This window comes from Ambystoma mexicanum, chromosome 5p (assembly GCF_040938575.1).
Source record: "Ambystoma mexicanum isolate Mex_15411 chromosome 5p, UKY_AmexF1_1, whole genome shotgun sequence".
NCBI classification, from domain to species: Eukaryota; Metazoa; Chordata; class Amphibia; order Caudata; family Ambystomatidae; genus Ambystoma; species Ambystoma mexicanum.
Window position 1 is genome coordinate 904,048,328 of NC_090930.1, and position 72,089 is coordinate 904,120,416.

Sequence of the window (72,089 nt, forward strand, 5' to 3'; positions counted from 1 at the left end):
TAATCCCAGGCTCTGGCATAGCCTCAATAGTCATTGCAGTGTGCAGTTTGAGTCTGATGCTTATGGAAGCTTTGAGATACCTTGATGAAGACCAAGCAATAAGGGGAGTGCCGGCCTATAACAAAAAAAGCAAGACTGGTCTGCATTGCTTAAACTCCGTTGGTCTAAGTAGAGGGACAGAGAAGTGCTGGCGGGTATTGTGTATAGTGTATGCTGGATAGAAGAGGATAAGGTGCAGCAGGTCCTCCATGTCAGCCAAACAAATCAGACAAGTCTGATTAGTTGTAGTGTTCCCTGACAACTTCGCAGTGATGCTGTTCAAGAAAATAGTATTGAATTTGGGTTGCTTAATAAGTACACAATCCTTTCTTACACTTAGCCATATTAGAAAGTTGGTACGTGGCGCTTCGAAAGTATAATGTAATTCATAACAGATTGTTTTTCTAGTTATGGTTGTTCTCTGGCCAGCTCATATTTCAGTCAGATTGCAGAAATGCAGGAGCCTACCATAGCTTTTGTAGCAGTCACATCTAAAAATGGGACATTATAATTTTTCTCATCAAAGCGTTTTTGGTAGCGGTCATTCAAGGCATCGTTAAAACCTTATTTTTGCTACCCATCATTTATGACATGATTTCCTTGTTAAGCACCGATTTGAGATTTGTCCAGACCCTGAACCATAGCTTTACTGGTTCCAATCTCAGTGTGTCTTCAATCGAGGAAATATTCAATTAATTGTAAAGCTCATCATTTGGTGCTGAATGGGGCAAACTCAAGAACACATTTTCCACTATTGATGGGGGTGTAGTTTTATGAAAACTCCACGCACTGGCACCATATAAAGCTATGGCCATGAGCTTGGCGTTGTAGATCCTTAATATGACTAGGCTCGGTTGAGCCTTATAGAAGGTGCAGAATCTTTGTAAATCTCCTTTTGCTTGCCACATCTTAGTTGCCTGTTTAAACACATGAGCTTCTCTGTTAATCTTTGTGATAAATGTAATCTCCGCGTTCGGGCGAAGTTTACCATTGACGAAGAAATGCTGATGATTTAGCTTGGATGTCTTTTACCCATTGGGAAACATAAAACTGCAGATTTAGAAACGTTTATCTGCAGATCTAAGGCCTTCACATACGTGTTCGGGCAGCCAATAGACTGCAGTGCATGGGGAGTCCTAGCCAATAGCACTGTGTCATCTGTGTATGCAAGAACTGGAACGTATTGCTTACCAAAATGTGGGACATTGGCATTACTCCTCAATACATTGTTCATAAAATCATTTGTATACAATGAAACGAGTAAGGGGCAAGGAAACACATCTGGCTGATTCCTGCTTCAACAGGATAGTGTGGTCAGGTATGCACATACAAATGTTTCATCTCAGGTGGTCTTCATCTCCTCAGGTATAGTATAGGGAAGTAGTGGTATGTGGACACATTCACTTGGGGGCTTTGGTATTAGGAAGATGTCTTGGAGGTGCATGTGTAGTCGATGTCATGTGTCGCTATTGATGTTGATGTCATGTGTCCCTATTGATAGAGATAAACAAGGGTGTCATTGGTTGGTGTTGCACTGTCACATGCTTTCCTCAAGGGGCATAGCATGACTGTATCCGGTGCATGTTGTAGGGTCACCCTCAGCCCCAGTTGCGACTCCTCGACAGTCCGCAGGTCCATGGGCGGTCATGGTGAGCTTCATCCTAAGGACAGATGCCCCCTGTGTTGATTTGCTAACAGCTAATGGATATTCAGCTTGAGGTCATGCCAGTGCTTTTACATCTGGGTCACCTTGTGAAGTACTTTCACTATGGTATTGACATTTGGAAAGATGGCCTTCCAAATCAAACTGCAGTGTCGTTGAGGGAACTTAAAATGTCCAGTAAAAACAAGGCATCCAACCTCTTTCGTGACACCCTCCACCAGGACCTGCAGCTTCTCGTCAGTGAACTTGGTGTAGTGTTACTGCAAAATGGCCCATGTGTTTGCCTGGTGTTGTTGGGTATTGAATATGGCACAGTGTTTCGGCATGGAGTTACCAAGCAGTGGTGCCCCCAGGAGAAGGGAAATGGCTGATGTACTTAGAGGGAAGCAAACAATCTGGATGTGATTACTCTGGGGCAAGCAAAGGAGGTTGGAGGTGGCAGGGGGTGGATGGTGGTGCCAGGTCCAAGAGATGGGGTGTGTGCAGGAATTCAGGATCAACGTCAATCAGAGAGGGAGTTGGGGGAAGGAAGTCCTGGTGGCAGCATCAGTCAGCGGAGCCTGAGACCAATTTCAGTCAGGGGCTGCTGGGAGCAGGTGGGGTCAGGTGGTCAAGGTGGCAAAAGCAGTTAAAGGGACTGGGACAGGTGGGAGCTGGATATCCAGGGAAACTGCTTCCAAGAGATCTTGGTGAGTAATAGCATTCAGGGGGTCTGAAACAGGTGGATTCAGGGTTTCCCGGGAGCAGCAGAAGTCACGGGAAGGGGGCAGGTTGGGTCAGGAACACTGGGGCAAACGCAGTATCGTTGGGGTCAAGGGGTCATTGGGGATTAGCAGTCAGACAGCCTGGGAACAGGTGGGGTCTTGGGAGTAAACACAGTCAGGGGGGTCTTGGAAGAGCAGAACTAATGGGGGCCTAATGGGCAGGTGGTGTCCAGGAGAACTAGGTGTTGGTTATCTTCTTTATTCGACCAACAGTTATTTTCCCTTATCATGGCTTACTGTTATTGGGTCAGGGGATTGGGCACCTCGTTGGGCGGCATAGCTTTTCCTTCTCATTGAAGTGCACTTCGCCATGTACTTCCAATCCAGATCTACACAGCGATTTGCATAGATCCAGAAACAGAAATGATGCGGCAGAGCACAATCACATTTACACATTCTGTGGCCTTCTAATGTGATACTATTTAGAAAACTTTGTATGGTGTATATATACATTGAACATGTGAAGTGTACACAAGGGATCCTGCTCCCACACCACTCCTCTGCCAAACACCCTCCATTTTCTACGGCCATGGTCCCAAGTGGGGTTTGGGGTTTGCCTAGCTCCTCTAAATGAGTGGTCCTCTATCTGCTAGTCAAACCCTAGTCCTGCCCTGGGATTGAACTCACTTGCCTAATGATTATTAGGTGTAAGTGTGATTGAGTGTAGAACACCTGTGAGGTGACTGGTAGATTTTTTGAGTTCTAGTAGAACTTCTAGCGGGTTCCCCTTGTGGTTTGACATAGGGTGCTTATGAAGGATCACTGCTCCCACTTAGCCAGCCAGGAAAGTCTAAGATGGCAAAGAGACGAAGCAGTAAAACGTTTAAAATATTGGGGCATAGCTAGCATGTTCAGGTACTATACAGAACTGCGCTGGCATATATGTGTGCACATTGATTATGAGTCTGTACTTTACAATGGCAGTGGGGATATTTTGGCGCGACCACAGTAGATTGTTTCAGAGTGGCATGCTAGAACATATTTGGGCACATGCAGCATTGGCATGAATTTTACTCTGACATGCTACCATACATTTGGCCTCATTACGAATTTGGCGGTAAGACAACAACAGCGCTGGTAGTGCTATCAGCGCCGTTGTTACCATATCGCCACATTACGAGTTCTGTTTGCGGGTGCTGCTCTGCACGCCTGGCCGGTGCAACCATGCTCCCCATCCCCATTCTGCCCTATTGGGCAGAATGGGGATCGGGAGTCTACCGATACCAGCACCCGCGAATGGGCAATTACTGGCCCATTCAACTCGAAATGGGCCGGCAATGGCCCATTCGCAGGTGCCAGTGCCGGTGCTGGTAGCGGGTTTGGCAACTCGTAATGAGGCCCGTTAATGCATAATAAGTAGGAGCGTGGACATACAGAGCCATGCTGACATATCTTTGGCAAAAGACATAGGGGGTCATTCTGAGTTGGGCGGTAAGGAATACCGGCACCGGTATGGAGACCGGTGCCGGTAATCCCTGACCGCCCGATTCCGAGGTCCCTTAGAATGAACTGTAATGGACGTGTGGTCTGACCACACGTCCTTTACGGGTCCCGCTAAGGGACCAGGGTGCTAATAACGGGCCTGCTATTCGCGGGCCCGTTATTAGCACCTTCCCCATTCCCATTAAGCCCTAAGGGGGCTCAAATGGGAATGGTGAAAGGTTGGTTGAATAGGGACTTGCTGGGTCCTCTAGGGTCGGATTGACCCAGTAAATCCCCATTCAACCAGACCGGACCCGGACCCAGTATGGGAGGGAGCCAATAGCACCATGGCTACCGCCCAACTCAGAATGACCCCCATAGGCTAGTTAGCCACCGGTGTGAGCTGCACACACTATTGCCCACAAGGGTTTTGCTTTGAGTTATCAAAAAAGGACATCTTGCAATCAAAAGGTCAGTTACTTTCACGCTGAGCATGAATCGCACCTTCCACACAGTCAAAGTAGCATAATTTAACCAGCACACGGTGAGACCCAATTATAAATGTTTTTCAGCATTAATAAAGACACAAGGTGCAGCAGTTTTAGCAGGAGTTATGGACTAATACAAACACGAGGTGCAGCAGATGCATAGCTTTCATGATTTAAAGCTAGAGCTAAGTTCCACAAGTATGAGAATGATTATTACTTAACAAAATGTATTACAAATTCTCAAGCATGTTTTCCTTATGTTTTCCTATGCGTTTTTGTATTGGGGCCATTGAATATCATGATGACACTCTGTAATGTACTGTTGACACTTGTGACTATTCATTATGATTGATGAACTTTTGATTAGGCACGGAGAATAGACCCTGACGAAGGACGTTGATGTCCGAAATGCATTGGCAATTTCTCACATCTGCATTCAAACTGATATGAATTAAAAACAACAAACTTTACTATCAACACAAATTATGGATCTTCTTTGAGTGTATATACTTGATTGCAAGATTTCCTTCATACTTTTTTGACAACTCAAAGCAAACTCATTTTGGGCAATAGGGTGTGCAGCCCACACCGAAAGCTAATTAGCCTATATCTCCTTTCTCTCCAGCATCTCAAGTGCCTAGCACAGTGGCACCGATTAGTGGGCTGCACCCCACACACAATATGTAACTTACAAGATTAAGTTTGAACAATCAAAGCATTAAGAAGAATAGAAATAAGCTGTGCCCACTCACACCATGGCCATTTACTTTCCAGTGACAACCTCGCAGATATCTGGACTTTGGGCAGTTTGGGCAGAAGTACGTGACCATCCTGTCATACATTTGGGCATTGCCAGTATGAGCAAATGTTTTACTGGCCCATGCTGACAATGATTGTGTTCAGAGGCATCATGCAATGCCAGTATGACAGTGGGAGAAAGTCATGGTAGATGTAGGGGTGAGGGAGAAGTGCAGTGACAATGACATTCATGTTTTTCTTTCCAGTTGAGGTTACGTTGGTGAGAACATAAGAATAAAGAGGTAGCTGCATATTTTGTGTGCGTTTATCCATTCAAACAAGCTCTTCCAGTGCAATTTCCACCTTTGTCCTGTTACTCAGTGTGCTCAAGCAGGTTGTGTTTTGTGTCACACTGTTAATCCACCTGAAAATAATTCCCACTGCCTGTCATCACTACCACCTCCAATACTTTCTCAGCACCTCCCATGTTTTTCTGTTCCCCCAAAGTTTGGCAAATAAATGAACCTCAACTGCTTGTGTGAAAGTGTGAGCTTGTGCTTAATGTAGCAGCCCCAGCACATATTTGCAAAGCTAAGTGTTGGGGTGTCTGGTAGAAGGGAAATTGTTCAAGAAATTCCATAGTCTAGTCTGCCTTTCTGTTAAATGCAGATTCATTTTAAATGGTGTTTGCAAAAATTGCAAAATAAAAATGTATACTGTTGAGCACTTCCTAAAATCGCCCTACCAAAGTTATGTCCTATTATATGAGATGCAAACAATGCATAGATGTGTTGCTTTAAAGTCCAAAAGGCTGTACTTAATAATGAAAGTAAAACGCTTTAACTCACAAACAGCTACAGACACCAATCCACTCCACCCTCTCTGAAATATTCCCGTCTACTGTTGGAGCACTCAAGCAGACTTCTCCTATACATAGCTAGGCAAATCTGCCTGCCCAGATTCATGCCCCTGAATCTCTTAAAAGATCAGGAAGCATGGTGGATCCAGAATAGTGCGAAGAAAACTGGGGTGATTATTGATTCAGGACTTTAATTCAGCCACCCTCTCTCTCTCTCTCTCTCTCTCTCTCTCCCTCTCTTTCTCTCTCTCTCACTCTCTCTCTCTTTCTGAGTCAAGTTCTCTTACTGGTGATGGCTCTTTCACACAGTCACACAGTTTTGCGGTGTGCCAGGATCTCCTCAAGTTTGTGGCTCATACTAATTCATGCCACATAGTTTGTGTGTTTGCTTGTTGAGCAGTCTATTTATCCATCTCCCGTGTTTGCTGCCTTTTTGCTATGTTATGCTGTTATGACATTTTGAATATCTAGCATCTCCTGGCTTTCCTTTTCCTTAAATCATTTTCACTTGGTGTTCCCATTGTAGTCTGAGGGCCAACTCAGGGGAAGGGTTTTCACTTCCCTCTACTATATCAGTGACGGATGGGAATACTTGTAGGCAAAGTGAGGGTCAAGATTTGTTCCCTTCAACTGGTATTTCTCAGATACGTTCTCTGTTAAGTGTGGCTGCTGGTTCTTGCTAAATTAATGTAGGTATTCATGGGTAAATATTGCAGTTGTGTGAATGTACTTGTCCTGCTACCAGATTAATGTTGACATTATATTGACTTTCTCGATTATCAGAGAGTTCTGACCTACTGTCCATGCTATTGGACAGGAGTCATGAAGCGGCTATGGGGAATCTCCCATGTACCATCTCTTAACATCTCATCACTATGCAATTTTAGTCAACTGCTCCCCGTAGCCCACCTAGGCCCTGAAGAATTGGAGTTGCTCAATATGACTTTGACACATACTCACACTACCATTTACAAATCACAACTGCAAGTTAAAAGTAGAGTGATACATTCCCAATGGAGTGCGTACATATTTAATGTGGTACCTACTGCTAGGCTCCCAAATGATTGTCTACATAATTTTTTTATACATTACATGAGAATTTCCATTTACAATGAGGTGTGCCATTTAATCACAAGATTACATGTATTGCCTGACTATGTTAGTGACTACTGAATGGACTCCTTTCTATTGTTTAGACGCATCATATAGTGTACCATTGAATGGCTTGGTCCAGATTAAGTGCCTGCATAGTCAGTGACCATTGAAATAGCTAGACCCAATCGACTACATGCAAAGTAATGTTTACAATGAATCCGTTGATTCCAAAGTATTGTCAGAATGTGTAAGTGTTCCGTTAAAGGATCAACTTGATTGCAAGAACAGCTAACTGTACAATTTAATAATTCACTACCAACTAAGTGCATGGCTCATTAAAGTGCACAACTGTATGATCTTCTGCAAATTGTTTGCCTGCATCTTTCTGTGTTGCATAAATGGCAACCTTCTACCAATTGATTTCCTCCATTATGAGGTTTATCTTTTTTTTTTTTTTATCAATTCCTATTTATATGTCCCCTTGAATGGAAGGCCCTACACCTTTGCATCCAAACATAAACATGCAACTGAATGAACGCATACCAAAACTTTTCCTGTGCTGTTATTTGTGCCTTTGGATAAGGCACCGACAATTGATAACTTAAAACATTGAGTTTAACATTGACTGCAATTGACTCCAGGCCTAATTCAGTGAAACCTTGCAAATTCCGTTCCAAACGATTGCCTACCAAATGAGTTAGCCTATTGAATGATTAACCTACAATAGAAGGTTGCATAATTAAGTGCACAATCGAATGCACGGCTGAAGTTCTTTGTATGAACATTTCAGTAATCTTTAAGTGCTTGAACATGTTGGTTTTTCATTGATATGTGTGCTTCCAGTTGATTGTCTGCATTGTAACGCCTTCTGTAAAAGGCACATTTCTAGATGACATCTTAGTCTCCTAACTAGAAAATGCAAAAAAGAAGAAATTGCACACCCTATACTATAACTAAGTTGTTAGTCTCCGTTAAAGAAATTCAAAGCTCCAATGGCTTGTTCAGTCATTAAATACTCTTTAGGGGTGCGGGGGAAAAAACCAACAACCTCGGTATCAAAGGTCAGTAATATAATGAAAAAACATGGAATTCCTATTAATAATAGGAACTCCCGTCCCCTGCACACCTCTTGATATTGGAAACAAGATCCAACCAAAATTTAAATAAATGTCATCATTTTCACTAGTTTATGTTTTTGGAGCAGCTAAATTCATAAATCATTTTGTTTTGTAATGCTTAATTGGAAAGCAGGTTTCAATAGACACAGTATTGTACAAAAATTATTATTTTATCCACATGATATTTTTAGTGCTTATTTTCAACAAAAATCAGAGTTCAGTTCACTCATGGTTACATAAAATACAAAACGTTCTTGATATGGAGCTCTACGCGTTTCTGTCTCTCTTCTTCAGGCAATAACTATTTCATTAAACACAGTATTTCCTAATGATGATAATTCAGCAATCCTCTAAATAAATATACATTTTAACAACTAATTTCTCTTCCAAACACAAAACAACAGTGTTTTTCTTTTCTTTAGGACTTCAATTGTCCATTTCGATGTGGAATGATGGAAACGTCATCTTATGAAACAGTTCTCATATGTTCTGAAAATAATAACAGTGGTATGTGTATTAGATAATCGTTAAATCAAATCGTCACTATGGTGTTAGATGGATAAGTATCCTTGTTCCTACCTGTGTATTGGTGTCAAGTCGTGTGTTTCCAGATTCTGTAATACACCGTGTGTCGACGTGTTTATCCCCCGTAATGCCTAGTCAGCTTACATTCTATATAAAGTATAATAGTATGTGTCAGGCTATAAAAGCGCTTTTCCAATTCTACAAATTTAGATTCAAAGGTTAGTGTGTTAACTTGTGTTGCTGCAGTATTGGGTAATAGCGATGTTAACAATCCCAGCACAGAAGTCAATTCCCGTTGGCTCTATACGAAGAATAACGAGTGTAAGTGTTTTGAATGATCAACTACGTATTACTCATTTTTAGATGCTGGTCCATCCGCATTCTTACCTATGTCAGTGATTTCCTCGCCTCAAAAGACATATCAATGATTTCCTCGCCTCAAAAGATTTGTCCTACAGCTTTCTCGTGGGTAACACGGTTCACTCGCTATCTATGATTATTTAAAGTCATGTGACGTGTGATTTACTGTCATGTGACATATGATCTCTGTTACGTGATGTCCTAGACTTCTGGGAGTTGTAGTGTCCACGGACCTACAAAGACATTTCAATCTCTCACTTTGTCGCACACTTTGTCCCACATTAAACTTGTGTGGTTAAAAGCATCTAGCTGTTGGGAATAATAATGTTCAACGAGTGGATATGTCTACAAGCACTTGCGGGTAATGAGTTTATTTGCAGTCAAGAGGTATTCCATCTGTTCGTTTTGTTTCACCAATGTGCAGTTTAATAAGCTGTCATTCCATTTTTCCGCAACATTTCACCTTGATTATTACTTATACAACAATATGAAAATGAATATAAAGGCAGGAATAAAAAACAAATATTGATAACAAGGGAACATTCAAGGGAACATCAATCAACGTTTTCCACAGCAATACGTGCTAGTCGTCTCACTATTTCATTGTTGTTTTTCATAAGAATACAGTCAGATAATACTCTTCGTTCATGCCTCTAGGTTCTAAGGCATCTAATTTGTGTACCCAGAACATTTCTCTACGGGATAGGATTTGTTGTAGGTTCCCTCCTCTGGCTGGTCATGTAGTGATTTCTAGAACAACACATTTGAGTTGTGAAATTGTATGTTTGTGATCTCTAAAACGTCCTGTAACTGGTGACTTCAAATTTCCTGTTCTTATGTTAGACTTATGTTCCGAGATGTGGTCTTTCACCCGTCTCAGCGTCTGGCCAACGTAATATTTGCTACATGGGCAAATTAGTCCATATATTAGACATTTGTTCTCGCAGGTGGCAAAGTGTTGTAAGTTGATCTTCTGACCTGTGTATGGATGTCTGATTATTGGACCTTTTTGGACATTGTTACACTGGCTACAGTTTAAACATGGAAATGTTCCTTTTTTTGGTTTCAACAATAACCGTTGTTGTGTTGTACTTGTTCTCTCTGCCTTTACCAATGAGTCCATAAATTTCTTCCTCTTGTGTAGGCCATTAGCAGTGGTTTTGGGAACAGAGTACAGAGTTGTGGGTCCAATCTAGTAATTTTCCAATTTTTATGCAATATCCTTTTCATTTGTGTACTTTTTGTGGAGTATTGTGACAGGTATATCAGTGGAGGATTATCCTTGTCTTGTTTAGTTTTTTGAATCAGAAGATCTGATCTGTTTTTTAATTGGCACTTCTCTTTAGCTTCTGTTAGAATTTTTTCTGGGAATCCTCTCTCTTCAAATCGTAGAATCAATTCTCTCTCTGCTTCCGCATATGTATTTTCATTTGAGACAATCCCTTTGATTCTTTGCAATTGGCTTAGAGGTAAATTGTTTTTCAGGTTTTGAGGGTGATGACTCGTGAAAAATAAACTGTTATTCACATCAGTGGGTTTCCTGTAAACCGTTGTTTGCAATTTCCCATTTTCTGGGTAGATCTTTGTATCTAGGAAATGTACTGCTGGTGTTCCAATTTCAAGGGTAAACTTAATAGGGCTGTTACATGAATTCAGGTATACAATGAAACTTCCCAATTCTTCTGTTGTGCCTCTCCATATTGCAAAAATGTCATCAATATAATACCGCCACATTATCAGTTTGTCTGACCATCTTGGTTTTTCTCGAACGTGCTGAGTTTCAAAATAAAACATAAAAGTATTTGCATATGCCGGGGCCAGGGCTGCCCCCATTGAAGTTCCTGATCTAAAGTAACTGTTGTAAAGAATCATCTTGGCAAGTTGAATAACAAAAGTTTTATTGGATGAAAAAAATTCTTGTTGAAGTAGCAGCCATTCTAGAGCTTCCAGTCCTTCTTCATGCAGGATTGATGTGTACAAAGATTGTACATCAAGTGTGAACAGTATCCAGTTCTCTTCAACTTGATCTAACGTGTTCAAAATGTTCAATAGGTGAGTGGTATCTCTTAGATAAGGTGATGTTGCTTGAATAATTGGTTGAAGTAACTTATTCAGGTACCTAGACAATGGATCAAAAACACTTTCGGTCGCTGCCACAATCGGCCTGAATGGTGGATTTGTTAGAATTTTGTGAACTTTAGGTAATCCGTAGAATAGCGGAAGAATTTGATTTTTATTCAATAGAAACTCCTTGGTTTTCTCTGTGATCCACTTTTCTTCTGCTGTTTCATTCACCACTTCTTCAATCATACGTTGGATCTCTTTTGTGGATCATGCTCAAGAATCATGTAGGTGTTAGTATCTTTGAGTAAAGACAGGCAGCCTTGTTTATATAAGTCAGCATCCATTATAACTATTGCGCCCCCCTTGTCAGCTGGTTTAATCTCGATCGTCCTGTCATTTTCTAATTCTTGAAGTATTCTGTGTTGATGTTTCCGAAGATTTTGTAGTCTAACTTCTGCAAATTTAATGGACCTCAGATCTTTCTTCATTTTTATCTGGAATAAATCTAGGGTCGAATTACTAACATTAGGGATGTCAATTACTTTTGGGCTTCATTTCTAATGTGTCAAATGATGTTGATCTCCCTTGCATTGGTGGTATAGAATCAAAGAATAATTTCAATTTCATTTTCCTTATTAGTTTAAATAAGTTCACTTCCTCATTAAACAGATTTGTTTGATTTGTTGGTACAAAGGATAAACCTAAACGGAGCAGGTCCAGTTGTTGTTTATTGAAAACGTTGGTTGAAATATTTATGATCAGGTTGGGGTTTTCCTTTTTGCTCCTTTAGACACCAGTGTACCAGCTATTAATTTAGCTGTTCCTCCTGGCTACTCTATGTTTTGTAAAAACAGAGAAATAGATTATGGAGGAGGAGTGGCAATTAAAGCAAAATCTGAAATGGCCCTCTTTGTGTCTCATATACCTTGCCAGGGCTGTGAGATCCTTCATGTAAAAATGACCACCACCCGAACATTTACATGAATTTAATACTCCTCTATCACCCGCCTCCTGCGTTGCCGTACTTTATTGAGGAGATCTCCCAGATATTGGGCCCCTTAGAGGGCCCAAATTGAGCTTTTGTCCTTTTAGGGGATTTCAACTATTGGAAAGGGGAAGAAATTGACAAAACAGCTATAGAGCTGGAAAGAACTCTAAACATCCTGAATTTCCATGCCAATCATATAGACCCCACTACAGACAAGAATCATATGATATTTCCGCCTCCATCACTGAAACTTTACCCTGTATCTGGTCAGACTATCATATTGTGAGCTTCCATTTTCACCTGCCTGAGGCTCGGACTAAACTCCCTAATCCCCCTAAAGTCATTATACACTGTAATTTAAATAGGATTAAGGCTCAGGACCGCTCTGCATGCTTAACAATGGTTATGAATTAAACTAACAGTGGGGGACTCTGATGAACAACTGTTCTCCTCCTTCTCCAATACCATTCTGAAGATGCTCAATGAAAAAGCCTCACTCTGGTCTAAAGTTGTGCAAGAAAACCCCAGCCAACAAAAATGGTTTACCCCCCAATTTACAACCATGAAAAAAGAGAAACGTAAATTGGAACTCAAGTGGAACTCAAGTGGTTAAAAATAAAGCAGCATGGACTTAACTAGACAGAACTGATAAAAATAAAATTGTCACTTCCAAAAAAGAGTACTATAACTTTGGGATTAAACAGGCCTCTAACTGTCCTAGAAAACTCTTTGAGATTCTGAGATGCCCGGAGAAGCCTAAAGCCCTTCTAACATTGTTTATGCTGACCCTCCCGGACACTATTGTTGTTCAACTAGCCTCTGAGGCTAAAATAACCAAGGCTACAGAAAAATGGCACAAAACATGATGAAGAGAGCTCAGTTTCTTTTGCTTTCACCACCATATCTATTCCATATATGCAGAAACTACTAGCCTCTATGCACTGCACTTCATGTTCGGAAAATATACTCCCTCCGAAGCTGATTCTAGAACATAGAGATATATTTGGCCCTTTTTTTGACCAGATTTGTCAATGCCTCCTTTAGAGATGGGATGATCCCTAGGTCACGTAAATCAGTGGTGGTCACATCTCTGATAAAAAGAAACCCAACTTAGATCCTAGGGACCCTGGCAACCTTGGACCAATATCAAATGGCCAGTTTCTTCTTAAAATCTTGAAAAACTGGCTTGTGTGTAGTTTCAAGCATTTGTGGAAAAACAGAACATTCTACATGTTAGACAATCATATGTTGGGTTTGATGGAAAGGGCTAAAGTAGGTATATTGGTCCTTTTGGACCTATCTGCAGCGTTCAACCTGGGGGACCACCAACGCCTCTGGCACTGCCTAGGTCAACTGGGTCTATGCTCAGATGGGGCAGTTGATTGGTTCCACTCTTTCTTATCCGGATGTGAAAATAAAGTCCAGTGAGGAACTTGTAATTCTCCTTTAATCCCTATTCGGTGTGGTGTTCCCCAGGGGGCTAGCCTCTCATGCATTTAGTTCATTGTTTACATAAGGTCATTGTGTTCTCTTTGGTATGACTTAGGTGTGTTTTTTACTAACTACGCTGATGACACCAAGCTCGTTTCGAGTCCTCCAGGGATCATTTAATTGACAAAACGTTCATTGTTTATACTTACCAACAGATTGAACACTGGATGGTGTCCAACTGGCTATGTTTGAATGCCAACAAAACTATGATTCTTATCTTTGGCTCCAGACAGGCCAGACAGGGCAGTGTTTCTCAATTTGTGATAACATCATTCCTGTTCAATCCAAGGTAAAGACTGGGCATCCAGTTGGATGCCAACTTGAACTCTGAGGCCCATGTCAATCTGTTGATCAAAAACTGTACTTGCCGTCTTCATCTCTGGAGAAACATTTGCCCTTACATCTATGAAGAGAATAGTGCCACCATAGCTGGAGCTACCATCATTGTCTGGCTCGACTTTTGTAATGCCCTGTTGATTGGTGTGTCTAGCGCCAGTATAAAAAAATGCCAGATTCTGTAAAATAATGCAGTACGCATTATAAAAAAAAGTCTAGACATACCCATATCTCTAAACACCGTCAGAATCTTCACTGGCTCCTCATCAAGGAGAATGTTTAAGATGGGAACCTCGGTGCACAAATGCTATTTTGGTCACGCCCCCACCTATCTGAAGTTCTCCATTTCACAGTACTGTCCTACTAGAACCCTTCGCTCCTCTAACAAAAGTCAGATTATTTGCCCAGAGCACAAATGCGCAAACAGACTGGGAAGATCTTTCCCTGTTAAGGAAGAGAGTTTTCGGAACTCACTTCGTATCAGGCCGAAATGCGGTCTGAATCCATCCTTGCTACTTTCAGGAAATCTCTAAAAACTCATCTGTTCAGATAAATTCTTCCAACCTAGTTGCAGTGGTGTCCTGTTTCTTAATGGTTGTCATTTTGTGTGTATATTAAGGAGCCCTGATACTTGTGGGCTTTCGGCACCTAATAAATAAATTATGAGTATTTTAGCTAATATTGATACAAGTGTTATGGTCTCTTCTACCTTGGTGACTACCTTGACCTTATTCTTCATAGGGTCTGACTTATAATTATCCTGTGCCTGGCTCACAATGGTTGGTTGTGCTTTTCCACACTTTAATCAATGTCAGACTATTTTATTTGTGTCTCAGGAATACTTATCTCATGCCTTCTCTGTGGAGCTCAGAACCTCCCTAATTTCTTAGTAAACTTGTCTCAGGCTACAAGCTACTGTCTGCTCTCTGCAAGGATCTTTGATTTGTTATTTCAACATTGTTTATTGTCATGAAGCATAGAGGCCTTTCCTTTACTCAGAAGCATGATGCAGTTTCCATTTTAGAAAAGATTGCTGCCCATTACTGTCACATTTCTATGTTAGTGAGCTATACTTGTGTGTCTTTGGTGTTGCATTCTGCTTATATATTTTTATGCTCGTTTTCTACATTTCTTTATGGTCGCAATGTTAATATTCTTGATGTATAAATGCATATATGACCTAGTGTGTTTTCTTCATGGTGAGTGCATATGTGCTTATTTTCTAATGAATGCATATGCGTGATTCTATTATCAGTTTTTAGTTATTCTCACCATCTTCAGCTTAGATCGTATTCATCCTTGCTGTACCTGCCTGCCATAAGGGCATTACTGTTGCCTTAAAGAATAACATTTCTCACCTTTGTAATATTGTTCTGGGGGAGGGGCCAGAGTATGGATGACCTATTCATCTGTTTCTTAACATTCCCCCATCTGATCGAGTTCTCAACACATCCTTCTTTTTTTCCTCCCCCACATGAGGTATTTTGGGGATCCATATTTTAGTAACATCCCTCAAGGTGCATGCATGTCTTATGTGTTTGTGTACACTCCAGGTCATATAGCAGCACTCCCCATTGGAATCACAATATACCCATCATCTGATGTAATTACAAGGGTCTTGGGGATAAGTACATTTTGATCCTGCGAGTCCAATGGGGCGTTTCCTTATGTGAATATGAGGTAGATCATCTGTTTGAGTGTGCTCATGTACATGAGTATCCATGTTTATCACTATTTCCATTCCAACTGCTCCTTCAGCAGCCTTTTTGCAACCATGTATTGCTATTCTTAGAACACAGAAGGCCACTAGTCTGAATGCTACTATGGTTATTAGTATAAATGCATTAGCCAGCAAGGAAGGTATCCAGTAGAACAGTTAGTTAAACAATTCATAATTTTCAAGCTCATCAACCTCCGCCACCATATTTGTATATATTGTATATAGATCTTTTAAGGTATATATGGCCTCTGTAAGTGTTCCATTTTCTTTATTGTGGGAAGGTGGTGTGTGCAGCAAGAAGGTCCTATTTGTTCACACATCCCACCCTCCACGGCAGTTATTACATCTAGGACATACCTATTCTGGAGGGTCATGAGCCTTAATTCTCTTAGCTCTTCTTTTGTAGCATTAAAGCCTTTCACAGCTGTATTGATCGCTTGCAACAGCTCTGATCTGGCTATTTATAAACATTTTGCATTTATGGATGCCTCCAAACAGGGATTAAAGATGGACATAAAGAACACTGCACACCTACGGACCAATTTATGCTTATCAGATAGGTCATCATAGGTATCTACAGACTTTGCTGAAAAATAATTTTCATCCCGGGGAAAGATGACAATCTCTACTTCACTCTGGGGTATTACTAGAGCATGTTTATTTATTAACACTATGGAACATTTGCCTCCCCAATCCGGGGGCAATTGCATGTAAGCTTATGAACCACTAGCCCAATAGTGGTCCATTAGTCGTTTTGTGCCTACTCACATACCTGGTACATCAAAAACACACTCACACTTTGTGTGTGTTCCGACATGCACTGTGCCATTATTTATGAAGCAAAGGGTGGCTTTCTTTAATGGTATTATTGGTAGCGGTCCTCTTTCATCTTCAACCCAAGTAAGCAATTTGGTATATTCAGGCCAATACTCCAGGCATTAATTATTTGCATTTTTCACAACCTCGTCAGCCTGCTTTAGAAGTGTTAATGCCTTTCATCTTATTAACCCTTCACCCCATCCTCTTGCTGTCAGTATGCATCCCTTTATTTGCAATTGTCCTCTATTCCAGCACCCTGGTATTTCCTTCCCTTCTGCATCATTACACTTCAGAATTGTGTGGTCTTCTATTTCTATCCCCCCTCCTTTCACATATATTGGTAAGTATTTTACTAGTTTGTGTTGTGTCTCAGCTTTTATCATAGTGTTTGGTTTATGAAATTATCTTCCTGATCGGATTTGACTTCTGTCACCCACTCATTGGAGGCTGTTATGCCTTGAAATTACACTTGAGTCATACACAACGCAAGGTGTGTAAAACAATGGGTTGACATTTCTGGAACCTCTATAGTTACAAATGTTTGGGATGCACTCATGGCATAAGAGATGAAGGAACACACAAAACTGCTTTCTAGAGACATCTCTCACCCCACTCTGCTTATGTGCTGATACCACAAATTATTACTAACATGAGGAGATTTGTCTGCATGTTTGCTCATGGACTCTCGGTCGCCTAGCACATTTCTTTTGAGTATTTTCATCTGTGTGCTAACTTCAGGTATTTCCAAACTCCTAAAAGAGGATAAGTGCTCATTAAATAAGAGAAGACCATAGAAAATATGTGCTATAGGAAGCATTGGTAACTTTTTGTGCACACCTGAAGTGTCATGCCCAGTTTCATGTAAATATAGTTGCAAGAACACTCCTTTGATTCTGTGTGTATATATATATGTATATATAGTCAATGAAAAAACGTTGGTAAGGGAAGTTATGGTTACAAGTAAAATCGAAAACCCCCAGAAATTCACCAGTTATGGTAAGCTAAGCAACAATAACTTGCACCACCACCATGCCCTGCTAAAACAAACACCGAGTAACCCATATATTTTTAAGAATATTAGCAAAACCACTATTTATCTTAAAAATGGCATCAGCTATTGCCATCCCTCCTGCCTAAGAACCACCACCAGTTGGAGGACCTACACAACATAAAAAGTGCAGTACTTCTAAAGACAATGAAGAGGAGCAAGAAGATGAGGTAGAGGAAGTGCCTACCTCTAGCACCCAGAGAGAAACATGGGTGGGGCAGTTCTTTACCACTGCTGGGAATGTAACAAAGGCTAAAGCTACCAAAGTGAAATGCACTGAGTGCAACTTTGTAATCAGTCGCAGACTACCTGGACAGTACTCCACCAGGACCACCTCCATGCGCCGCCACACCAAATACAACCACTGCAATGCTCTCAGAAATGTTGTTCCTTTCTTAGCAGGTAGTAGGCTGTCTTCCTCCACCTCATCTTCCTCAACCAATACTTTAACCACACAGCCTACTTCTGTGGGAGACAAAATCCCACCAGCTATTTTGAAAGCAATCAAAAAGGCTGTTGATCCATAGTCCTGTGCATATACTGCAACACACCACTCTGCAGGCTGAAGCAATTTCGAAGTGCTTTTGAAGCTGTAATCAAGGAGCATGAGAAACACTTTCCCCTATCTTAGAAGTTATAAAACGTGCATCGTCTTCCCCTGTCCACCTGCCTCTCCACGTTAGTGCTTGGCGCCTCTTCCTTCATTTTCCCTCCCCACCTTACATTCTAACCTCTACTGCAAAAAATAAATACATCAAAAAACAACAAAAGAGAGGTCATTTAGGAACCACCTTTCACAGTTAAAAAATAGAACAAAAAAAAATCTTAAAGACTCCATCTACTTTACATTTTGTGTTATGCTAATGGGAATAATGTGGCGTTCATCCCCCAATCGAGGGACTGGAACGGGAGATAATGGCCTGGTAGCCCAAGTTATCAGCCCAACATACACAAGGGTGGCTAACAAGGGCTTCAGACCGTTATCCCGCATTCCAACCCCTGTAATGGGGAATGAATGCCATTAGCACCCCGGGTTCCAAGGTGGGAACCCGGGATGATAAAAAAAAGATGTTTCTTCCTACCACTGGATGCCTGCGGCGTCCCGCTGTAGGAAGGAACCTCCATTTCCAAGATAGCCACCATGGAAAGGGAAGGCAGGGCTCCGTAGAGAGCCTCTCTTCTCTTCTCATGGCAGCCTGCAGAAGGCAAAGAGAGAACCCTATGACCATATTATCACAAGAACATTTTTTTCCCTTTCAAACCTATCCCACGTTTGAATAACTTTACCACATAGCTGGTTCCTGATGGGCATGGCCACTTTAACCCCATTTGTTGTCCCTCGTGGTCCTGGCCAGTAGCCATATTGTCTGGGTCATGACCTTATGCCATGACCCAGGAACTCTGGCCATTGCCCATGGCCACAGGCTATACCGCAGTCACCAAAGGTATATCACTATGTTTTGTACCTACATTATGACACTTGTCAAAAAATAAAACACGGGCACATTTTCAAAACCATGCTTTAAAGTCCTTGCCAATGCTCCTTAGAAGAGTCTGCTAGAAATCCGCCTATGTTTTATTTTTTCCAAAGTGTCAAAATGTATGTACATACAATAGTCATACAATTTATCCCCACTTGACAAAATCCGTTCAGACTTTACACAAACAGTCAAGGTTGGCTCCATAATCTTTCTGAAAACGTTTGTGAACATTGGTCAAATGGCAACAAAGTTATAAGCCATCTAAAAATATTGAGACACCTGTCTAATTTAGCCTCCTCTTGACAAAATCCCACCAAACATCGCAAAAACATTTATATCTAGATTTTAAATCGTTTTGCGAACTTTTGTACAGATTTGTCAAATGGCATCATATTAATTAGCCTTTACAATATTTTGGACCACCCCTCTATTTTTGTTCCCTTTTGACAAAACAGCTCCACACACTACACTTTCCAACATCATTCAGTTTCTTTAATTGGTGCCAAAGTTATAAGCTATCCAAAAAACTGCTTTTCACCAACCCAGTAATGCAGAAATAGGCAGAGATGTCCCTGAACATCTGAAGTGTTCGTGAACATCACAGGACTGTATCCGAACATCCGGACTGTTTGCGGGTGTCATGGATGAAATACATCCGCTTTGTGGCTTCCTACTGCCATATTCCATCCTCTCCTCATCACTCCACCTCCCCAGAGGTTTTTGGATGAGTTTGACAAGTGCAATGTTGTGTGTTTGAATAGGTTTTTACCGCAATGTTCGCGGACATCGGCGCTGTCCGTGAATCCAACATGGCAGGCATTTCCAAAAATCTGACGCACTTCACGCTTTTCACCACCCAATCAGTGGGCGCGTCTGACGTCCCTGGACATCACGTAGCCCTCTAGGCCAATGGGATGCCCGTCCACGGACCAAACAGGGAAGTAAGTACACAGACCAAACCCAGATATCACAATTTTACCTACTTTTGGCCAGTTTTAAAGAAAACTTTACACCAAATTTAAAAAAGCACTCTTTCAGGACAATCTGCTACTCCTGCCGCAAATTTGGTGAAAATCCGTCCAGCTGTTTGGGCTGTAGACGTGAGCATCATTTTGTTTCAATTGCGTCTATGGAAAACATTTTGGGAACCCCCTATGACTTTGCCCCCCCCTCGATGAAACCTCACCAAATTTGTCACTTCAGACAGGGTCATATACATTTTTTGCAAAGTTTGGTAAGGATTCTTCCAGGGAATGCAAAGTTATAAGTCGCCCAAAAAATTAGTTGAACAACTTAACCATAACTACAGGGCCTTGGCTGGCAGCTTATTGGGTGACTGCAAGCGGACTTTGTTAAGGTAGGGGAGTGAAATTTAGATGATATGGGGATGTTTGCATAGGTGACAACTAGGCCATGCACCTGAGAATCTAGGCACTGGCACAACCACCACAGCATAACATGGCCATGCAGCCAAGAATCTAGCCACAACCATTGTAATTGTATGTCTGCAGTGGACAGTTGGAGAAACACCTGTGTGGTTATTTGGTGACTACAAAAGGGCTTGTTAGAGTAGGGGAGTGAAATCTAGATGACATGGGGATATTAGCTTAGGTGAAAAATAGGGTTGGGGTCTATTTTGGTGTCTGCAAATGGCATTTGAATTGGAAAGTTAAGGGAAAGTTGTGGCGTGGTGGTTTTGGCCAGTGGCCAGATTCTTGGGTGCATGGCCGTATTATGCTGGGGTAGTTGTGGCCAGTGCCTAGATTCTTGGGTGCATGGCCATTGTCATGATATGTGTACAGAAACGGAATTCGGCCATTGGAAACAACCATTATAATACTATGTGTATAGTAATTATACATAGTGTGTGGGCAGAGTATAGTTTTTGTAACATGATGACACAATGCTATTGACGTGCAAATGGTACTTATGATTGATGTACCATTGGGTGTACAGGTTGACTTTATTTTACATGGTAATGCAGGAGAGGTCTTTGCTTCTTTTTCTGTGAAAAAACATAGCATAATATATTAGGTAGGATAGTTCACAATGTCGAATTGCATACACAGTCACATATTCATGTACCTTTTAGACCCTCATAATTATACATTCTAAGTACTATGTTTCAAACAACATTACTGTGTGTTTTGCACAGTTGCTGTATTTGTTTGCATAATCATTGGGTCATTGGGAAAAAAAAATCCATATAGAATTGAAAAAACCCTAGTACATTTATTTGACGTTATGTGTCACACTATGTTTGTTTGAAGTGTTCCGTACTTAACGGAATGTTTAAGGTGCACAAATAAGTGTATTTGTTGTTACAAGCAGTGTTGCAGTAGGAAGAATTGTAATACTGTAAGTGTTTTGCTTTTCGAAAGTGCTTGTGGATTCCTTTTTTTTAAAGGAATTTTTGAAGTATTTAGATATCTTTTGGCGGACTGAAACTGTTTTGTTATTTGTAAAGGAGCATTGCAGTACTATAGATGAAGTTAAATACCAGTTGAAGTATTCTAACCGTTGATACTTTTATAGTTCTGAAGGGTATTTTTTGAAGCAGTTCGATACTTGTTGGTGTATTCCAACTATTTTTCTACTCAAAAGAAGCATTGCAGTGGTATGTCTGCAGTTAGTTCCCAGTTGGCGTATTCTAACTGTTGATAGTTTTGCAGTTTTGAAGTGTATGTTTTGAAGCCGTTTGATTCCTATTAGTGGATTCTAACTATTTTACTATTGGAAACTATAATGCAGTATTATGGGTGCAGTTAGATACCAGTTGTCGTATTCTAATTGTTGATAGTTTACAGTTTTGAAGGGTATGTTTTGAAGCACTTTGATTCCTGTTGGTGTATTCTACCTATTTTTCTAGCCAAAAGTAGTATTGGAGTAGAATGGCTGCAGTTAGATACTAGGTAGCATATTCTAACTGTTGATAGTTCCACAGGTTAGTGACAAAACTTTGTAGACCCTCATAATCAGTACATTCTAAGTACTATGGTTGAAACAACATTACTGTGTGTTTTGCAGAGTTGTTGTTTCTGTTTGCATAATCATTGGGTCATTGGCGAAAAGAAACTATACTCCTCACAAAAATGTAGTACATTTATGTGAATTTAACTTTCACACTTTGTTTGTTTGAATTGTGCAGTACTTAAGGGCATGTCTAACGTGCACTAACTCATGATAGTTTCGCAGGTCAGTGACTAGATATAGCTTTAAGGAATATTAAGTAGGTATTTGTTAGATTTGCTGGTAATCTGTGTTTTAGAGTTATGGAAGTGTCATTGCATTCAAATCAAACACATCTTTTTTTTAATGTATGCAGTATAGTGACATGCAATGGTTGTGGCACCAGTGTGGTATATTATGTCTACTGTTGTGAAGGTTTTCTTGCCAAGAGATACTTGCCCATGTGCAAAGCTAATAAGCTTGCAGTTGTTTTTGGTACAATGCCTGAATGGCAAACAGTGTATTATATGGCATGATTTGCATTTTGCACCAGCTGATGAAATGGAATGGATTCACAATTAGGTATAGATACATAACCAAATCGTTCATTAGGGATGTGCTCTTGTGCGGCATGGTTGCAGAGAGTGCATGTCATCCACGTGTATGAAATCTGGAAGATTTCATTTATAGGTATATTTTTGCTTTCCAGTACTTGCAGTTAGTACATTAGAAATTATTATGGATGTTCCTGTGTGTTTATGGTGAATTTTACCATTCCTGCACAGTAGTCCAATTTGTGTCTTATTCCTGAGATAATGTAACTGTTGTCAGGATTATTTGATGCATTTCTACGAAGGTTGAGCATTTGCAAACACAACTGGTCTGAGCCGTTCAAGTAAATGTTTTGAACAATTGGTGGCAATTGGAACAGAAGATTGATTGCTACATTTGCATAGAAATTTACACCAGTTGTGTTGGACACTTTAAATGGACCAGAGAGTACTGTCTCTGTGTCATTTTCTGGATCGTCACTTGTTGTTGAAGAAGACATATTTCTGCTGATGGATGTCCACTTGCATTTACACTAGATAGTTTTGTGGTTGTACTACTTGATGGAGTAGTAGTTGCTTTTAGTTTCTCTGGCGGTATTCTTGGCAGATCTCTTCTAAGTTCTGTTTGGATTAATTTTCTTTTTAAAAGTTTACCTTTTTCAGGTACAGGGTACATATTGAGATAGGTGAGTACAGTGCATGTAGTCTGTTGTATTCTACAATGCAAGGAATGTCAGCCTTGACTTTGTTTGCTTCAAAAATGACTAGAAATAGTCCTTCAAGTGTACGTAGATGTGACCATGCTATATAACTCATACCTTCTTTAAGACTGTGGTGCCAATGTAATCAATGCCTGATCTGGAGTTAGACCTTGTGATTTGTGAATAGTGACTGCATATGCAAGAGACATCAGGAGCAGATGTCTCATGGCAATATAGCTCATGGATGAGTCTACTATTTAAGATTGTGCATCTTTAGAAAGAAGAACAATGCCAATGCTTTGTAAAATGTTAGCAAAAGTTAGCAAAAGTGAGGTCTGCAGACTGACGCATGTTTTGTGTTCGTTCTCTGTATTGGAAATTTTGCCAGAGATTTACATTTCCTATCCTGCCAAGTATGTTTCAGCACTGTTTGTGTCCTAAGGTTTTAAAAATAGGCTAGAAATGCATCGGAGGGACAGGGCCTCCGTATCCTTGTCCTTTACTGCTTTTTATCGTGTGTTCTGTCTTGTTTTCCGTGTAGGAGTTCATGTGGGACTCCTGGCGGGGCAGCTCTCTCTTTTGGTTTTAGTGAATAGACCCATGGGATACCCTTATGGCACCCATGGGTGCGGGGTACAACCCTGTGCCCCTTAGAGTATGTTTTTGGGCACCTGTGTGTGGCCCACAGAGCAGGGTACGGGCTGGTGGCAGCTCTGTGCTGAATTGACTGGTACCCTGAGTGTCTTCCATTTTGGGGTGCCCATACCCTGTCATTGGAATCGGTAGATTCCTGATGGAGACAAGATGGCCCCCATTTCCTCTGGCCGTCCATCGCCTGTTACCATGATCTTCCCGAAATCCCGGGAAGCCTCGACTCTGTCCCTTCCCCCTGACTGGCTAGTGGGTGGAAGTTCCATATATGGTAGTGTGGGGAAGTGCCGACCATACTGGATGGAGCCTTCCCAACGACCGTATGTTGTGGGTCTGTCTGTGGGTGGGATCTGGGGAAATGGAGTGTGGGACAAATACACATTCTGTGTTGTGGATGTCTAGTATCTGGTGTTTGAAACAATGACTGAGACAGCCCTGCCCGAAACTGGTATGAATGCAGTGTGGAGTGTTGAATGGCTGGGTACGTGTCCAAATACACATAACTTGTTGTGAATGTCTGGAGAGAAGTGAATAGCCTGAATGCACTATGCAACTGATTGGCTGCCTGTCTGCATTAATGCCCTTTGCAGTGATTGGATCCTTGAGTATGACCCAGCTGGAATGAATGGGAGATCAAAAGTATATCTGGGGACCTCTCACTACTAGGAATCATGTTCAGAAGCTAAAGTCCACTACGAAGAGTATCTGGAGTCAAACTGAAGCTTAACCTTGCCCTGCTAAGCCCTGCTGGGACAGAAGAATTGCTGTTGCCCTTCTTCATCAATCTGAAAGCTGCTGTGTCTCCAAGGACTGACTCAGAGAGGACCTGGTAAGGCACCCTCTTCCCGAGCTACGAGGGACCATTGTGCACCAGCTGATCTTTGCCGAAGCTCCCTGGTAGACAGACCTACGACAGGCTCCTGAACAGAGACGGGGACTACCGTGGAATCCCAAAGAGAAGAACCCGGACTGTTGTCTACCACCGTCGCCGACCAGAGCCTCTGTGCTCCCTTCGCCTAAGTAACATTTGATCCAAGGACGCTCTCGCCTACACTGTCAACCACTTTGTCCTGCAGGAGAAAGTCAAGGATGCCGACGCGCCGAGGAGCATCCGCCAGTGGGTTTCCCACCACCTGACAACCGTAGAGACGCCGGTCGACTCAACGCCTTTGTTGGGCCACAGTTCTTCAGAATCTCTTTGCGATCCTGAACTATCGTCATTGAGGTGCCCCACACTCCTCTTCCTTGCAGGAAGCCAACGCTCCGTTGTTGCCGAGAATGACTAGGAATTAAGCTACTGCCTCGCCTTCATCGTTCACCCCTTTTTCCTCATGGGATCTCGACGATCCGTGGCTCCTGGTTTAAAGGGAGCCGCTCAAGAAGGATCTGTCGATGACCCGACGACGAACTCTGCTATTTCAGGTACATTGGGGTGGTAGAACTATTTTAGAAGAAAATAAAACTCTTTTAAACAAGATATGGACTGGGCTTGTACGATATATCTTTATTTACAGGTTGCCCAGGTGGGGGGGATCTCCACACAGAACTGTGTCTAGTGGTAGGGGCCAGTATTCTGCCCATTGTTCTGACCAACTGCTTTCCTCCTATTTCTATTGTTGGTTTGCGCTATTGAGTGATCTGTGTGACATTTGACCATACTATAGTTGATGCATTTTAATGAGATCTGATAATAATTGTGTTACCACTTTATAACTGTATATATTTGCCATGGTAGCTAATCGAGCACAAAGTGAGTTATCGTGATATTGTACATAACCGTGAACATTAATTATATAAGGACTGTGTTTTAACTAATACAGTGTGTGGATATTCCTTTGTGGGGGCTTGGGGACTACTCTGTATTTAAGAACCATCCTGCATCACCTCCTGAGATGCTAGGGCTTGATTGCTCGACCACGTATCAATAATAGAGAATCTTGGCTGGGGTACTCTGTGCCTCTCCTCTACCATATAGAGAGCATAAGTACAGACCACCCCTCCAGTCTTTACACGCCTTTCACTGGTGTTAATTGTAGGAGATTTCCAAACACAATAAGATGTTTTGATCCAAAGAGTTCTTTGTAGTCTGTTTAAATGACTTCCTGAAATCTGAGGTGAATTAAAGCCAACATTAGGTTGGAGACCATGCTTACCTCATCTATTAGAAGCATGTCCATTTGTTTCAGAATTATGCGTACCTCAGTAGCAGCTTCTGTTGATAGTTTGTATTACTCTAATTTGTTTTGGTGTTCTACTGGAAGGAGCAGTAGTCGGTGTAAAGTGACACCTGTGTTGTATGCAGCTAAACTTGTGGGGGCTGTTACAACAGCTGAAAGGGTGTTGTTTGTTAACTTGTGTAGGAATTTTCTGATGATTTTTTATTAAGAATGTTTTTTCCAGAACCAGCTTCACCACTTACATAGAGGGGAACAGGTTTATAATTTTGACAGCTTCACATTTTACTTTCATGCTGCATACCATTTTCAATTGCTTGGAAAATGCTAAGATGTTCCTCATTTATTTGCGATTTCAGCAGTGCCAGGTTTTCTTCTGATTGCTCATATTGATACATGGTGTTCTCTACTTCAGTCATGGCTAATTCTGCTTCATTTACTATGAGTGGCTCTCCAAGTGGTTCTTGGCTTCCTGTAACAGAAGGTTGATTGCCTTCAGGAGTGTCTTCATTTAGTTGTGCTTGACCTTCTTCCTCGTGTTGGCATTCATTTTCCAACATGTTTTGTATTGCTTGAAATTGACATTTGTTTTACTGCTTTCAATTGCATTGAATGCAGTTTCAAATGAGTCATGGATGCCTAATAATTCTTCTTCTTTTCTCCATGGTTTAAAAAGTTGCAGTAGGGCCATTTAGTACAGTTTTCTATGTTGAGGAGTTTTAAATCATAACTTCATATGATTAATTAGGCTGGGTTTGGTAAGTTTGACAAGCCTCCCTTCACATGGTGAGAGCACGTATGTTCCTCTGTTTTCATCTGGTTTAATATATAATTCTTGTAGGAGAAATGTTGAGCTATGTGGTACAGGCACATGTTTTCCAAAGCAGCACTTCTGTTTGGGTGGTAGGTGTCTTATAAATTGTTGTTCAAAATGTCCTGGCTGTTGGGATTATTTTTGGCTATTGTTTCTACGTCTTGGTATGATTTCTGAACTCTTTTTTCTGAATGCAGATGGACCAAGGCTTAGCCAGACTAAGTGTTCAGATTTTCCATATAAGGCCGTGCTTGATAAACGGTCTGCAGCTTCCACATTCTCCATGGAAGAGCATTTTTATGCCAAAGCTGTACAATTATTGTGAAGGTGTTTTCTCAGATGATATGTCATCCCAGAGGTCTTTTAACTCTGTTTTATCAGCTTTGGTTAGGTAGGGTATGACTTATCTTGCAACAGCAGTGGAATTGTGTACAATATATTGGTTGTCTATGTTTTGTTCCACAAGAGGGCAATGATTGCATTGTAATCATTGATGCACTTTGAAGTTTGTTTCTTTTAATACAGTATGCGTTTTTGGGTGATTTGCCTTTCACACTGTTTCTAACAGAAGACATGAAGCTGTTTACTTGGCCTTTTGCTGAAACTGGTCTAGGGAAACCAAAGCGCCATTTGGTGTAGTATTTACTTTTGTTTCATATCTGCATCAGCAGTATTAGCCAAACTTACGTTTTTGGAAGCATAACATTTGTGTATGTAGCTCACTATGTGTGGTTTTTGAAGGGATGTCGCAGGTTATGTATTTGTGAAGAAACTGCAAAACAGTGGCATCACTGTCATGACCAAATTAGGAGCATCTTTTATCCACAAAAGAATTTGGAGTTGTTGTGCTACTCTGGATTTATATTAATTTCTCCAAAAGAAGTGTTCCACTTCTCAGAGGGAAGGAAGATTGTTATTGCAGATGAAGTGCAGCAGGGCAATAACGTGGTGGTGAAAGTATCTTGATTCATTTACAAGGTCAAGAGAGCAGAGTTCTCCTGGTGTTTTATGTCTATCCCTTCTTTGTGTTGGTTTGCTATGCGTAGGAAGTCGTGCAAGTCCTCCCATGCATATTCTGCCCAACTTAAAGTGACAAACCATGTAGATGGGCCAAGGTTCCTTAGCATACACCGTACATCAGTGTGACATCGAAACCAGTATTCTTTTGTGCCATGCATGTTTGCCAAGAGATTTGTGATGGTTGACTGCAAAACTTCATCTTTATCTTTTATCTTTTGAAGTAGTTGGATAGCAGACATGGTTAAAAAATGTAAGCCTGTTTTCGATATGTGTGCAACTCCACAACATAGAGTTGCTATTTCACTTTCGAACAGGAGGTGGAATATGTATTCAACATTTTGTTTGAATCTTCAGAATGCATCTGTAAATAGCAGCATTCTGATGCTGTTATTTGTGTGCATATTTCATCATATCTTCCCCCTTTTCCTGTAGGAAAGCGTAGAGGAAAGTATTGTGCTTCTACACTTTTCTCCGATATGCTGATTGGAGATACTTTGGCTTGTCGCATTTGATATGTTTCCAATGCATTGTCTATGGTGTTTTTGGAGTGTAGTGGGTGAATTGTACACTGGTCTAAAGTAGTGGTTGCTGTAATAGGAGCCACAAGTTCAAATTGTCCAGTTTGTGAGGAATCGTGAATTATTTGGGTGGTTTCCCTTAAGTTCTGTTTGATTCGTATATCTTTGTAGTAGTACTTGTTTTCTTTGAGATATTGTAAGGAAGGAAGGGGCGAATTAGCCCCCCCATACATTCTACACAAGATGAATTGCTTGCTCTTGTACCAGTGGGGGATGCCTCCATCGCCCTTCTGCTGCCATGAAGAATAAGGCCTCAGTTGGAGCAGAGGTGGGACTATTGCAAGACATACTTGGACTCCATTTTGTATACCCTCGACTCCATCTTTGGACTAGGCCGCAATTTGGCACTATGAAGTCTCCTCTCCCCTCTGCAGCACCGTGCACAGCGAGCACCAACCACCCTCAGCTTTTCTGCACTGCCCAAGTCCCTTTCTCACAGATGCACTGAAGCTAACTGCCACAATTAACATGACATATCTTATCATTCTTCCTCTGATATCACTGTCCTGTGTGTGAACCAGTCTGAACCATGACCTGTAGCTCATCCATCTCCACAAACCTGCTCCCTCACCCCTCACCTTCGCTGCTGGAAAATTACTGCTTATGTAACCCTGTGCCCTCCTAAGGAATTCTCTTGATGTAACAGAAGTGTGTCCCCACTTTGCTGACCAGCCCAGAGTGCCCCCAATAACCCCAGACCCCTGTCACGGTATATCCTGTCCTAAACTAACATATGTCACTCCACCCCCCCGTTTCACCCAGATGTGCCTGACCAGCCCAGCCCCCAGGTCATTGCAGAAAGTAAGACCCCCGCACCCTTCACCTCATGAATGACCCAATGTGAAATGATGTAGTTATGTATGTACAACTTGTAAGCCTCTAAGATTTACTCAAAGGTATATTGATGCTCATTGTTTATTATATGCCGAGAATAAGTGTTCATGCCAGCTTAGCTAGTTTTAACCACATCTCCAGCTTGACCAGACACTCACCCCACCGGGACAAGACCAGCTGAACCACATCAGGCTCACCCTCCCGCCAAAGTAGCAGCCAATCCTGACAAAGCAGCACCTACGCTACCTACCTATGCATCATCACCTCGCAACCAATAATATTGTACTTTGTAACCCTTATGGCTGACATCACTGATGAAGCCTTTTTTGCCTTATAATCCATTGTAAGTGTAATGTTTGCCAGAGCGCTCACAGGGCAGCAGAGTTCTCTGGATGCCGAATCTTATTTAAATCTTTGGCAACCTCGCAATCTGTTCTCCTGGTCTCATTCCCTACTGGGATGTCTCTTTTATTCTGAGTTTATATTGGTAATATGGGGAGAGTGCACTTTCAATATTGTAGGACTTTTCTAACTTTGTTTATGTCTACTAGTTATTGCCATATTTCTTTGTCTTGTGTTGGTACACCCTTAACAAGGATAATCAAAGAGTAATGTATTGGCCCTTGTACTCTTACAGTTTCTACATTTTCATTAAGATCTAACGGCAAATAAACTACTTTGCATTAAAATGCCTTTTAGTAATTCAGAAGGAGGCAATTTGGCTGTTTTGGGTTGAAGGCATATTATAGCTTAAAATGGTTGTACTGTTTGAATTATAATGCTCTCATACAAATTAAGCTGCTGGAGAGGTTTGGGAATTGGGAATATTTCCAAGTTATTTGTCATAGCCCGTGAAGGAAATTGGTTATTATCAAGCTTTGTATTGTAGTATGTGCAAGTAATTATGGGTCAGTTATTTTGTATTTGTTTTCAGTAATAAGATATACAGCTAATTGGAACCATTGGGATTACTCATTGTCTTCTATTTTGTAGGTCATATCTACAGTTTTTCTGCTCTTTTTATAAAAAGTTCTGCGACGACACACACACATACTTGGTTTGGTACTTATGCAGATGTGCTTTCAAACTTTGCTATTTCGTTTTTGTATGTGTTTATTAGAAGATTGGCATCTGTAAGTTTTCGCTAATGTTCTCTAAAGTTACTGAATTTTCTAAGTGATCTTCACTTCAAAATATTTACTTTGGAAGTGCTATATTTCCTGAAGGAGTTCTTTGGCTGTCAAATGTATGAGAATGGTATTACAATGTTGCATTTGAAAAGCAGAACTTTTTTCATAGTACAGTCTCTGGAGAAGATTCTGTACAGTGGAATGGTGTGTTGCTAACATTTTGATGTGGTGGAAGGTGCTTTTCCAAGCAGGACCCGAAATGCAGGATAATGAATGCCCTTGCAGTGCAGTGTAACTGCACACTGGACAGGAGTCATGGTTTGTAAAGTTTTTATTCTAATTTTGTCTTTTACTTTCACATTGTGATTGAGGAATTGTCATAACGATTTGAAGGATTATTTCTGTATGTTACACATTGAGGTGCATGGTCATTTGTAGACTGGATGGATTGGTTGGGTGGAAGGAACAGTTGATTGCAAGTTTGTTGGGTAAGTTTTTTCAATACGTTTTTCTTGTGCCAAAATGGTGTTGCCTAGCATTTCATAGCCTCGGCCACTATGTATGGCAATTGATTTTTCTGTTCTTATTTATAAGCCTCTTCATTGAAATATGGTTCTGTGCTGCATGTGTGAATCCATTAACCTGCACAGAAGTATGCAAAGCTATCTTTGTTGACATTGCACATGTTTAGAAGTACTTTTTGTAGTTTACTGATTAATTTTGTTAGTGGTTTCATTCTGGTTAAAATGATTATAAACAATTTCCTTTTGAGGAGCATTACGCTGTCAATGAGAGCTTTCAGGATTAGTTGTCTGCTGTAAATTTTAAGGCTCGAGCGTGACCTTCCTGCTGTTTTTATTAGATTTTGAAGTACCCTACGATGGAACATTTGTTTGTAAAATAATTTTTTTTGGAATACTTAACTGTGGCTACGTTAACATTGCTAGATATAGTGGTAGCATTATTAGCAGTACTATTGTTCATTATACATTTATTTTTATTTTTACATTTTGGAAGAGGGGTCCTAATTATTTTAGTGTTACCTGATTCAGTTTCATCGACTGACTGTATTAGCAGGTTTGTTCGAACATTTGCTATAAATTCTGCTTGAGGTGAGCATTTTGCATGCTTTTATTTTTATCTACTCTATTTTTTCTTTGTTGTCTCCAGAGTTGCTTTTTAGTAGGCATTATGTTCTGTCTGTTGGAGAAAAAAGGAAAATGTGGGTTTGAAAGGTGTGTAATATATTAGCGTGCATTGTGAATGAGTGTGTGAATATGAGGGCAGACAAAAATAGAGGGTTGTGTGATTGTGAAATGGGTTGCTAGTTCTTGTTGTGAAGGTTGTAAAAGTAGCTTTGTGAAGGACTTGGGTTAGTGCATAACAGAATGCTATTGTACATAAATAAGTAATGACATTACTATGTTTTCACAATAATAGAGGGTGTTACAATAATGGTTTTCAGATGGGAATACAAAGAGTGTACCTGCTGAGGTGCAATGAATAAGAGTGAAGTAAATCTTGTTGGTTTGAAAGGAATGTTGTAGGCTACTATGCGGCTACACTGTACTGCATGAGTAACAGAAAGAATACTACTACACTGGTACACTTACTTTGTAGGATGTGAAGAGTAGTTTTCTTCAGTACGTTGTCTTCTAAGAGGAAGTTTGTTGTCTTCTAGGAGGTTGTTCTTCACTGCAATTGGGAAAGAAGAAAATGAGTGGGTATGTATGGTAACAGCAAAGTAATTTTAGTACAAGAAGACATTATTTTGTAATGTAGGAGGAGTTGCTGGGAAGAAGAGTTAGTAACATTGGATGGTGGTAACCCTGCCGTTGCTGTAGGCAGGTTGCCACCAGATTCCTAATAATTGTTTAGCTGCTAGCTTTCAGTGGCACCAGGGCATTAGAGGTCATGTTGGCCTGGAAAGTCAGATGGTGGAAAATATTAATCCCTATTTCTGTGGAGTTGCATAGCATTGTATGGGAATGGGGACAGGGGAGCACCAGCAGCATTGCTAATGGGGCTGGTGGTTGTGTGATAAGTATGCCTCACAGGGCCATAGCAAGAAAGTAGTTATACAATTGTATTTATACAATTGAAAATGGAAAATGCTGAGTGTTTAAAAAGCTGTCATTTTGGGAGGCTGGACATTATTTTGCAATGTAGGAGGAGTTGCTGGGAAGAAGAGTTAGTAACATTGGATGTGATTACGAGTATGGTGGAAACCCTGCCGTTGCTGTAGGCAGGTTGCCACCAGATTCCTAATCATTGTTTAGCTGCTAGCTTTCAGTGGCACCAGGACATTACAGGTCATGTTGGCCTGGAAAGTCAGATGGTGGAAAATGTTAGTCCCTATTTCTGTGGAGTTGCATAGCACTGTATGGGAATGGGGACACGGGAGCACCAGCAGCGTTGCTAATGGGGCTGGTGGTTGTGTGATAAGTATGCCTCACAGGGCCATAGCAAGAAAGTAGTTATACAATTGTATTTATACAATTGAAAATGGAAAATGCTGAGTGTTTAAAAAGCTGTCATTTTTGGGAGGCTGGACATGAAAGGTAAAAAGTGGTTTCAAGGATGTATAGCAGCACTGTGCATACATTGTTTCTAAAAAAAAAAGAAATGGATATTGAAAATATTTGTAGAACACGTTTAAGTGGCACTTGTGTGAAGGTGTGTTATGTTGTCAGTACATGCATACTTGCGAATCGGATGTATTTTAATGTGTACTTGCTTACAGTGTTGTCTGAATACAGGAAGGTAATCATACATACACATAAGAAATGGGTGCAGCATACATTGTAGAAGTAGAATATTTTTATTTTGGTAATTTTGCCTGTACAATAATGAAACATATCCTTGCAGAGTTTTCAGTAATGGTAAGCATGCTATACACGTTAATAAGTCATGACTTACTACATATGTGTGTTATACAAACAATACATATAAAGACCCACAATGGATACATTTTAGAGGCACATATGTTCAAGCTACAGCATAGAAGACAGAAACAACATCAATACAAAATGTCAATAACATTACAGTTCATCATGAAGTACTCAAGTGATTTGTGTGTACGGCCTGTTTATTGGCCATACCTGTGCACCATGAGGCAACACCAAACCCTAAGGAAAGTACTCCTGCAATATACACAAACGTTAACATATATACCAATGTATCTATTTAAACATCCTTACAGTCATTGAAGAAAACTGGTTGACTTTCATATGTCAGTGAACACAAGCAAGTGTACCAGATTCCCGAGTTATTGTTGCTCACCTTACCATAACTTCGGAATTTCTGGGGTTTTTCGATTTTACTTGTAACCAAAATATCAATTTAAAAATGTTTTTCAACTGAATTTGATAGGTTCTCATTCATGCAACTTGACCATAACATCCCTCTTACAATGTTTTTTCACTGAATGTGATCTCTGATGTGATCATTGTGGACAATTTGTGCACACTAGGGGGTGTGAAGTTAAGGTGGCTTTAGCTGGATTTCCAGGGATTGTTGTATTAATTTCTCATCTTAATGTCCCTGCAATTAAAGTTTTTTCCTTGAATTTCATGGATTTTGTTATTCCATACATAATTAACATTAATACTACAGACAATTCAGCTAATCAAAACACTGTATTATGTCTGGAAAGTAAAATAAAAAGCAATTGGACAACCACATTCCCCCCCAAATAAACCTGTTGTTACAAAAAATGAGTTTGCATATGTACTGTTCATGAATAGTTATTAAAATGTTACAGCAACTGTCAATATATTTAAAACAAATATTTACAAGACTACTCATATATATGTAGATATATTTAAACGTTTGTTTTTTAAAAAAAAGGTTTTATAGCATGTCTACCAAGGATACATGCTTTGCTACATACAGCAATGACTGAAGGAGGGGGTAACCTGCATGTGCGAAATAAGCCAATGGGACGTCGACCCCCTGTGACGCGGCTACACCTCTTCATACAAAATGCATTAGCCAATCATAACACACACTGCAACTCCGCGCCTACACTTGACTTTTATACGTGTCAACAAACTATCCAATTACACGTTGTGCTGAACCAATGCAGCTATGCCCATGCAATTTGATGACAGCCAAGCATACGAGACTGTCCAATCAGATGGTATGGCAGTCTGTAGCCGTGAGTAATCATGACACACACAGAAAACAACTTTATATTAATCATTGCTTTCTGTACTTGCTAGTGAAAGGGTTTCTGAGTAACTACAAGTACTTTTAACGCTTTACCCTTTAAACACTTGATCCTTTTTACCCAGTTTTCCCAAAATCCAATTTTCCTTTCGCTTGTGATTTGTTTAGTTTGTCTATTTTTTGTTTAACTTTTTTGTTTTCTTCTTTTTTAAACCATTTTAATTTTTGCAGCATTGGGCCTCATTACGACCCTGGCGGAAATGGAAAAATGATGGCGGAAATGCAATACCGCCATCGAACACCGCTCGTTGCGATCATGACCCGTCACCGTAAAGTACGATGCCATTAGCGACACCGCATTGAACGGCAACGCTAACTGCACCAAGTACGCGCACGCGCGCCTTGCAAAACCGGAATCACCGCCATGGCGCAACGGTACGCGAATTCTGACCCTAGCGGACATGTACTGAACGCCATCAAGCACGTCGTAAAGTACCATTCCGCCATGGCGAGAAATACGGCAACGCGAACCAACCGTAAATGGGCCACTGAGTGCCTGTACTCCACTCCCTGGCCTCATTGCACAACTCCTGGCAGGCGCAATGTACTCACACTATCCAACCAGTGAAATCCACAATTCACCCATGCATGCCAACGTAGAAAAGCATGCAGGGGCTCAAAGCGCCCCGTGAGTGGGCATCCATGTACGGCATGACACCATAGCCGTACTGACGCAGCACAGGCATGTGAAGGTACAATACATCAAAATGAAAATCAAGAACACATGACACAAAACAACAGTAGACCCCCATCGCTTGCCACCAGCGCAAGGCAACATCCAAAACAGCATCCTGAGGGGGATTGCACCAGCCCTGTACTCATGCCAGTAAACAAACCAACCATCAGCAGAAGCATGTACCACACAAGTCGGCAGAGTGACTGAGCAGCCAGGCTCATCCCAAGAGGGGCCGATGGGAGCTGCAGGGCACAGATGGCATCAATACAGAAGCTATTCCAATGGACATGACCCCAGTCCCCCTCCAACAAACGCACGCAAACACAGTCACCTGTGACCAGCCACATTCTGAACAACCCATCATTCCACCAATCGACCTGGCTGACAGGCACCAGTCGGCCAAAAGCCAATCCCCCGCCCCTGAACAGCACATCATGTAAACAGTCACAATGGCAGCCCCCATCCGTGACCATACTGTGCTACGTAGGCAAACGCGGCCAGTACTGTACCACACAACTCAACTCAGAAGGCGGAACACAATGCAGATCATCACGCAATACATACCGCCACAAAGCGAAAACTCGCCACATCACCTGCAAAGAACAACGCAACACGACAAATATCGGAATACAATTTAAATGCACATCCAAATGACAAAGGCCCCACAGCAATTTGCAAAATACCACCAAAACAACCATCATCACCGAGGGCTGCATCTGCAATAATTGACCGGCTTCCACTTGTGTGACGCCCTGTACCATCATGGCACACAGGGCCTACATCAACGTTCCAAAAGGCAACATGGAAGCGGCAAGAACCGCAGGTCCGTCCCATGAGGCAGGCACTAGTCGAGCTGAAAGGCCGAAATGTTGCACCTAGCCACCAGTACAGCGTAAGGGCATGTGGCCCATTGGCGATCGTCCCATATGATCGAAATGGTGCTCCACTGATTCACCCGAAGCTGCAGGAGTCGAGAGTAAAAACCATCTGGAGGAGTGGCGTAGAGATGGCATCTGCAATAGGGCAGGAGATACCTGTCACCCAAAAGAAACACAAATCAACCGATTGCATTACGGGAACCATGATGCATTACAATTTTCATTCAACACACCAAATCCACACCCATATGCATGCTAGCCCACTCCAAAGGAATATACACACCCCTAAATCAGTATCGAATCATAACGAAACCAATCGAGCTAAATACACCACTGTCAACGTCGGTTACTGTGCATGCGTCCGTCAAGATAGAACCCATGACATGGGATTAGTAACGTGCCTAGACACAAGTGTATGAAGGCGCGTCGAGACAGGGAGGATCCGACAAGGGCAGATAGACGTATGTCCCACTATGGCAGCCTTGCATCACATAACGCAGGGGAAGGGGAGTGAATCAAAAAACCCATGTACATGGCAGACCCTAAACGGAATCATCAGTCCATGCATCCACACATCATTCCCTCATCCCGCAATGAAAACGCATGAATATTCACTCACATAATATGTGAAACTTCCATCGCGTCTGTGCGTAATGCAGTCCGCAAAAACCACTGTGCCCCTGGCCGGATCTGTAGTGTTGTGAAGCAAGATGGATTTGGGAACGTCCTGCCTTATCGTCCACAACGCTATTGCGCATCCCATTCAATTCATATCATTCATTGCCTGCTCGTTATGGGCCATGTCCCAAGGACATTCTACAATAGAACGTTACATTTCCAGCCAGACCTGTGGGCGTATCCTCGCCGCTACTTCAAAACCCAAAATGCTGGCCTTCGAATTCCTCACTTGCAACATTACGTCGAAAATGCTTCCGTGAACGCTTGCATTCACAATTACATCAATGTAGTGCGGCTGTGTGTCATGATGCTAACTGGCTGCATTCACAAATGGCACGCCACGCCCGTCGGTGAAGTACGTTACTGTGCTGCATGAGGGTCGGCCATCGATCGAGCCCTACATGCCACTGACTCTTCACAGGTATGTAAGCGGCTGCAATCATAGCATGTGTAACAATGGGAGCATAGCATGAAGATCAGTCAAAGTACATCACACTGCCATCGGGATTTGATACATGATTCAAATCCCAAGATGCCATGCGGCCAAATGCAGCCTTACGGGCGGGACGTGCTCGGCCAGAAGGGATTGCATCTGCCACAGATTCATTCAATCAGCACAGGTGGAGGCCATACAGGCCGACAGCACATATATTGCAGACCCAAACCCCTCCCACAACCACTCCCACTCCAAAATGCTACCGGCAGGACTAGCGATGTTGGGCCTGGGGTACCAGATAGCACTGCAAGTGCTACAACTACAAGAAGACGACGAACAACAACAGGTACAACAACCGGGCGCACAGGGGAGACGGAGGAGAAGGAGGAGGAGGAGGGCAAGGCAGGGTCAGCAAGGCCCACAAGCACTGCCACTACCACCACGCAGGCAGCCCGCAATCCCACGCCTCCGAGCCGATCCGTTCAACCTCACTGCTGAGCAGATCCACACCCTCTACCGTTTGGACCGGGACACCATAATCGCCATTGTGGACATGACACATGCTGACCTCGTGAGCATGATAGATAGCCCAACCGCCATCCCACCCCTACTGAAGGTGGTGTCTGCACTCCACTTCCTGGCCACAGGCACCTACCAGCACACAGTGGGACAGTTGCATGGCATTTCACAGCCACTGTTCTCACGGACACTCTTCCAAGTGCACGATGCCCTCCTGAAGCACGCCGACGACCACATCGCACTACCACGCACGTACCAGGAGATTACCAACGCTAAAGTGGGATTCCATGCACTTGGCGGCATCCCGGGTTGCATTGGTGCCATCGACTGCACCCATGTTGAATTGGTTGTCCCACATGCCATGGAGGTCCAGTACCGCAACCGGAAACAATTTCATTCAATCAATGTGCAAATGGTGTGTGACTCCAACAAGATATTTACGCATTGTTGTGCCAGATTTCCAGGATCTACCCATGATTCTATGGTCCTGAGGAACACAAGAATACCACGCTACATGGAGCGACACGCAGGGCACAGATCCTGGCTACTCGGTGAGTCTCATTCCATGCATGACATCGTGGCCCATTTGATGCGTCAATGACCTTGCAGGGGGGGGGGGCTACTTAGCACTATCATTCCACTGACACCCTTTATTCGTCTCATACAGGTGATGCCGGGTATCCACTGAAGAGATGGCTCCTTACACCAATCCGGAACCCACAGAACGAGCATGAGGAGGACTACAACCATGCCCACTCACGTACCCGTGTGGTCATTGAACAGGCATTCGGCCTACTGAAGGCTCGTTTCCGCAGCCTCAGCAGGTCTGGCGGGGCACTCATGTACAGCCATGAGAAGGTTTCTAAGATGGTCATGGCATGTGTCATGCTGCACAACATGTGCATACGTAGGAATGTGCCCATGCCCCCTGACGCTGTACTGCATGCACCTGAAGATGATGATGATGATGGGGGTGGGGATGTGGAGGCACCTCAAGGAGTCCATGAGGCACAGGATGTACGTGCAATCCGACAGAGCATCATAGATGCATGCTTCTAGCAACCACGCATGGTGCCTATTACACGGAAAGGGGACCTGTGGCACTGTGTGTGTGTAGTACAGGCACATTGTGGACTGTACGCCTATGAAGGCCTCGTACGCAAATATCAATGTCCACACATGTCATTGGATGATAATGAGGTGCTGTATTGTTAATGTGATTTGATTTATACACCCTATGGACCCGCCACCCAGTGAAGCCCAACACACCCCCTCCACCCTACTCCCCCCCCCCCCAACACCAGTGTCCGAATATGCATGCTGTCCGTGGGTAGACGCTATTGCAAGCCCCCTCTACGGGTATCAGGGGCACCCCTGCCCGTGGAGCGCAGGTTCCTGCCAGATCTGCGTTGGGGGCTGCCCTGGACGGAACTTGCCACGGATGATGTCTCTGCCTGCTCGCGTCCATGCATGTCTCTGAGGGTTTGTGAGAGCTCCGAGAGCACACGGCGCACAGCAGCAAGTTCAGCACAAACGTCTTTGGACGTCGCATGCAGTTCCCCCCTCAGGCTCTCGGTGCTTTTCTCCATTTGTGCTCTCAGGCTCTCGGTGCTTCTCTCCATTTCTCCCCTGAGGCTCTCACTACTTTTCTCTATTTGTGCCCTGAGTGTCTCGGTGGATGTTTCCATGGCTGCCCTGGAACCCCCGCATTCATTTGCATGGTCCTTGAGTAGCGTGGACGCTTCCCGCTGTTGCTCGATCAGCAGGTCGAGGGACTGTTGCCTCTGCTGGGCCATGGACATTTGCGGTGGTGTGACAGGGGGGCTGCTCAACACATGTTGCCTTGGCACAGGACTTGTGGGGGTTGGCCAGTCGTCGTCTTCAGGGTGCCCCTGCGTGGTTTCGTCATGGTGTTGGGGATGGAACATGCAGGGGGATTGGGAAAGGTCATGGATGGTACCTACGTCGCCAGCACTGTTTTCCGTGTCGGAGCATGCTGGCATGACAGCTGTGTCACCTATGGTGCTGCTACCACCAGAGGCAGTGCCATCAGATACGTTCTTGGGGGGGACCTGTGGTGCTGGGGTTGTGGACTTGCTGGCTGCTGGGGTGCCTGTTGCAGTCCCCTCCAGTGTGCTGCCACTTGATTCCTGCTGCTGCCGTGTCTTGATCCTTGCACCTGAGGTGGAGGCTCTTGGGACGTTGGTCCTGGCCCTCTTTGCAGGCGTGCTGGTAGGGGTGTCCTGCAGCTCGTCGTTGGTATCGGACCCTGTGGTGGAGTAAAGAGGGGCGAGCGTTAGTTATGGGTCTGTCGGATTTGGAATGGCAACGTATCAAATGCATTGGGGTGGTACATGAGGCTGATTTGGGACTGGGCCTTGGAGGTGGTCTCATTTTCGTGTGGATTGAGGATGCATTCATTTGGCTGCCTGCAGTTAGGGGGTGCATGCTGCACATGTAGGGGTTGTTTATGGCTTCTTGATTGATTTGTTTGTTCATTCTGACTTTTAGAGGGCGCTGTCAGGGCAAAGTATGTATTGCACTATGGGGTCACATGGTACTGCACATGTTCGTGGTTTGTGGATTTCGCATTGTTTCTCTTGGCCAACCTACCTGATTCTCCGGATGTCGGCACTCCTTTCTCCATCCCTCCGACTCCCTCTATGCTCTCCATTCCTATGGTGGAGGCGCAGATTTCCTCCCAGGGGGTCAACTTGATGGGCGACTCTGAACCCCCCCCGGTAGCTGTGGCGATGTTCCTGTTCGCAGAAAGTATGCTGCGTACGCGGATCCGCAGGTCGTCCCACCGCTTGCGACATTGCTGTGGCGTGCGGGGTGTTGTCCCCACCGCACTTACGCGCTGTGCCACCAGGGCCCATATGGCCTTCTTGTTGGCAAGGGCCGTCCTGGTCATTTGACTGGAGAAGACGACGGCGGCATGTTCCTGGAGGGTCTCGGTGAGCACGGTCAGTTCCTCTCGGGAGAAGTGTACCTGCCGCTTGCGGTCACACGCTTTCTTGGCTACCTTTCCCATATTTATTTTTTTGACTGGGGTTGCTAACGGGTTGGGATGTGTGTCAGGGTCGGATTTTTATGGTTGTGTTGGGATTCGGATTTTATAGTTGTGCGGCGTGCTGTTTCCCGTTCCGGCCACATGCTTTTACTTCCGTTTCCGTATATTTACGGTGGCCGTAATTTGCGGTGCCCGCTCGTTACGGTGACCGCTCATTACGGTGACCGCTGAGATGGGTGGCGGTATTGCACCTGGTGCAGCGTACGGCGGCGGTAAGGGCCGTTTTGGGGTCATTTCCGCCATCGCAGCCTTTCGGATTCCGCCATGGCGTAATGCTCGTGCCCGATGGGTCGTAATTAGCCGCACTTTGCTCCTTCGTGCAATGGCGGAAACGCTATTTACGCTGTTGCGGTCCGGTCAGTCAATTTCCGCCAGGGTCGTAATGAGGCCCATTGTCTTTTTCATGTTGTCATTTTTATTCTTTTATATTTTCCTCCCGGGTTGGACATTCCAACATGTCCGTCCACGACAGTAGGAGCAGTGAGGATGACTTCAGCATTTGGGAAAATCCTTCACCACCAAGGAAGAAGCACACAGGAATGAAACAAACTGCAGACAGTTGGTACTTCTTTAAAGTTTAGGAACACTGCTCCAGAAAAGATGCAGAGAAGGTACTGTGCACCTTCAGCAGTAAGACTCTACATTGTGGGCCTTCCAATATCCTGACTCAAAGTCTAGGAACATCGATAATGATCAACCATCTGGTAAGTGTCTACAGGGACGATGTCGATGATGAATATCGTAAAGCCTATGAACATCACAATATGTCTGTTTTCCAAACTCCAGATGTCATTGTGGTCCATTGTGGAGGACAGAGTTTGGGGTACATTAGTCCAACACATTGCAGAGTGCGTTGAAAGAATTCCTGAAGGCACTAATGGCGCTGTTTCCATGTTGAAAGGTAATATTTCCACATATACCTCCCAGGGCATTATGTTTGTTGCCCTCAACAAGACCCGGGAAAGCGCCTTGTCAACAAAGGGGTGTGTTCATTTTTGTACAGTGTTGAGATGCCATACTTCCAAAATGATTACATTCTAGAGGATGGTGGACACACTTTGTTTTGTGATGGCATCACTTTTACAATTTGTGGCAATGCAATCTTTCTTGCCAATATTCAGAATGCACTCACAAAGTTCTTGTGGAAATGATGTAGATTGCATGTGAGTAGGTATAGTAAAAACATCAGAAAAGCCACCCCCAAATCAAAATGCAAAAAAAGATACTTTTCAGAGCCGCCAGTGAAGAGTACATAAGTTACCTTCTGTTTAATTTCCCTCCCGACCCCCTTGAATTGGACGATCTGCCCACGGATGATGCTGTAGTCTGCAGACAGCACATGCCGCGTGCAAATGGGACTGTGCAGTCCAGGGGAATTAGCCAATCATGTTAATTATAGAAAACATTTTCCATTAAGTGAACTAAACATGTATGGAAGCACAATGAAAACAGAATGCGTACTGTTTTGAAGAAAAATGAATGGGGCCCATTCCTTGCATAGATGAAGATCAGCACCACCTGCAGAACCTCCATCCACCAGTGCCTCAACAACACCAACTGGAAATGAAGCCTCTACATCAGCAGTGTTACCCACTACACTGACTCATCTGTTACAGACCTGACCTTTCCAGGATGCAAATCATGTCTAAAGGATGCTGAGACTGGGTAGTCAAGGGAGATGCTACTATTGAGCAATGCTGAAGTTAATCGCTGAACATCAGATTGCCTGTCATGCTTTGTATTTTTTTTTACCTGACAATGATTCCCTCATTTGTTTTCTAAAGAAAAAGAAAAATATATAAAAAAACATATATGCTGGATTTTATTTTAATTCTCTTTGTTATATGTTTCATCCTTTTGTATTTTTGTCCCCTATTCTACCTCCCTCTTTCCATCCCCAAAATGGCCCTTTTAAGGGCCACCTTTTATGTTACAAAAATAGATAAAATTGAAAAGTGACTGCAAAAATATATTTCAATATCAATTGAAATGTATTTTATGCAGTTTCAGTACAAAAAATTCCAAATTGTTGCCTGTAGCCGTGGTTAACAGAGGCATTTAGCCACAAATGAAAGCACTCCAGTTGTTGCTCACCATAGTCACGCAAAACAAATTCTGCTATTCATTGGCTAATACCGTAACCACAGATAGAAATAACATTATTTAAACATAAACAATTCTTTGTATGTGCCTATGTACAGTATGCATATATATATATCAAAAGTCTTACCACATACCTTTATATGTGCTTGCCTCTTTATTCCATTTTTAAATGCTGAAAAAAATGTATTTAATATTAATGGTAAAGTCTGTTTATACCGCACACTATCAACACTGGTGTGGTACCATGGTGTTTACCAAAACAAAATAAATACAAAATGATATATGTTTTTTTTTTCTCATAATGATACTAAAAGAATATAGATTGTAATCCAAATCACAACCATTACCAAGTTGTGTTCATTAATCATGCTATAGAGGTAAAAATGTCACGTTACAGAAACAATACCTCTGTTCTGTTATTTTAAATATTTAACATTTAAGTCATTATGAACTAGTTTTTGCATCAGCAAATTTAAAAAAAAATGGACCACAACATCCATAGTTTTTACACCAATAAATGCATTTCACTACAATGCACAGATGTTACAATACCATACAGACACATTACATTTTGCTATATGATGACTAATTTACAGATTATTTTATGCATCCTTGAACAGGAAACCAAGACATATTACATAACTATGTCTTCAGTTTTACAAAGAAATAAATGAAGACATGACAACACTGTAACTTTATTTTGAATATTGATCTATTTAAATATAGTCATACCTATATTATAAATAATAGGTAGACAATATAAACTGTTGTGAATAAACATTTTAACACTAAGCAAAAATTACACTAATAAAGTAACACATGCAATTTCCATACTTCTTATAAAATATGTGTGTGTCCTTTGTTTGGCTGCCTACATACATGAGAAGTTCATAAAGACATTTAACATTATACGCATCATATTTTTAAAAACCTAAGACTACAAATTATTATATAAGCCTCTGTTAGCACTGATATTTGTACACAGTGTGGACTACCTTTTTTACTATAACAAAATGTATTCTAAATTATAAAAATGACTACTATGCCATTTCATAACTTCTTTCATAATTTGGTGTGCATCCTTTTTCTGGCCACCTGCAAACCTTAGACGCTAATCACAATTATCTTAAACCTACCCAAAGAACATGCATGGTTTAATGACTGAATACATTGTCCAACATTTCTAAAAACTCCACAATGCACATAAAACATAGTCATACATTTAACAAACTAACTTTTTCAGTAACTTAATTTGATTTTGTATTTTGATTGCACTATATGATTTTGTATCTACAACCTACTGTTTACTTGTTTCATATGTAAAGTGTGATCCCATTCTACACTCCCTCACACCAAAAATGATGTTCATAGAACCATGTATGTTACCTCGCACTTAAAGAGAACCCGTGTACATATTCAAATATACAGTGTTTTATAAAATAAAACGAAGTAGAATATTGCAGAATGCTATTCTCTCTTCTAAATTATAAAACCTTCACAAATATTACCCCTATATTTAAGAAGAACATCCTAGCACCAATCCATGTCCTCCTTTACATAAAACTCTTATTAGCCTATTTTTGCATTTCAAACTTTTATTTTGCATGTTTATATTCTCAAAGAATATTACGCATATTCTTTTAAAATGTTGCTTCTATAACATTAAGCAAGCATTCTTTAAACCCTTTGGTAATCTAGCTTGGTGTGTGACTATAGAGTCATTACAGGCAAGCCAATCTACTTCTCTATGCACCCATGTCGTGAAATGTCCAGATTCAAAAGATACCCCCTCATGAAAAATAATTGCACACATATTAAAGGTTTTCTTACTAACAGAAACTTGACTATTTACAAAATTCATTAATGACATTTTAATTTTCCAACCATCTACACTGTATCTTTGAAACATAAACAATACATACTTATTAAAAACTAGATTTTGCAGTGTTGATTGTAAATTGTGAACCCAATCACTGCATTGCAAGTCATGGAATGCTTTAGCTACAAGATCAAAAAAGGTTACACTTTTCTTATTAGGCACATGCAGATACAGAAATATTTCATAGATATCTGGAGTCGAATAACCTTGCTTACATTTTGGGCACATATGATGCCACTCCTAACTAATTCCTACATATCTATCTACATTAACAGTTTACTTCACTAATAACTCAAAAACATTCATTAAAAACTCTTGACTATCGTCCTGTGTATTTTGAGAAAATTGTTGATTTCCACTTGCAAAGGCAGCTACTACATTTTGGATTGCCAAATTTAAACTGTGTGGATTTGCATCTATAGATATTTTAAGAAATGAAAGTTCAACACATAGCTGCTCTGTAGAAGCTATTTCTTGCATCAATGGAGTCATTTGAAACAACATACACAAAGCTGCATTACAATAGCATTCAACTCCTGTTTCATTACTAAAGCTGCAATGAGAGTATGTTATAGTGGAACGACCCTCCAACTCCATTAAATTCTGTTCTTACAAGGACTAATTTCATTTGAATGTGCTTTCATTGGCCCCTTACATTTCCTGGATGAGTGCTTTGCAGGTACAAGTATAACTTCCAGGGGAAGAACAAACAGTACACACAACCTATCATATTCTTCAATGCAAGAAATGTCAGCTGTCACTTTCCTTTTATCACATTTTATTAAAAATAAACCTTTTATATGTTTCATACATGACAAAGCTTTATATGACATTCCTTCTTTAAACACGGTATGACCTATGTCACTAAATGCTGTTTCTAAAGTCAGCCCTTGTGATTTAGGAATAGTTATTGCAAAAGCAGCACACAATGGAAAGTGTGCTCTTTTTACAAAGGTATCCTTAAAAAGCATGAAATGTGCAGAGCACTGAGAAATCAAGTGAGTTCATTCTACACGATCAAACGTAACTTCTACATGTTCAATATTTGTACTGTGAGGAAAAGTGAGAAATGCAATCACCCTTCCAATTGCTCAATTTGACTAGAAAAATTTCTACATTCAAATTCTTCTTTAATATTACTCATGCATTGATGCACAGTTTTAAAACTCCTTCCAGACCTTCTGTTTTTAGAAATGTAATACTTGACCTAATCAAGATTTTGCTCTCTTATCGAATGCTAAAGGCAAAACATGACCATCTAAAACATCACACAATGCTAACTCTATAATATGTTGCTTCTCTGACAGTAGCATTGGGGTGTTCAACATGTCATCAGATGGACTGGAATCTGCATGAATCATGTTAGAAATCAACCTTCCCTGTAAGACTGCTTTCACATTTTCCTCAAGAACACCTATACAAATCTTAATGAGCATTTCTGTATACTCTAAGTCTCGCTATTACTCAAAATGTAACAGATTCCTCTTTGTCATGTATTTTAACTGCTCCAACAGGTTTAACAGCCTTTAGTAGGAGATGTTACTTTACATCGCCTGTTGATGTTGCCAGTGGAGCATGACAACAAACTAGACTATCAGAGTGCAGTACAAGAAGTAAGAAAACTTCTTAGAAAATAAATACCTTGATTATAGATGAAGTAAGTATGGTGTCTTACTTGATGCTAGCTTTCATTCACTTGCAAATGCAAGAGGTTTTGAAGAACCATTACGGTACCGTAATTACCTCTGAAGTACCTTTGTGGGTCCCGTACTTAACTCCTGCTAAAAGCAGGAGGTAAGGAAGGACCCGCAAATGGACCTCGGAATACGGAGGTAAGGGATTACCGGCATCGGCACCCTTACCGGTGCTGGTAATTCCTTACCTCCAACCTCGGAATGACCCCCTATGACCCTACAGAGGCCAATTAGTTATCCGATCTGCAACTTCATAGCTACCACACTCTCTATGTGAAAGCATCTTCAAACCAAAGATTACACATTTCTCACTGAGACTTTTATCTGATGATAAATCTGCCCATACTTCAAATGCATTGCTCTTTTGTGCTTTTGTCATGTATGTTGTAATATAATGAACAACAGTTGTTGAATCATCAGCAATAAACTCTATATCAGTATTTGCTTTCCACAGCTGAGCAATGACAGCATTGTAATCATTAATAGGTTTGCATTACTTATTTCTTTTTAAACGATAGGTATTTCTCAGTGACTTACCAGTAACATGGTGTCAAACAGATGACATTTAACTATTTTCTCAACCAACTGGTGTCACAGGCCTTGGAAAGCCAAATCTTCACTGAGTGTAGTACTTGTCTTTACTTTTGTTGCATTTTCTTTGATAGTACTTTCCACATGAATGCTTTTGAAACCTTTCCACCTTGTTCCATAGATCAGTTTTCACGTGCTGACCTGGAATGGAACAAGTGACATATTTTTCAATGAACTACATCACACACCCATCACTTCCCTTACCAAACTGAGGAGCATCTTTAATCCAAAACAGCACATGTATATGTGGAGCCCCACGAGCCTGGTACTCTTTCCTCCAAAAGAAATGTTCCATGGGGCCTAGTGGACCATTTTATTTATTACATATGAAGTATAACATGGCTAAAATCTGTGATGAAAAAATGCGATAAACTTACAGGGCCTATTCACAATTCTCCTGGTGTCATGTGTTATGTTAATGTTAAAGGACATTTGTACCGCGCACTGTCACTACCGAAGTGGTCCCCTGGTGCTCTGGCGGCTCTGAAATTGTTGCATTGTTGTGAAGTTTGTGCGGATTGCTGCGTTTTAGGTTTGTGGTTGTGTTTGGTTATATTTTGAGAGGTGTATGCAGAGGGATGGAATTGCTGGTTGGTTAGTTGGCATTGCTGTCCTTGAAATTGTGGGTTCCATCTAGGTGCGGCACATGCTGACAGTCACATTTCTATCTAGATTTGATGCAAGCTAGGTTCATAATTGTATGTGTGGCACATGCTAACAGTCACATTTCTATCTAGATGTGACGCAAACTAGGTTCAGAATTCTAAGTGTGGTGCATGCTGAGAATCATATTTGCTAACAGTCACATTTCTGAAATTCCATTTGAGTGTGGCATATGCTGACAATCACATTTCTGTCTAGATCTGGCGCAGACTACACTTGCGAAATTCCATCTAAGTGTGGCATATGCTAAAAATCACATTTCTGTCTAGATCTGGCGCAGACTACACTTGAGAAATTCCATCTAAGTGTGGCTTATGCTAGAAATCACATTTCTGTCTCGATCTGGCGCAGACTACACTTGAGAAATTCCATCTAAGTGTGGCATATGCTAAAAATCACATTTCTGTCTAGATCTGGTGCAGGCTACACTTGAGAAATTCCATCCAAGTGTGGCATATGCTAACAATCACATTTCTGTCTAGATCTGGTGCAGGCTACACTTGAGAAATTCCATCCAAGTGTGGCATATGCTAACAATCACATTTCTATCTAGATGTGACGCAAACTAGGTTCAGAATTCTAAGTGTGGTGCATGCTGAGAATCATATTTGCTAACAGTCACATTTCTGAAATTCCATTTGAGTGTGGCATATGCTGACAATCACATTTCTGTCTAGATCTGGCGCCGACTACACTTGCGAAATTCCATCTAAGTGTGGCATATGCTAAAAATCACATTTCTGTCTAGATCTGGCGCAGACTACACTTGAGAAATTCCATCTAAGTGTGGCTTATGCTAAAAATCACATTTCTGTCTAGATCTGGCGCAGACTACACTTGAGAAATTCCATCTAAGTGTGGCTTATGCTAAAAATCACATTTTTTTTTTTTTTTTTTTTTTTAATTTTTGTTTTAATTGTGTCACAATTTTTACAAAAATAAGATATGAGTGGTCTTCATACATAGGACGTCCAGATTCCTTTTAGACATATCTTTGTTCAGTGACCTAGAGCATAGTGGGGTTCCACCTGCTCAAGCTTCAAGTATTTGAGGAAGAGAAGAGTGTTACTCCTAAGACACATCTGGTGTTATTCCCATTCGTCAGAAGTGACCAGAGATTATCCTCATCGAGGGTGAGATGGTTTTTCAGTGGGTCAGCGAGATACTTGTCTCTTTTCGTTTTGAGCCCGGGACATTCCATTAGCAGATGTTTTGTGCTTTCTGTGGCGTTTATAGGCTGACAGAAGCGGCAGGTGCTCGATGGTACTTGGTTACGAATTGCCAAGATCTCATTGGTTTTTATTTGGTTCAGCTTGAATCTTAAAAACAGACGACTTAGGTTCTTATCTGGGAACTTCAATAAGTAACCTCGCGTGGCGTTTAGCGTCATTGGGGCAGTTGGTAGTTTTGCTGTGATGGAGTACGACCAAGCCACTTCTTGAGTATGAATCCAGTCGGCTTCTAGAAGTTTTTTCGACACTCGATTTGGATTGTGTATGAGTGTCTCAAGAGGCAGGTCCAATTCTTCCAATATTCTCCGGTTGGATTGTTCCCAGGATTCAAGCGTCCGAATGTTTCCCTCCGAAAGTTCTTTCCATATCAGGTGCAATACTCGGGCTTCTGGATTATTTATTACCTTGCGGTATAACATCAAGGTGGCTCTCAGTTTTATTGAAAAAATCACATTTCTGTCTCGATCTGGCGCAGACTACACTTGAGAAATTCCATCTAAGTGTGGCATATGCTAACAATCACATTTCTGTCTAGACCTGGCACAGACTAGGCTTGAGGTATATGTTGTCTTTCTCTATATTTTTTCCTGAATCCACTCTGCAAGATCATCCCAACCATGCTCAGTGCAACTTAAAGTCACAAACCAGTTTGGAGATCCCAAGTTTCTGATCATGCACCAAACCTCGGAGTGTATCCTATATCAATATACTTTAATTCCTCTCATGGTAGCAAGAATATTCATATGTTTGCCCTCTAAAACTTCATTTTTTTCTTTTACATGTTTTAGAATCACACAGGCAGAAAGATTTTGAAATCTAGTTCCATTCTGAAGTGTATGAGCAACAGTATGACATCATGTTGAAAATTCACTTTCAAACAATACGTGAAAAATGTATTAAACATTGGTGCTGAATAGTGAATCTTCTGAATACATTCTTGTGCAACAATATTCTGAAGGAGAGATTCACACCTTCCGATCATCCAATCTCCCTTAAGTACCTGTTCAAAAAAAGCATAGGGAAATAACAGGTTTCTGATGTCTTTTCCCAGATACTAATTGGTGCACATTTTGATGCTTTCATTTGATATAATTCTAAACTGTAGCCCGTGACTTCAAGTGGGTGTAGAGAATTAATAGTGTAATAATCATACAAACTATTCCCTTCTGCAACAGATAGATGCTGAAAATGACCTTCACTGTTTTTTATTGTTGACTCAACATCAAGCATAGACAAGTCTGGCATAGTCGGACTGCCTTTGAATAAATCATTGAGCTCCAATAGAACCGCCAATGTGTTTTTCACTTTTCCAATATCAATAAGCTGTTGCCAAATGCTCTTGTCTTTAGTGGCAACACCGTTTACTCAAATAAACTAAGAATCTGCAATGTCATGCTTCACTCCTAGAGTAGTAACATTTTATTCCACAGTCAGGGGTAAATACACAACTTTGCCTCTCACACCTTGCACTAATGACTTCTTAGGTAGATTTGACATCTTTATTTGCAATATAACAATAACTTGTAAAAAAATTAAGAGTTTGCAATGCAATAACTTCAAACATGTTGAATTTTTGAAGCATAACAGGGATATCAGGCACTACCATATCAATTAAAAAACGCTTCTTGGTGTAGTACGTGTTTGACTATAAAGTTCAACAGAATGCCCACAAACATCAAGTGCCTCACTTGTGTCAAATCATTCTTCTAAAAACTAATACAGATTTTATTCTTTCTAAACATCATCTACGGTGTGTTTAATTTTGTTATCAACATACACTAGTTGCACTTGAGACTTATAAAAAGTGCATCGACAAGATACACAAGCAATGTCAGGTCTTTCAGTAGAAGACAACTGCAATACTTATTTCATACTGTCAAAAAATCTGATCCTTTGAAAGCATAGCATCATCATTTCCACTTCCTGTAAGTGTTTCATTTACGTATACATGGGGCCTCATTACAAGTCCTGCTGGACGAGCAGGGACCGGAACGCAGCCAACCTAGAACAGTACACCGCTAAACAGTACGAGCCCCAGGTGGGATTCAACCCCATGAATCACTGCACTTTCATGCATTATGCTGTTAATTGACCTTAAAAAAGATAAGACCTGGATTTGAAAAAGGCAATCTTTGCCGAAACACGTGTCATCCTCAAAGGCTATGATTTCTAAATAAAAGGAATACACAACTCTCATTGAAACTACTTGGTCATCTGTTTTTTTTTCGGCGCATGGTCAGGTGTAAGCTCACCCAAAACCAGAACTATTTGCCATTAACTGGGCATTAAGTTTGCCAACATCTAATATGTCTGTGCTTGGGTCCATATATTTTTCAATCATAAACCTAAATGAAAGGTGAGCTAATCTTATACACCACACTGCCCATTTCTTATATAAAATAACAATTCTTAATAAAGCATACACATAATACAAGTAATATATACATAAACCATGAGAGAACAAAGCTGCACAATAATGCACTGTCACTGAGTTACTGCACCCAGCTCCAGTTTTCACACCTCACAATCTTCTCCTTAAGGACTGTAGATCAACTCCAGATAGACAACATGCAGTCTACTGCTAATCACATAACTGTGCTCTGTCACAGCCTTCATCCTCCTAACAACCATTTAATCATTCATTCTTAGTCATCCTCATCCAATAACATGTAAAGTCAAATGCTTCACCTGTTTCTATCTATTCAAATATCATTGGGCCAATGGCCAGACCCACTAGCCAACATTTCACCTACAAACTAATAACTACTACTACTAATCAACAAAATGTATCAACATGTATGTCCTCCCTTCACTAGCCAACCCCACTCCAGTTAACTTGCAATGGCCATGTGACCTAAGCAGACCCAGAAAACCATGTTAGCTGACCTCATCCATAGTACTGTTTCCCCCAACCCACGATGCACCACCTTCATTTTAATCTCTTTTCGTCAGTGCATCGCATAACAACATATTGCATTACATAGCATGGAACCCAAATAGATTCCTGTCCTTCCAAAGCACACCATTTGCACCAACAATTACATGACAGTGGAAATCCTGCCCTATAAAAAATGTCCCATATATCAAACCCTACCAACTTAGCCACTATAAATTCACCTTATTCACTTTATAATCTCACACTTCCACAATTCTAACACAGTAGAAAATCACCAATATAGGGCCACAAACAATGGCTTAATATCCAACTACAAAGCACACACACAGCCACAATATGTGTCAAGGGTAGAGTTATACTACTTGGTTCACAGTGGGGTTTCTTATGCAATCTCATTCATATCATATCTTCCAATGTCACTGAGAAACAACCTTTATTTGCGAATATATTTTCTGTCACACATAAGCATAGCATACCATATTATACTGCTTTATTACTCTCTTAAAACACTGAAGTAAAATATAGGAAAAACGACTTTGCAAACAATACTTATAACCTTGAACAAATGAGAAACCTAAAAATACTTCACTTATCTTACAAATACAAAACATTACATATATAAAAAATACACTTTCACTCACCTTCAGCTGTCCATATAATGAATAGCTTCATGTGCACACTCTGAGTTCTTGAATCAGACTGTCAAAAAATCACAAAAATGTCACTTTCATAGCTTTCACAATTCAATAGCACAAAAAGAGGACTATAGAAAGCAAACAGGTAAAATGGCAAACATACTTTTATTACAAATAAACCCCAATAAAATAAACCCCAACACAATCCTTCTTTGAATACTTTATACAATATGTACACACAACATTAACAAATGCTTTAATTTTTTCAAATGTTTTCAAAATAACTTAACCATGGCTAAAACCCCAGTTACACAACGACAACCCACCTATAGATGCAGTTATACATACATTTTACAAATGCGCTCAAAAACACATATTACAAAGATTTTAATATCAATTCACATTAGTCTTCAGATGAGAACATCCAAACAGAAACACATGTACAAATCTCAGCTAAAACATCCATAATATAATATGATTACTGTACCAAAATACAACCAGCTATAACCGTGGGTACAGCAAATGGATTCATACTCGCAGCTATCAAAGACTGCCAAAAAGTATAACGTGCGATTGGAGCATTCATACCCACATATCGAGTCAACCACCAGTAGTCGTGGCTACCTGTAACATTGTTACAGATTCAAAAAGACATATTGACAAGCTGTAACAATTCAAACAATGTAAAGGTACACATGGGGGCATTAAATCAGAAAACCATGTGAAAAATTGTATATTTTAAAATCAATGGAGCAATATGAGCAATGCATCTAAATTGGAATCACTATACCTGCAGCTAAGGAGACAGCTATAAATGCGGCTACACCTGCCAGAAAATACACAACGTGCCATTTGCTTGCTCGTACTCATGGCGATAACCCATCTTATGGTTGGCAGCTATAATACATCTGACAGGACACGTTTCATTGGCTGCTACCGTAACTGTGGCTATTTACTAAAAAAGGCATCAAAGGTATTTTCCTTTTCCAATAAACTTAAAATGTTCTCTAGGTGGCTCCTAGAAGAGCCATTAGGTTATTTTACTAACATATCACAAAAAAATATTTTTTCAATCAGAAACATACTCTTCACCTCTATGATGATTCAAAAGATTTCCAATAACGTGTCTGTGCTCTTATTTTAGATGATAAATGAATGTTCTTTTCCCGAAGAGTAAAAAACCTCTGTTCCCTGTCAAACATATTTCTCGACAATCGCAGCATATACCTCTCATTTCAAATATTCCCTCTAAAAAAATATTATAAAAACAAAAACACCTTGAAAGCTAATGCTTTGAGAACTCATCACCTATCTCCTCAACATCACAATTAATCCTATTCTCAAAATATTTTCTACAGTCCTCTGAACAAAGCGATTCCTCTCCTTCTGAAGTTGGCTGCATGTTTCAAATAGCAAATGAAATAATAAATATACCTCAAAAGCAGCACTGTCTCCTAAAGGTATACCTCACCCTCATACATTAAAATGGACTATGTAAAAAAACTCTTAAAGGGTAATTCATAGAATTTCGCACAAAAGTGGTGCACGCGGCTGGTGCACAGTGTGCGCGTGCGAATGTCTGCGCCAGCCGCGTGCGCTAAAATCAATTTCCGTTCACAGCGTATTCATGGATTTTAGCCTCCAAAACCAGCCGTGTCACAGAGTGGCGCAGCGACCCTGCAGCAGCGCCAGTTACAGCAGCGCCAGTTACACCCCCAAGAACGCCCTCGCGCAAGGAAAAGCCATCAAAATTCCCAATTCAGTGCAACGGGCTGCGCTAACCCTGGACCAGTTTACAGGGCTGCCAAACAGCAAACGCCAAGTACCCCACTCGCGAAAGGGCCTGTGCGAGTGGGGTACGTGTATTACTGGGGTTCGCGGGAAGTTTCACGCGCGATTTCAGCAGGCTACGTGTATTTGCGGGAACTTTCACACGTGAAAGGGCCTGTGCAAGTGGGGTACGTGTATTACAGGGGTGCGCGGGAAGTTTCACACGCGATTGGCCTGGGTACGTGTATTTCAGGGGTGCGCGGGAAGTTTCACACGTGATTGGCCTGGGTACGTGTATTACTGGGGTTTGCGGGAACTTTCACACTTGATTTCAGCAGGGTACGTGTATTACGGGGTTCGCTGGAACTTTCACATGCAAAAGGGCCTGTGCGAGTAGGGTATGTGTATTAGGGGGTGCACGGGAAGTTTCACACGCGATTGGCCTGGGTACGTGTATTTCAGGGGTGCGCGGGAAGTGTCACACGCGATTGGCCTGGGTACATGTATTTCAGGGGTGCGTGGGAAGTGTCACACACGATTGGCCTGGGTACGTGTATTTCAGGGTACGCGGGAAGTTTCACACGCGATTGGCCTGGGTACGTGTATTTCGTGGGTGCGTGTGAAGTTTCACACGCGATATTGCTGTTAGAGCATGTCCCCCTGCGCCCCCACCCCACAGCAGTCAGGGGAACCTACCAGCAGGCCCCCACTCATGTCCCACACATGTCCCCCTGCACCCCCACCCCCCAGCAGTCAGGGGCACCTGCTAGCAGGCCCCCACTCATGCCCCACACATGTCCCCCTGCACCCCCACGCCCCAGCAGTCAGGGGCACCTGCCAGCAGGCCCCCACACATATCCCCCTGCACCCCCACCCCTCAGCAGTCAGGGGCACCTGCCAGCAGGCCCCCACTCAGGTCCCACACATGTCCCCCTACATCCCCACCCCTCAGCAGTCAGGGGCACCTGCCAGCAGGCCCCCACTCATGTTCCCCTGCACCCCCACCCCCCAGCAGTCAGGGGCACCTGCCAGCAGGCCCCCACTCATGTCCCACACATGTTCCCATGCACTCCCACCCCCCAGCAGTCAGGGGCAACTGTCAGCAGGCCCCCACTCATGTCCCACACATGTCCCCCTGCACCCCCACCCCACAGCAGTCAGGGGCACCTGCCAGCAGGCCCCCACACATGTCCCCCTGCACCCCCACCCCCCAGCAGTCAGGTACACCTGCCAGCAGGCCCCTACACATGTCCCGCCCGACAGGTCATCACACCCCAGACCCATGCCCCTCATGGCCACCCAAATCCCACCCCAGTCAAAACACCTCACATTGAATTCCCAAAGCAATGATAGAAAATACATAACCAGCATGGCCATGAATCAATGTCCCTCAGACCCACGCAATGGTGACACATGACTGTGAAAAGATCAACATTGAGAGATAAGACCACATCAGTTAAGTATATAATAAATGTGTATTCAATAATTAACCAAATGAATAAAAAAAACACACAATAATGGAAATAATGAAGCAAAAGCTGCATGTCCAAAATATTCAGGGAAGTTTTACACGCAATTTCAGCAGGATATGTGTATTTCAGGGGTGCGCGGGAAGTTTTACACGCAATTTCAGCAGGATACGTGTATTTCAGGGGTGCAGGAGAGTCCTACACGTGATTTGGCAGTGTGGGTCCTCCCAGGTGTTCCCTCTACACCCTCCACGGACCCTGCAGGAAGCCCACACCACAGGGGACTACCCCCAACCCCTGGTCATGTCCCGCAGGCAGCCCATCCACCATGGGCATGCCCCCCAGCCAAGCTACATGTCACCTTGCACTACTGATCAACAGCGCATGACCCCCTGGACCCCTACCCACCAGCAGTGCAGGGCACCTGCCAGCAGGCCCCCACTCATGACCCACTCATGACCCCCTGCACCCCCACCCCCCAGCAGTCAGGGGCACCTGCCAGCAGGCCCCCATACATGTCTCCCTGCACCCCTACCCCACAGCAGTGCAGGGCACCTGCCAGCAGGCCCCCACTCATGACCCCTGCACCCCCACCCCCCATCATTGACAGGCACCTGCCAGCAGGCCCCGACACATGTCCCCCAGCCAACACGTCATCACAATCCAGATCCCTGGCTCTTATGGCCACACAAATCCCACCCCACAGCACCCCAGTCCAAACACCCAACCAAGCTTTACATCCATTCCAAATTGAAATCATCATTACATGATAGATCACAAATAAGCAGTAAGCGTATGAGTACAAGTCTGTCAGACCCACACAATGGCAACACATGACTGAGAAAATCCACATTGTGACATGCATGAAACCAATGAGAGAAGACCACACATTGAAGTAAGAAACAAAAATGTATTCAAGTCAAAATGAAGGGAATGAAATAAAAACACACAATAATGCCAATAATAATCAAAATGCAGCATGTTCCAAAAAATGATAAATAAAAAAAATGAGAATCCAAATTAATCCAAATGAAAATGTGTCCAAAGTCACCATCCAACAAAGCAAATCCAAAGGGAAAGAAAAGCGTACTATCCATTGCTCCGTGGTGAAGAAAAATAAAGATGAAGAAGAAAAATCCACTGTAAAACTATGTACAGATAGCAAATCCAGGGTCCATGAGCCCAACTATATACAAAAATGTGGGGCATAGTCTATGCGCCCCAAATGAAAGAAAAAAGAAATGAAACTTAACACTAATGAACTATATGGCGGTGGGCAAGTCCAATGGCTCACTTGCTGATGTCATGGGCCAGGGCATCATCGAACTCTTGTTCAATGTCTTGGAGGCGGGCCTGTTCTCTGGCCCCGAGGTCTCGCAGGGATAACGCGATGTCCACCTCCAACTCCCTGCGAATTCCCTCGAGGCACTCAGCCCGCCCCAGCGCCCTGCGCATGGAGTTCTCCGCCCTGACCATTGTGAGCCGTGCCTCCTCCGCCTGCTGCCGCTCCACACCTATCTGTTGGCACAACCGCTACCACACGGAAGACACTCCCATTCCAGGGTCCTCCTGCCCTCCGGCCGATGCCTGCCCCTCTGATGTAGATGACCCCGAGCCATGATGCTTCCCACGTTGAGCCTGCCGCTGCCTCTGATGCAACTGCATCTGCCAGCATGACGGCATCCAGGCTGATGGAATCCACCGACGCCGTCGTGCACGTGCCCTGCTCGATGATGCCGGCACATCCTCCATCTGCTGGGGTCCAGGTGCTGTGGTGTCCACCCCTGCTGGACCTCCGACTCCCGACTGTGGCAGGGATGGGATCCCCACCGAGCTGGCTGCGTTGGTCAGGGCAGGTCCACAGGGGGCCCTGGTGGCATCTGGGCCGGAAGACGGCATGGGGAACGACTGGTGCATAGTCTCCACAGAGGAGGAGAGGGCCGCCAGAGTGGCCGACACATGTACAAAACCCCTGACCATGGACACTCCCAACTGGGCCACGTTGGCACGCTGCTCTTCGTGATGACGTGCGTGCTCCCCCTGGGAAGCACGCACGTCATCACGAATGTCACGCGTGCGCAACGCAACACCAATCAGGACGTTCTCCATACGGCCAGGGGTCCCCTCGTCCACAGGTAGAGGAGTATCAGATGACATGGACATGCCCCCTACCTGCGGACGGGCCTGGGATGGGGCATCCCTGCTGGTGCATGGTGGTGCAGTCACAGGGTCAGGGACAGCGACATGCACAGGCCCCTCCGCGGTGACCTGTGCTGCCTCCTGCCCCTAGCCCTGGACTGCACCACTTGCACCAGTGGTATCACCCCACCAGGCCCCTCCTCCTCTGTGTAGACCACCAACCTGGATGGCTCTGCACCGTCTTCCGCCATCGCAAGGGCACCAGTCCCCTTGCACCCAGATGATGGTAATTCCTGGGAGGGTGGCTGGTCCTTGCGTCGCCGGCTAGTGGAGGCATCCCCGCCGCTTTGCTCCACAGCGCCGTCTCCGCCCTCTTCATCACCTGCCATTGTGTAGAGGGAGAGATAGAACACAAGCATCAGGGTACTGTACAATTGTCCCCTAGAGAGGAAGCAATAGCAGATGAGTGGCACTGTCAAACATCACTTCCATCATGTCCCTCCACAACACATGGGTCAGTGCAGGCAAAACACATGCAGTAACAGGCATGGAGCATGCTATGAACATTAGCATACATGTCCAAGGGACTCTTGAAACATACAATGCTGGTTTGAAACTCACATGCATCATGGGTCATGCCTATCACATGCACACACTTCACCGTAGTTTCATCCATCTGGCCTCGTACACCCCAGACACAGTGGAAACAAGGATGAGTAGGCTGCATCAGTGAATCTGAACATTGTCACAGACATGTGTCATGCATCCATGGCATTTACAAGTCACAGACACGCAAGTCAGACACACAGACATGGACACCATACATGTCCATGACAGCAGCACCCATCTCTCACACCCCATCCATGTCCAATAACAGAGACAGGCATGCATTAATGTGTGCATTCCGCATGCTGCTCCGCGTGTTGCATTGTAACACATGCACCAACCATGTGGTTCACACATTAGTGGTCTCACATGCATGACCATGATGTCCCTGCACACACACATAAGTACATGGCCTATGTCATACATACAGGCAAGTATCAGACAACCAGCACCCTACAACATGCCCTGTCTCACACAGCAATCCTTGGCTACTTACCGCTCATCTCCGGACGGGTCTGCCTCCGAAGGATCTAGGTGTGGAGCGGTGGGCCTACCGTTCCAGGACCCTCATCTGGATGGTACTCATGCTGCCCCGGACCCCTCCATGAGGCGCCGGGCCTTGTTGAGGGTCCTGGACCTCAAGTCCTCCCAGCGCTTCTTGACTTGCTTGATGTTGCGGGTTGCCACCCCCTCCGCATTGATGGCAACCACAAAGTCGTCCCAGATCCTATACCGTCCTTCCTTGGCGCATGATGTTCCAAAGAGGGCATCATACTGCCCCAGGACTTGCTCCACCAGGACACCAACTTCGGTGGCAGTGAAGCTGGTGGCCCTCTGCCCCTCTGGCTGGGGGTTGCCAGTGGTCTTAGATGGTGTTTGCCCCGACATGGAGACCCGCGAGGCAGGCGTGTGTGGGCAACTGGGTCCTGGGGCTGGGCTGTGGAGCGATGGTATCCCAGTCGGGAGTCTTCAGTTCCAGCAGGGGTGGACACATCAACTGGACCCCTGCAGATGGCTGATGTGCAGGCACCAAATAGCAGGGCACGTGGGCAGCAGGCAGTCAGGCAGCAGCAGATGGCAGGTGGGAGTATGCTCAGGGCTCTGGGAGGCAGGAAAATGGCCTTCAGGGCAGGAGTGTGGTCTTCCGTGTGTTTTTGCGTGGCCAGCTTGATACGGAGTGATTTGGTACGTGAAAATCTTGCACGTCAGCGTGTAATTTGAGGAAAGGGCCTTAGCGCGTGAGCGCGTCAGCGCATGCACGCGATTCCATTGGACCAAAGGCCCTTGGCGCGGAAGTTGCATTACGCACGCGGGCGTTTCCCTCATAGCACGTGATGACAGAGCACACGATGAAAAACTGCACGTCCGAGTGTCATCACGTGTAATTGGATGAAAGCGCCCGCGTACACGCGTCTCTGACGTGTACATGTGGGCCGGTTTAAAAGCTGCGTGTAGGACACCATTTCCTTGTACGTGCTTTTCGTGGAGAGCGAGTGGGTGAAATCTGTACTTCTTGTCGGTTCACACGCGATTACTTAACAGCATTTCTAGTTTGTACTCCCTGTTACCTCTGATAGTTCTTTTCTGATTTTTTGTTGGGCCTGTTTCCTCAAACAGAGTTCACTTCTCCTTTTGTCCTGTCTCCTCAGACAGCATACAATTCCTCTTTTGGTGGGGGTGTTGCCAACGCGCACACGTGCGTATTTTTCACTTTCTTTTTCCAGGCAAACGGTGAGTTCCGCACGTACTTAGCAACTGTGCTTGCCCCATGTGTCGCGTTCCCCTTCAGAGGTCATTGTAGGCTGTGTGTATTACGCGTATGCTTATTTTTGTGTTTCTGGGTACCACAGCGTAGTGCAAGTTCATTTTTTCACGCACGTGGTCTACGAGGGGTTGCGTGCGCATTTATTTTTGATTTTGGGCTGCCTGTGCATTGTGTGACTCGTCATCTTCCCCCAGGGGTCACAGACAGCCTTGTTAGAGCACTAGGGTACGAATTCCATCTGGTATCCTACCCCTTTGACCCCCAATTGCCCAGGACAATAGTTTACTGCAACTCCCATACGTACAACAACATCAGTGCCATGGCTGGGTGGGCGCGGTAGGTGATGTGGCCGGGATTTGCAGGATGCCCCTATGCCCCAATGTGTGGAGGAACAATCAGGGACACCCATGCCCTCCCCCATGGTTGAGGGAAACGTGGATGACACCATCCAAGCTCAGCCCCTGTTGGACGAGCCCATTGTGGCACATGACCTGGCACAGGATGACCCCCTGGCTGACTTCCAGGTCAGCAAGTCTAGGCCACGTGTGGCGGTGCAAGTTGTTGTCACCAATCCACGTGGATCTGGGGCAGCTATGTCATATGCTGCCCCAAGTATGCAAGGTGGGGAGGCTGCAGGGGCAGCTGCAGCTCCATCCGCCCCAGCTCTGACTCTCCCAGCCAGGACAGTGTCAGTCCCAGTCCATCAAACTGACGTTCCCCCTGCCAACATTACCCTGCAACCAATGCCTGCATCAAGAACTATGGTCATTGTGCATTTCCACACTCCTACTAGCCAGTCCACCGGTGATTCTGCCCCTACTGACCAGAGCGGCGTAAGCCACTCTGGCTCTGCTCCACCTTTAAAGAAAAGGAAGAAGGGTGCTCTGCCACGACAGGCTGAGACCCCAGACACGGCTACACACTCCAGTACCTCAAGGAAGCTTTGCTTCAATGATCCAGAACTTGATGCACTTGTGGGCTATGTGTCCGCACATAGCCACAAAATGCTGGTGACTGCAGGATGCAAGACCACACCTGGTCAACGTAAGGCACACTGGCAGACCATCGCCGACCGCATAAGTGCCCTTGGATTTGTGAGGCGCTCAGCTGATGATTGCTACATGTGGTGGAATCACCTGAAACGCAGAGCAAAGAATAAGCTGGCCTCAAATCATGCAGCTACTCTGGTGACTGGCGGTGGGTCTCCACAAGAGGACAACAAACTCTCTGAACATGAGTCTGTTGCTGGGGCCTTCGTCACAGTGGAACAGATCCAAGGTGTGGGAGGACTACCTGATTATGAAGTGCCCATGCATTTGTGTGAAATGCATGTGTATGTTGTTTGGGTGACGGGTTCTGATTGAGTGCCAGGTGAGGGTGTGTGTGCCTGAGTGGCATGGGTAACCCATGTGCTTCATCCAAAACATTCAGCAGCCTTGGATTTGGGTGTGACAGTATCCCTTCTGCCCACATTAGTAATTTGGATCAACATTACAGCAGTTGCCCTTGAAGTGGCATCTTGCAATAACATTGTTTGTATTTTTCAGTGTTCGTTCAGGCTGATTGTTTCAATTCTCCCACTTTTGCTACGCATTCCTCAGCCCTATTGTCACATTTGTGACATGCTTCTGTCATTGATGAACCCCACATTGGACCACTTGTGTTACCTTGTTAGATGAATGATTTGACCATTCAGGCTAATTGAGTATTGATCACAGGATTTCTGGGGCCTGTTTGAATGTGGAACATGATAGTTGTTTCCTGTCATGTTGAAGTGACAAACCATTGATGTGTACATCGGCCTGCAATCGCTGTATTTTTGTACACTGGATGTGTTGCAGTGTGTGACACATGCCTATTTTGTCACACTATGTAGCATTTTTCATCTCATCATGTCCATCTCACATGGATGGCTGACAGTATTCATTCACTGACATGTGGAATTTACCATGGCTATGGTACATGCCATTTGTGTGATGGCATGTGTCATGTTTGTGTATTGGACATGCCACTCACGGGCCAATGTGTGATGGCAGTGCTACCCAGCATGCAGCAAATGTGTTGCTCTTCCATGTAGGTGTCATCAGTGTCTACCTTTTGGGTCCCCTTCAAACTCAGTGACAGTGCATGCATGGGAGGGTTATAGTCATGTGGGACATGTGTAAATCGTGTAAATCATGTACTGGTTATGTAGCTTGTCAGGCCTATTTCTGTGCTATGGTGCTAATGCCTGTTTCCATTTTTTGTCTTTCATGTTTTTGCAGGGGATGACACACTTGATGATGTTGAGGTTGAGGAGATGATGCAGACCCAGGAGGAATCTCAGGCACAACCGGGCACCAGTGGGGGACGTGGTGTGGTGGTGAGTGAGAACCCAATCTAGCTGCAGAGCATTCTATCGAGGGGTGCCTCTGGGTGCACCTCCCCAGACCTCTATTCAGGTGCTGATTCGGATGATGAGACCTATGTGCCGTTGCAGGTAAGTGTTTTTGGCATGGATTCTGTTCTGTCCAACCCACCTGTACCAGGGGTAGAACCCTCTATGGGGATGTCAGTGTTGGTAAGCCCGCCTTTGGCAGTTACGGATGCAGGGTAACACTCCACAACATCTGATCCTGTTCCTGGGCCAGCAGATCAGAGGGGGAATGCAGTCCTGCAGCCTCAGGCAGTGCCGGCACAGAAAGGCGCAGATCGCCTTGCCCCAAACAGGTGTGGTGCCCGCCGACGCGGTGGCGTACGCCACCAGGCAATACCGCATGGGAGCAATCCATTTACGGTATGGCAACCCAACAGGTAGCATCAGTTCAGATGATGGCTCAAGCAATGGAGAGGGTGGCCACTTCCATTGTCCCCCCTGAAAGGCAGATCGAGCTACTACAGCAGGCACAGACTCCATTTGCCAATCACACAGGGAGGACATGTTGGTGTCCAACAGGGACAGACGGGCGGCACTGGAGACTCTACGCCAATCGATATCAATAGAGTCCCAGGGCCACAGGGAAGCACTGAGTGTAGAACTCCATCACCTCAGGGAGACTCTTGTTGACCTTGAGGCTTCCACTAACTTGAGGACAGAACAGCAGCTGGAGCGGCTCACACGTTCGCTCTCAGCTGAGATGCACGCAACTCGGGAGGAGATCTGTGCATCACGTCAGGTGCTGCATGGGGATCTCCGCACTATAATCCTCCAAAACGAGACCTTCCACACCCGAATGCTTGCTGCCATGGAGGACCATACCAGGGCTTTGCGTGGGCTGCCTCCCATTGCACCACCACGTCCTGTGGCAGCACCACCTCTTGTGGCAGCAGTAGAGGGTGATGATAGCGACAGCAGCAGTTCTCCCACATTGGCATAGCCGTGCAGGCCATGAGCCCATGGAGGTGTTTTTTTTCCCCAACATCCACACAGGTGGGTGTTGGTGCGCACCCTGTCCTCGGACCTCCTGGGTGCCCCCCCCTCGCCCCTACATGGCCATTTTTGATTTTTGATATTTGATTTTTGATTTTTTATTTTTTTTTACAGTGTGTTGCCTTGTGTATTCCGGCTGGGCACATGCAGGCTTGCCCTGAGTTTGGGTTAGATGCTTGGGTTCGTGAGACACACACCCCTCCTGCTTCCCATTTCCATGGGCTTGCAAAGGGTGTGCCCAAGTGACATTGACTTACATGGTGACGTAGGGCTCCCATGAGCTGTGTGGGCAATATGTAGTCAATACTGTGTAGACATTCCTAGTGTATATTGTTGTTGAATTGTACACTGCATGGTGTATTGCTATGTGCTTGTGCATCCATGTCTTTCACCTAATTTGCAGGTTAATTCCTCATGTCTTCACAAGGCCGTCTACTTTGGAGATGGAGTTTATGTTGTAAGCAGTGCACTTGGACATTTGCGTGGCAGCAGCACTGTACAGTTGGAAGTGGCCGATGTGCTGGCATGATCAGGTTGTAAGACTACCACTACTTTAACTTAGTACTGTCATGTTTATGCTATGTTTGAGGTTGTGTAGATGTATTGTATTGTTGGTAAGTATTTGGTCATGTGTGTTGTTAGTTCTACATTACTGGGAGCATATTGTGTGTGGGCAGTTTCCATTGAGGACACTGTACTTTGACACTTGTGTGATGTTTTGGGGATTGCTTTGTTTGCTCTCACATAGCATGACATGCCATGTTGTGTTGCGTGGCGGTGCTGGGGAGGGGTTGGGTGACATGGCACTGTTGTCATGTTGTATTTTGCAAGGGGGTAATGATTTTTGCAGCATAGAAGTGTGTCTTTTGATGACACAGCATTGGTGGTGTTTGTATAGGTAGGGCACACAATGTAACACTTCCAGGTGACCAATTCCAGGCTGGTATGGTTGTGACAGTTGACTGTCCCTTATGTCATCATCATTGATTGTGAGCTGGCATGTGCCAGGGCTGTGTGCACTCCACAGGGGTGTGATTTTAGGTGAAGTAATTATCCACCAGCTGTGTACGGTCTGCCTCACCCCGTGCCCTTTCCCCTCCCATGCGCAGCAGCCGTGCTTGTGGTTGGGGATGTGGGGGCACCACCATGTCCATGGGCAGGCCCCGCCGTGTTGCAACGTTGTGCAGGACACATGCTGCCACTATGATCCTGCACACTACTGGGGGAGCGTATAACAGCTGCCCGCCAGAACGGTCAACGGAGCGAAAGCGTGACTTCAGCACTCCGAATGTGCGCTCCACTATGCCATGGGTTGCAATGTGGGCTGTGTTGTATCTTACCTCAGGTGGCGTGGTGGGGTTCCGAATTGGCGTCATCATGTGGGTGCTCAGAGGGTAGGCACTGTCCCCTGGGGAGGTAGTGATGGGTATCATTAGTGGGGTTGTGACATTGTTCAGTATCTGACATGCATGCATGTGCTGTGGCATTTATACTCACCGAGCAGCCATGTATCGCCATGCCGCCCAGCTTCTAGGTCCCGGTTTAGGGTTGACATTCTGTAAATAAAACTGTTGTGGGTGGACCCTGGATAGTTGGCATATACTGAGGTGATGATTCCCTTGGCATCACATACTACCTGGACGTTGACGGAATGCCAGTGCTTGCGGTTTCTGTAGATGTGCTCTGATGCCCTGGGGGGACGTAGAGCCACATGGGTGCAGTCAATGGCACCTAGCACTTTGGGGAAGGGTGCCACCCCGTAAAAATCCTGGATGACAGCCTGCCTTTCTGCAGGTGTTCTGGGCAGGTATATGTGCCTGCGGACTGATGGGCGTGCAGTCATGATGGCCAAGACCTGGTTTAGGTAGCATGACTGCGTGGCCTGTGACACCCCCCCACTATAGCAGTTGTCCGTTGAAATGATGCAGTGGCCAAGAAGTGCAGTACATTGAGGACCTTATGCAGGGGGCTGAGTGCTTGGGAGAACAGGGTGGGTGATGTGAGGTCATCCTCCCACTCACTGACCAGGTCGAGTATTATGTGTGGTGGAAACCTGTACCTCCCATACACCTGGTCATCAGGCATCCAAAAAAGGCTGGTTCTGGGTGTAAAAAGTCTGGGCCTGGCTATCCTCCTCCTCCTCCTGCGGTATCCCACGACCACTGCTTCTAGGAACGGTATATTCATCCTGGTGTCTGTGCTTGTTTGTTGTTTGCATGCACTTTTATGCTGCGCGGGTCTACGTACGCCTGCTTCCTGCTGGCGTACGTGTTTCCGGATTAGCGCGTCTTTTTTGGCGCACGCGTTGCCCCGTTCGATTCCATGAATACGTGTTTTGAACGTGCGTGTGGGCATTCCGCGCACTCGCCTCCTGTACTTCCCCTGTGACGCCCACATTTTCACGAGTTGTTCCCCATTCCGCGTGTCACGCCCCCTGTTCCTCCTACTTTTATTGTGTGCGCCGCGCTGTGTGCGATTTAGCTGTGCGCTTAGCGCACGCTGTTTGGAGACGTGTGCGCCAGCATGCGCCACGCAGAATTTTGGCGCACATCCTGGAATTTCCTCGCGCACAGACTTCCATGAATCGCTGTGCGCGGGTTTCGCTGCGTTTTCGCACTGGCACTGCGATTCGCACGCTTTCGCACGCTTGCGCTGAAAATTTCAGTGCACATTAATTCCATGAATCGGCTCCATAATATAATAATACAATATTATCTACAATGTTATTGGCATATATAAACATCACTCCAAAAAATGCATTCTCCCAAAGGCTCCATACAATTAAACAGCATCTGAGGTACTTGAAATCCTAATGGCATCCAACCACCACACAAACAATGAACAACCAATCACAAAGCAAATAAAAACATTGCACCTTTTAGCTTCATTAATCTTCCTCCAATCCAAATTCTAACTCTGAACTCACAAGACGTGATTCTCTGTACCACTAGTAAAATGGAACAGTACATGGAATGGCTGGACGACAATTACCATACGGAGGAAGAAATTAAAAAAGAAGATGATGAAAACAATGCTGCAGAGGAAAATACATCACAATCAGGGTTGTTTAAGTCCATTCTATATGCTCCTGTAAAATGAGTAACAATTTTATTTCAAGGAACAAATATCAGTCACCAAACACATATAATGTATCTACCTATTTTAAAACTATCAAATGTGTATACAACCAACACACATATTTTGAAAGTGCATTATATCTTCGATTGTTTAAAAATATTTCAAATATTTTCAAACAGATGAAGAAGTGATTCAAGTCTCAAGAAGATTAAAAAGGAAGCATCACAACAAGCACCCAACAATCTGATTATGGATTCCTTGACAGAATTAAAAGAACTATTCATGTATATTCAAAAAGACATTCACTCAATGAAAAAGGACATTGAAAATGTAAAACTAATCATGAACAGTAAAATTTAGACAATTGGGCTAAAGAAGAAGATATGTCATCTGTTCGAACTAAAAGATAAAGAAAATCCAGAACCAAATCCCCTCCCAAATAAACCTGTTGTCAACAAACTGTATTTGAATATTTATTTACCCTTTTCAAGCATGTTCACCTATATGCATTATTAATGATTAACACATATTTAAAATGTTATAATAACTGTTTACAAACATTACACTCAATACATATTAAAAACATGTTCTAAGTTTAATTTTTTCCCAAAATTTATGTATAACTGCGGTTACCAAAAAATCCAATTACACCCCAAATCTTATAACCGCGGCTATGTGATTGCATATCTTTCTTTTCATACATGTAAAGCAAAATATTATTAACAAAAGACAGTAAAAAAGGAATATGCAAATAATGCACTTTTCACACATTACACCTTTAGTCGTGGGTATGTGTCATCGAAATCGTGCCTAGGGCACCCCCTCAGTCGTTGCTGTGGTTACCTGTGTCTTACAATACCAATGGCACATTGGGCTAAACCACAGTCATGTTTATACATCTTTGTTTAAAGAAATAATAATATTCTTCTACCTGAAAGAAAAGAAAACAGAATCAGGTCAATGACACACGTGCTTTAATAAACACAATTTAATTCACACGTTTTTATGACCCTCATATTTTTTATGCAGTGCATCACATGCACTATATAAAAGATACAACATTAGTGCATAGTACACTGTTGTTCTCTTTGCACATACTAATCATTGGGTCATTGGGTAACAAAATCGAACCTGGATTAAAAAACCCATGGAACAAAATAAAAAAACTATAAGAAAATACCACTACAAACAGGGATATATAAACTGGGTGAAAATAAACAAAGATCATTATACTAGTTGTATGCAGGACACAGGATGGGAAGATTAGGATAAGTAAACTTGGAGAAAAAGTCACCGAACAGATCTAGATTATCAAACTACTTTTCCTTTTTTTTAATTACTTTTTCATTTTTTGCAGCATTGTCTTTTCTTCTTGTCTTTTTGAAAGTTTTACTTTTTCCTTCCTTTTTTTAAGTGGCAATTTATTTTCCCCCCTTTGTTTTCTAAACTTCAACAGCGGAATTATAAGCAGGTTCGCATTCACCAGGTGCAATGCCTAATAACACTTCCCAGATTCAGTGATGAAAGTCCTGGAATGGGTAGCCAAGGGAGATGCTGCAGTTAAAGAATGGGAGATATTCCATTCCATGTGAACAACCATTATGAATACTAAAAAGTTTACTAAGAAAGCTTTACATACATCTCCTGCTTCCATCTGCAGCAGTACCACTACCTTTTGAATATAGGTTGACCTTTCATGGGAGTTAACTGTACAACATCTAGTACAAATCACTGGGATGATGATAACGATGCAGCTACAAAGAAATACAAAAATAACTAGCACAACATCAGCAATTGAACTACCTCACATAACACTCCAAACACCTAAACATTCTTCATACCACAAAATACATTAAAAGTACAAGAAGTACAATCAAATAACCTTCAACCTTAATAACAAAAGCAAAAGCTACATGTCCACATTTTTTAAACTTAAAAATACATTAAAAAATAAGTGCCACTCAAACACAGCAAATGAAGAAAATACTAATGAACACCATCTGATAGAAATAGTCACTGCAACTAACACACACCACTGCAAATACACCTTCAAATGTGTAAATACAGATGAACACTTATTTTAACATCAGTCACACTCCTGCCATGTGCACAGTTAGAGTTCAGGAATTAAAAGGTCGAAACTGCAGAAAATGGTGGCTTTTATACTTTCCAAAAAAACCACCAAAAAAGAGGACTATATACCGTCTTTATGACGGCTGACACATTTTGAGCACAACCTATCACTAAGCCCTACATAAATTAAAACGGAACAACAACCAAGAACAAACAATAAAAATGATCCAAACCTATTTTTACCCCACCTAGCATCTTTCATAGCCGCAGCTATTCGACATGGCTACGGAGCTTGATTTGTATCTGCGGATATATGCAATTTTTTTCCTCAAGCCCAAACTCAAACTAAATTGGCCTTCAAATCTCCAAATCAAATAAGTGAACAAGCAAGTACATAAAAAACACACACAGATAAAATTCTGTACTGTATCATCCACATGAACATGTGATTATTGCACAGAAAATGTATATTTATAGAGTCAACTTCAATTAAATATACCCGCGGTTTCAGCAGCAACAAATGAAATGCAGAATAGTATTGTAGCACCTACACACGTGCTTTTCATAGATGTGGCTATTCAAAAGCACTCCTAGACATTTGCTGATAACTGCGGCTATTCGCAAAAACTACGAATTCTAAATTGCATTTTCACTCCACCAAACTCCGAACACTGTCCCCAACATGCCTACCAGCCCACCTTCACAGTTGGCTGTTTTGGTTGATGGCTTTTTGTAAGAAACTAAATATTAACATGGACCTAGGTTTGAGAGATTTTACAATTAAATGGTTTGGATTGCGGGGAATGCGTTGGTTCCAGGTTTTTCCAAAGTTGTCAAATCTGAGAATTACAGAGCACCCAGACATCATACTAATTCATTGTGGAGGCAATGATTTGGGGAATGTGCAAAGGGTGTCCCTTATTTTAATGATGAAACAAGATATGGGAAAACGAATGGAACTATTTCCTCACATCATCTTTATCTTTTCCAATCTCATACAGAGGCAAACATGGAGATGGACCACCAGATGTAATGGTACAATTGAGAAATCCCAGAGTAATGTAAATAAAGCAGTTTCAGCATTCATGACAGACCACAATCAATTATGGATTGCAAACAACAACATACAGTTCGACACGGCCAAATTCTATAGACATGATGGAGTACACCTAACCTATGAGGGAAATGGAGTGTTCCTTCATAAAATCAAAACCGTACTCGTAATGTGCTAACGCTCTACACTGAGTGTATCCCAAAACAGTCCTTTTAAGGACTACTTTTTCATATAATATCAGAACACAAATTCTATTATAACCGTGGCTACAGTTCATTGACTTTTATCATAACCGTGGTTACAAAAAGTCAGTTGACAACGGACTGACTTCGTTTTATACTACAATCCAACTTAAATACAGAACAACACTACTCATGTACTTATGTTAAGTAACTGAAAAATAAGAAACCATAGAAAAATACATAAGATTAAACTAGATAGGCAACATTGCACACCCACACAACATAATACCATAAGTGAGAATACACATCCTAACATACATTGTATAGCACATCTAAAACCAGACTGCAATTGCTCCTTTTTATATTACTCAAAAGTCTGAAAACACACATTCAAAATAAAAAAAAGTCTCTCTAATGCCTACCAGTGATTTTTCACCCCCAACTTCGCTATACCAAAACAAAGTACTTAAAATAAAAAAAAATATAAAACATTATATAGCAGTGGATACCAAACTGCACTTACCCTCGGCTATCTGTAGTCCATTGCAGCCTTGGATATAGCTTCAAATATCAGCCAAACGGCCAGAAAAAAAATGTTGTCCTGCCCCCCAACCTCTCCAAGTGCCTCCCTCATCTGTGCCAGCTCTCCCCATTCCCCAGACGGCCTCCTCACAACACCTGCCCTCTCCCTTTACCCCACAACACACGCTGCTTCTGTGACGCAGTTTGCTATGAGATGTCGGCTATTCGTTTATAGAGCTGGGGCTATGGAAAGCTTTGTTTTGCAAATTCTGTCTCTGTACACCCTCCAACTCACATATTTCACTCAGTGGCCTCTAGTCACCCCCCGCCTCTACCGTGATGGCATTTGTATGTTTTTGACCTGCAAATAGTGTTTTACTGTGTTTCATTTTCCCATAACCTCGGGTAGAGACGCAAATATCTCTCGCATCGAGAGAAAAACAAGATGGCGATCATTCTGAAAATCATGATCCTGCAATGTGCCATGGGAGATATAACTAATAGTTTTTGGGGGAGAGGGCACCCCATTCTCTGTGAAATGTTTAAATAACTACGGCACGGAACAACCCAAACGGTGCATGGATCGTGAGTCAACGCTTCAAGCCCAAGTTGTTTCGGACCTGGTTCAAATCCATCCAGCGGTTTGGGCTGAGCCCTTTAGCAAAAATTGACCTTTTTTGTCTGTTTGAAAATGAATGGGAAGTAAGCTGCACTTTTGAAAAACTTTGCAGTCTGCGGTGGGCTGTAGACGTTTAATCACTTTTGAAATTTCGGCTAAATCAGTTACTCAAATCCAAAGTTACTAGCAATAGAATTTTGAGGGGCTCCTCTGTGTCTGCAATTCACCTTATCTATATGACGGCAAACATACATATATATTGAAGGAAAAGACTTTAGTTGTAGGGATGTTAGGCTGAGTACTTAATGCAGCAACACCCCCGAAAATCAAGCTAACGCCACCTAAACTTCACATTCCCTTTTGCTCAGCCTATGACAACAATGATGACCGCACAGATCACATCACTGATGACATCACTAATTACATTACAACAGTAACTGGCATTAAGCATTTCCTTCAGCCACGGTCAGTGTGCATGGCCAAATATATTTTAACACATGAATGGGTACTAGTCATGGCCTTCAGTTATAGACAGCGGTCACAACCTTCACCCATGTGCACTGAATATTTTAAAAACACTTACAGGTGTGAGAAACCAGAAGGTGTATCACACACTGATCCCTGGGAATTTGTCATCCAGGTGACTAATATATGGCCATCGCTGTTGGATCCATTTCCTGGGAATGGACCAGTGCAGGAGGATCACCTGGGTGAGGGGTCCTCAGGGAGTAGGATAGGGGCAACCGATGGTGAGATGTGGTACCCCCTTCCTTATAAGACCTTTTCCCCTTCCTACCAGG